This window comes from Pristis pectinata, chromosome 19, assembly GCF_009764475.1.
Source record: "Pristis pectinata isolate sPriPec2 chromosome 19, sPriPec2.1.pri, whole genome shotgun sequence".
NCBI classification, from domain to species: domain Eukaryota; kingdom Metazoa; phylum Chordata; class Chondrichthyes; order Rhinopristiformes; family Pristidae; genus Pristis; species Pristis pectinata.
The window spans coordinates 23,447,179-23,519,267 of NC_067423.1; the positions used below are offsets into that span (position 1 = coordinate 23,447,179).

General features: G+C 39.6%; 2 protein-coding genes across 5 annotated transcripts; one reads left to right on the top strand and one right to left on the bottom strand.

Moving 5' to 3' along the window:
* Positions 1-13,629: 13,629 nt before the first annotated feature.
* On the bottom strand, positions 13,630-39,814 carry trabd (TraB domain containing). Of its 4 annotated transcripts, none has more exons than XM_052034158.1 (11): positions 39,148-39,283; positions 35,647-35,753; positions 33,462-33,515; positions 32,268-32,343; positions 29,345-29,511; positions 26,977-27,117; positions 25,402-25,512; positions 23,560-23,699; positions 22,138-22,310; positions 19,830-19,941; positions 13,630-17,247 (listed from the first exon to the last, which is right to left on the bottom strand). In XM_052034158.1, the coding sequence occupies exons 3-11, from the start codon at positions 33,480-33,482 to the stop codon at positions 17,076-17,078; spliced, it is 1,113 nt and encodes a 370-aa protein (XP_051890118.1). In that variant the 5' UTR covers positions 33,483-33,515; positions 35,647-35,753; positions 39,148-39,283; the 3' UTR covers positions 13,630-17,075. The 4 variants fall into 4 exon arrangements, with proteins under 4 accessions (XP_051890118.1, XP_051890121.1, XP_051890117.1 ...); XM_052034161.1 differs by lacking the exon at positions 39,148-39,283 and adding an exon at positions 39,481-39,814 and having other exon boundaries at positions 13,631-17,247; positions 29,345-29,508; XM_052034157.1 differs by lacking the exon at positions 39,148-39,283 and adding an exon at positions 39,481-39,814 and having other exon boundaries at positions 13,645-17,247.
* Positions 39,815-45,932: 6,118 nt separating this feature from the next.
* Positions 45,933-47,060, top strand: LOC127580564 (tetraspanin-7-like). The gene has a single exon (XM_052034149.1). The coding sequence runs from the start codon at positions 45,933-45,935 to the stop codon at positions 47,058-47,060; it is 1,128 nt and encodes a 375-aa protein (XP_051890109.1).
* Positions 47,061-72,089: the final 25,029 nt, after the last annotated feature.

Below are 72,089 nucleotides of genomic sequence, written 5' to 3' on the forward strand. Positions count from 1 at the left end.
CGAAACTTAACAGCGTAAATGGCAGTGACGCTTCACTCCCCGATGAGCTCAATGCCTTTTATGCACACTTTAAAAGGGAGAATAACACTATACCTGTGTAAATCCTCACAACATTAGACGACCATGTGATCTCCGTCTCGGAGGCCAATGTCAGAATATCCTTCAAGACAGTGAACCCTTGCAAGGCGTCAGGCCTTGACGTTGTACCCAGCAGGGTACTGTAAACCTGTGCCAACCAACTAGCTGGAGTGTTCAATGACATCTTTAACCTCTCACTGCTGCAGTCGGAGGTTCCCACCTGCTCAAAAGGGCATCAATCATACTGGTGCCCAAGAAGAGTAGGATGAGCTGCCTCAACGTCTATTAACCGGGAGCACTCACATCTACCATGATGAAGTGCTTCAAGAGGTTGGTTATGGCTAGAATTAGATCCTGCCTGAATGAGAACCTGGATCTGCATCCTATGTACCCACTGCAATTCACCTACTGCCACCACAGGTCTACAGCGGATGCAATCTCACTGGTTTTCCACTCAGCTTTGGAGCACCTAGACAACTGCAAAACATATGCCTTGCTGCAGTTTATCCATTACAGCTTGGCGTTCAACACCATCATCCCCTCAGTACTAATCACCAAGCTTCTAAACCTGGACCTCTGTACCTCCCTCTGCAACTGGATCCTTGACTTCCTCATCGGGAGACCACAGTCAGTGCAGATCGGTAATAACATCTCCTCCTCGCTGACAATCAACACAGGTGCACCTCAAGGATGCATGTTTAGCCCACTGCTCTCCTCTCTCTACACTCATGACTATGTGGCTAAGCACAGCTCAAAAGCCATTTATAAATTCGCTGATGACACCACTGTTGTTGGCAGAATCTCAGATGGCAACGAGGAGGTCCACAGGAGTGAGATGGATCAGCTGGTTGAATGGTGTCACAACAACAACCTCGCACTCAACATCAACAAGACCAAGGAATTGATTGTGGACTTCAGGAAGGGGAATTCGGGAGAACACTCACCAGTCCGCATTGAGGGATCAGCAGTGGAAAGGATGAGCAGCTTCAAGTTCCTGGGTGGCAACATCTCCAAGGATCTGTCCTGGGCCCAACACATTGATGTAATCACAAAGAAGGCACGCCAGCAGCTCTACTTCATTAAGAGTTTGAGGAGATTTGGTATGTCACTAAAGACTCTTGCAAATTTCTATAGATGTACGGCGGAGAACATTCTGACTGGTTGCATCACCACCTGTTATGGAGGCTCCAATGCACAGGATCGAAAGAGGCTGCAGAGGGTTGTAGACTCAGCCAGCTCCATCATGAGCACAACCCTCCCCACCATCGAGGACATCTTCAAGAGGTGGTGCCCCAAGAAGGTGGCATCCATCACTAAGGACCCTCACCATCCAGGACGTGCCCTCTTCACGTTACTAGCATTAGGGTGGAGGTACAGAAACCTGAAGACCTACACTCAATGATTCAGAAGCAGCTTCTTCCCCCCCACCATCAGATTTCTGAACAGTCCATGAACATTACCTCATTGTTCCTTTTTTGCACTATTTATTTATTTTGTGGTTTATAGTTTTTTTATGTCTTGCACTGTACTGCTGCTGCAAAACAACAATTTCATGTCATATAAGACAGTGATAATAAACCTGATTCTGATTCTGCTGAAGTGGCTGACGGGGTGGACAGGTGGATAGTTTGTGAGGTGGTGCACTCCTTCCGCAGGGTTTCTGTGTGCTCCTGATGCATGGCCTTGAGGTTCTCAATGCCACCCTGAAAGCTCTTCTTCAGTTTGAGTCGTCATAGGCCAGAGGTTCCCATGGGGATATTGCACTTCTTCCAAGGAAGCCATGAGCACACCTTTGAATCGTTTTCTCTGTCCACCTGGTAATTTCCTCCAATGGCAGAGCTCAGAATACAGAGTCTGTTTCACGGATCTAATGTTTGGTCTGAGAACAACATGGCCTGCCCAATGTGATTGACTGAGAGTCACTAGGGCCTCAATGCTGGTGATGTTGGCCTGGGAGAGGATTCCCTTCCAGTCAATTTCTAACATTGCTGGAAAAGCAGAACACTGCGGCTTTTTACCAGCAGGTGACAGTATTGAAATGCATCACAAGCAGATTTATTCCATTTGTCATGTGTAGAAAATTGACCCAGCAATCAATTATTTCTGTGAGAGGAGCATCATTCATTGGAAAGGTTTCAGTTAAGTTTTTCTAGATTGGCAGAGGCAGTGTTATAAATCAAATTAGAGAGGGAGTTCTAGAAATTAGGATGCTCATTTATAGTAATCCTTGTTTAAGAGACAAGCTTCCTTTAAGAGTTATTTTGCTTTTTTTGTTATCAATCCCCATGTGATCGAATGACATAAAATTAAATGGATTTGCAATCAGAATTATGTAGTGATAAAGCAGCTCAACTGTGAATACTGTTTTTCCTTATGTTATATTACAGAATGGTGCCATGTGCAAGAAATCACTGAGGAACTGGCCCACTGATTATGGATTATCAAAGCTTGTAGGACTGTAGGGTAAAAGATGGGCTAGGGGAGGGGAGGAAATTGCAGTGATGTAGATATTAGCTCAACTGAGCAAAAAATATATAGTGCAAAGCGGAAAACAGAACTGATAGAAGCAGTTCAAACAGAAGGACAGAGGCAGTGCAGAGAATAAAGTGTCAATAGGAGGCAGTACAACCAAGATAGCAGCAGAGACATGTACCTCAACATGGAGAAAGCATTTCTCTCCAAGACCAGCCACAGTACAGAAAGAGGTGGGGAAGCCATTTGTGGGTCCAGTTCTCCCCCCAACAATAGCAACGACTGGCCTGTCTGCCAGATCTTAGAGTCAGAGAGCTATACATCATGGAAACAGGCTCTTCGGCCCAACTCATCCATGCAAACCAAGTTGTCTACTTGCGCTAATCCCATTTCTCTGCATTTGATCCATATGAAACACGTCTTTCTTGCTTACTGAAAAACTTGTAAACCATTAAACAAATCCATAAATTGCATGTGGAGGAGATCTTTCTGTAACAGGTGATGATAGCTGGAGAATAAATGTAGATATAGTATACGTGAGGGAAAAATAAAATGCAGCTAAATAAGATCTTTCTTGTCTTTAAGAGCAGGTTCATAGCAAATGAAGTGCTTTGATAGGTAGCTATGGTTATAGTGGAGAAACAAAATGTGCATTGTACACGCTCCAAAACAGCAATGACTATTTAACCTAACTTAGTGATTTTGATTGGGGGATGTATACTTGCAATGACACTGGAGAATGCAATATACTGCAGGATAAGTGACATTTACAATACTAGAGTGCAGTGTGTGTAAATGATGTGTATGACATAGGCACTGTATAGTTAGTGAGCTGCGTAATCAATGTACGTATGCTTTAGCAGCTTTCCACATTTCTGATTCTCAATATTAACTGGACCACCATTATCACAGTAACACGTGCATACATGCAGACATTACAAGTTAGAGATGGGGATGCAAAGAGTGAATCTTAGGTGAAGCAAGTAAAAAACCCAGACTTTTAAGGTAAATACTCACCTGTGAGATCACAATATTGGTGATTGCAGTGGCAGTCACAAGGTCAGAGTTATCCAGCACAGCACTGGCCACACAGACTGTCAACCACACAGTTACACAAATCCCATTTTATTCTCCGCACATTCCCATTAACTCCTTCCAGGCTCTAGCACTCATCTACACACTAGGGGCAATTTACAGTGGCCAATTAACCTACCAATCTGTGCACCTTTTTGGAATGTGGGAGGAAACCCATGTGGTCACAGGGAGAACGTGCAAACTCCACATGGGCAATCCCAGAGGTCAGGATTGAATCCAGATCTCTGGAGTTGCCAAGTAGTAGCTCTACTACCTGCACCACTGTACTATCCAAACAAAGGTTCATCCAGGCTTTGATCTAGGACCTCACACCCACAGCAAGAATCATACCCCAAAAAGCCAACTGGTGATGCTGAGTATAGTGGTACCTAATCCTGCTAGAGTATCAGCCAGTGTGGGCATGGGAAAACATAAGCTAAGATATCTTTATTAGTCACATGTACATCGAAACACACAGTGAAATGCATCTTTTGCATAGTGTTCTGGGGGAAGCTCGCAAGTGTCGCCTCGCTTCCGGCGCCAACGTAGCATGCCCTCAACTTCCTAACCTGTACGTCTTTGGAATGTGGGAGGAAACTGGAGCACCCAGGGGAAACCCACACAGACATGGGGAGAATGTACAAACTCCTTACAGACAGTGGGCGGAATTGAACCCGGGTCGCTGGCGCTGTAAAGCATTACGCTAACCGCTAGGCAAGATTCTGCACATGGGGCTCCTGGGTGAGAACTTTGGGCAAGGTCTGGATCAATTTTCATGGGAAGAGTGGTACAGGTAAAGGGACCAGCAGCATGACTTCTGGTGTACACACAACAGGATCGGGAACTTCCAGCTGGTTTCACCAGGGTGAGAGTCTTGCTAGTTAATGAGCCAGTGAATTAATCAGGCACTGGAAAGATGGGGAAAACTTTGTGTTTTGTGTGACATAAACAATTTTGGCAGGGACAACATTAGAAGGCGGCAGTGAAGTGCTGTTCAGTCCCAAACGGAATACATCTGTGGCCTGAATGCCTCAGTTTATACATAACACATGGGAGTGCGTTTTTTTTAAACAAATTATAATGGAAATTGCTAGTGTTGTGATTATGTACTTCCACAAAACCATGCCTTGGGGGAGCACAAGAGAGCTGTTATTTTAACTGAAGTGAGTTCTGAAATATAACGTATATTAGCACATTCTTTACCACCTCAGGGAAAAGCAAAATCTGTTCAGAACCTGGCAATACTTTCAGTGAGTGTATTGTCTCTTTGAAGGACTTGTCTTGTAGCAAATGGTACACAAATGCACTGAAGTTGCAGTGCTGGGCCAAACTTGATTGTAATTTAGTTGATGAGTGAATTCAAACTTATCACATGCAGAATTGTGACATCAGTGAAAAGACAGAAGAATGATTGAGAATTTCATCCAATGAGAGTTACAAATTTGATGGCAATTGAGTCTAAGAGCAATAGCAAAGGTTAAAGTACTAAATCAGAATCCAAAGAGAATAGTTAAGTTGAAAACATATTCAGACAAAATGCTAGGCAGGGTGAATTTTTTAGTAAGTTGCTATGATCAATAGTTAGAGCTGATTACACCAATTGACCACCACTGAGGAGCAAAGACCAGCTCATAAAAAATTGAAGATTGAAATTGAAGATAAACTGGTAATAGTAGGTTGCCTGTAAGTCATTCTCAGACATCCTACTGGGAAAGTATGCAGAAATGTTCCAGGATACCTCTCAGGTATTACAGGTGACAATGCTCATGTTCATATCAAGCCAGGTGAAAACCCAATCTACTGAAAGCCTTGAGCTGTCCAATACGTCAAAGAACCAGATGGAGGAAGAGTTAAACAAATTAGAATGAAGCAGTTTCAGTGAGTACTGGGCAACACCAGTTGCTATAACATCTGAAGCAGACAAGACTGTTAGACAATGTGCTGATTACAAAGTGATATTGAACCAAGTTGTTGATGGGGTGACACAGTGCTACAGCTAGTAGAGGTGCTGCCTCATAGCTCCTGTGACCCAGGTTCAATCATGACCTCTGGGGCCGTCTGAGTGGAGTTTGCACGTTCTCTCTGTGATTGAGTGGACTTTGGCAGGTTAATTGGCCACTGCAAGTTGTTCCTAGTGTGTGGGTGATTGAGGGGAGTTGACAGGGATGTGGGAGTTGTGTAGGATTGGTGTAAATGGGTGAAAAATGCCCAGCACAGATTTAGTGGGTCAAAGGAAATGAACTTTGAAAAGTTAGAAGACATTCTCACAACACAGTATAAAACTCAAAAGACAAAGCATGCAAGAAAGCAAGAAGCAAGAAAGAAAATAGATTATTTTGGGTTAAAAGTAGACACATATGGATTGCAAACCAGTCAAGCAATTGTGAAGACAAGGAAACCTAAAACTGTTGCAGAAGTTACATTATTTCTAAGCCAGGGACAGCACTCTGCTAGATTTTTGCCAGATCATGTACCTGTGCTGATACCATTACATCAGGTATTGAAGGAAGGTGGAAAACAGAACTGGGGCAAAGAACAGCAAACAAAATGTCATACAAGGATCTGGGAAGCAAGGTTTTATTAGTTTACTGTGATGCAAGTACAAGGAAACTTACATTTGCTCATGTCATGACTTACCAGAAGAGCTAGTGTCAGATAATGTTTGAGCACTTTGTAATTTAGAATTTAATGGTGCAACTGAGAGAACAGTCAGAATCATCAAAACATAACTCAAGCTTAACAATGAGGCATCAATTAACAAACCTCTTGTTGTGCTACAGAAGGGAACTATATTCCACGGGTTATACTCCTGATGAAAAAAACTATGATGCTGGAGGAACTCAGCAGGCCAGGCAGCATCCATGGAGAAAAGCAGGTGGTCAACGTTTCCGGTCAGGACCCTTCTTCAGGACTGAAGTTAGGAAAAGGGGAAGCCCAATATATAGGAGGGAAAAAGCAGAGCAGTGATAGGTGGACAAAAGAGGGGAGGCAGGGTGGGCACAGGGTGATAGGTAGATGCAGGTAAGAGATGGTGATAGGCAGGTGCGGGGGAGGAAGTGAGAGCAGATCCACTGGGAGATGGGTCAAAGGTAAGGAGGAAAAAAAGGGGGGTAGAAAAAAGATAGATAGGCTAGGAAAGGGAAGAAAATGCCTCTTCATGGTTGGGGGTGTGTGTGGGGGGGGGAGGTGGAGGGGGGTTGAGGGGATTACTTAAAATAAGAGAATTCAATGTTCATGCCATTAGGCTGCAAGGTTCCAAGACGGAAAATGAGGTGCAGTTCCTCCAGTTTGCGCTTGGACTTCTCCTGGCAGTGGAGGAGGCCGAGGACTGACATATCAGTGATGGAGTGGGAGGGGAAGTTGAAGAGACTGGCAACGAGGAGATGCAGATTGTGGTTACGGACAGAGGGCAAATGTTCTGTTAAACTGTCACTTAGTCTGCGTTTGGTATCACCAATGTAGAGGAGGCCACACTTGGAGCACCGAACGCAGTAGATGATATTAAGGGAGATGCAGGTAAATCTCCCTCTCACCTGAAAGGACAGTTTGGGTCCCTGGATGGAGGTGATGAGGTGGTGTAGGAGCAGGTATTGCACCTATGGCAGGGGCAGTGGAAAGTTCCCGGGGTGGGAGGGGGATGGGTGGGAGTGGAGGAGTGAACTAGGGAGTCATGGAGAGAGCGGTCCCTGCGAAAGACAGAAAGGGGAGGGGAAGATATGCTTGGTAGTGGGGTCCTGTTGGAGATGGCAGAAGTGGCAGAGAATGATGTGTTGGATAAGTAGACTGGTAGAATGAAACGTGAGGACAAGGCAGACCCTATCCCTGTTGGATCTGGGAGTAGTGGAGGTGAGAGCAGAGGTGCGGGAATTGGCGGAGATGCGGGTGTGAGCTCTCGCAACCACAGCAGGAGGGAAGCCACGGTTAGTAAAGAAATTGGACGTCTCGGATGTCCTGGAGTGGAAAGCCTCATCATTGGAGCAGAGGTGGAGAAATTGAGAAAAAGGGATTGCATCCTTGCAAGTGATGGTGGGAGGAGCTGTAATCGAGGTAGCTGTGGGCATCAGTGGGTTTGTAGAAGATGTTGCTGGATGTGTCAATGGGTTTGTAGACATCGGTGGAGATACTCCTGCTTCATTACTAATGTGGAAGACTCTGGGCATGTTTGAGCTTGGTTCAGTCAAATCTTGAGGGGAAAGTGGAAGAGAGGGAGTTTAGACAAAGAGAATTACGACCAGCATCTGACCTCCAGCTCCTGTCAGACTTCCTCATTTGAATGTACAGGTGCCAAAATCAGAGACAAGCAAAACAGCCACAAGAGGTGAGTGTGATCCAAAACAGGAAAACACTACAGAGAAAGCAGCTTTAAAAGGGCAAGAATAAAAAGACAAGTCTCTGATATGTTGAAAGCCAGGTGCAATTAAATAACCAAAGTAATGGTTTAAATGAAAAAAAGGGGTATTAATGACTAAAAGAAGCTGTAAATGATATTAAGAAAACCCATTACCAGAAATGAAATTAGATAGGTCAGTGTTCATTCCAGGAGGTTATAAAATGCTTAATAGATGAGGCATTGTTCCTAGATTTCACTGAACATTATTGGAAGCAGAGAACAGAAGAGGCAGAAGAATTAAAATGGCAATTGATTGTCACCCCTTAACCATGACCTCAGTTTGAGCTTAGCTGATTGCCAATTGTTTCTCTCCAGAGGAATGCTAAAGATACAAGAAAAAAAGCAGGGAGCAGCACCAGTCACTAAATGAGGCTATTTGTTGACATCACTAAAGCCTTTGACTATATTAAAAGGCTGGATTATGAAGCACACTCCGCAAATTCAGCTGCCCTCAGAAATTTGTCCATCTCCATGATGGCCTGCAAGCCATGATATAAACCAACAGATCTAGAACAGAACCACTCACTGAATATCGGTGTCAAACGGGGGGCTGTGTCATTGTCCCAACACTTTTCTCAACCTTTCTTGCTGCAAACTTTCTGTAGGAGTGGTGTTAATTTTCAGATCTAATGGGAAATTGTTCAGCCCATGGAAACCCATCTCCAGAACTAAATAGTCACTGGTGCAGTTGCCTTATGTAGATGACACTTGCATTTGCACACACCCAGAGGTGGAGTTAAAAGCAATGAGTCATAGAGTCATGCAACATTGAAACAGGTCCTTCAGCCCGACTGGTCCATGCTGACCAAGATACCCATCCAAGCTAGTCTGCATTTGGCACATATCCTTTTAAACTTTTCTTATCCATGTACCTGTCCAACTGTCTTTTTGGAGTTGTTATTGTACCTGCCTCAAACACTTCTTATGGCAACTCATCCCATATGTAGACCACCCTCTGTGTAAAAAAAAAAGTTGCCCTTCAACTGTCGAATTCGGTCGGAGAGAAGACTCAAAAGACCAATGTTCTCGTTCAATCTCTTTATTACTTGATCTGAGGAGAGAGCACCAAGCCAGGTACCCACGTCCTGGACTGGGTGGTCTCTGAGATACATTGATCTACATACATTCTTATACTTTTTCAGAGGTGCAAACAATTACCATACAAGGAATGATCATGCATTAGTCAGGCAGCATGGCACTTATTTTCTACATCGTGATTGGCTTAAAAGGAATTTACTTAAAAACGTTACTATTTCTACAAAAACTATAGTTCCTTAATCTTTTCAGACCATCTTGTTCCACCAATTATCTTTGTATACATAAGGTTTCTCATGGTGGGCTCAGGGTCAGTTTAGTGGAGCAAGAGTCAAGTGTGCAGACTTGCTGAGACAAGAACTGATTGTACTGTATAATCATATCTCAAGGCTGAAGAAAACTAGTTGAAGCAAGCAAAATCTCTGAAGCAAGGCACTGCAAAGCGAAGCACAGCTATTTCAAGCAGTCTATTACAGCCATAGTGATGTACCCTTTAAATCTCGTTTCAGGGCTCACAATCTTTTACTCTCCTAACATTTCATTATACCTTATACACATTCTCACAACTTCCTATTAAATCTTTCCCATCTCACCTTAAACTTATGCCCTCTAGTTCTCGATTCCTCAATCCTGGTAAAAGACTGAGTACATTCACCCTATCTATGCACCTCATGATTTTATACACCTTTGTAAGATCACCCTTCAGTCTCATATGCTCTGAGGAAAAATGTCCTAGCCTGTCCAACCTCTCCTTATAATTCAGTCCCTCAAGTCCTGGCAACATCCTTGTAATCATTTTTGCGCTCTTTCCAGTTAATAACATCTTTCCTATAGCAGGGCAACCAAAACTGAACACAATACTCCAAGTACGGCCTCACCAGCATCCTGTACAACTGCAAGACAACCTCCCAACTTCGGTACTCAATGCCCTGACTGGTGAAGGCCAGTGTGTCAAATGTCTTCTTCACCACCTTGTCTACCTGAGTCCACTTTCAGAGAACCTTGTACCTGAGCTCCAAGGCTCCTCCGTTCCACAACAGTCCCAAGTATCCTACCATTTACTGCAAAAGTCCTAGCTTGATTTGACTTTCCAAAATGCAACACCTCGCACTTATCTGAATTCAATTCCATTTACCATTCCTTAGCCCACTTACCCAGCTGATGAAGATCACACTTTAATTCATGATAGCCTTCTTCAATGGTCAAAACTTCACTAAAGTATAAAGGAGTCCAGGCCTTACACTCAACATCTGCAAGAGATCCTTTACCAACTTCCCTGTCACGACTTATGGCCTTCTGACAATAAAGGTTCACGGCATCACCTAGAAAACATGGACTGCTCCTTGTATCTCACCACAGACTTTAAAGTGGTAGTGCAGACTTCCATTGATTGAAAAAAAGGGTAGTTGAAGACAAAGCCCTCAGACCTGACAAAAAATTCTTGGTTTACTAGGCAGGAGCGATGCCTGCCCTCCTATATGCTTCTGAGACCTGGATTACCTACAGCAGGCATCTCAAGGTACTGGAAAAACACAATCTATATTGTTTCTGAAAAATCTTCCAAATTCACTAAAACTACAAGTGAACCAGCATCAGTGTCGTCTCCCAGGCCAACATATCCAGTATTGAGGCCCCAGTTACACCCAGATGGCTACATTGAGTAGGTCCATTGTTCACATACTCAATATAACACCCCCCAAAACAGAGTTGTCATGGGAAGAGGTTATCACGTAGACAGAAGATTCAAGGTTGGGCTCAAAGCTTCCTTGAAGAAATGCAACACCCTCACTGACTTCTGGGAACCTCTGCCCATGACTGCTCAATGTGGAGGAAGAGCATTTGAGATGGGATTGAGAACAAGAGTCCATGAATTGGGAACATGCAGAGGCTCTGTGAAAGTGACTGAAGAGTGGGCCACCTTAAACTACCCATCCTGTCAGCCCCCTCCTGTGGAGGGACCTGCGGTTCCCACATTGACCTCATTAGTCACTTCAGAATCCATAAAACCATCGTGGATGCAGTCATCCTTGATCCAAAGGGACTATTTAAATAGTAGAGATAGAATAATGGACTAGTAATTTAGAGGCATCGACTTATTGACCATTCAAATCCCATAGCAACTGGGGAATTTAAATTATTAATTAAGCACATGAAATAGTATTGATGACAAGAATGACTTAATTTTTTTAAAATTTAATGTCTTCAGGATCAAAGCATCATGGACAAAAATCAGCATTTATACCCATTGCTAGTGGTGTTAGTGAGCTGCCTGCTTAAACCTCTGGTTTAGGTCCTCTTGTTGGGCAGGGAGTACCAGGATTTAGACCCAGCAACACTGAAGGAATGCTGATATATTTTACAAGTCAGGAAAGCAACACACAGGATTTCAATGGAGGCATCAGTGTCTAAGGTGGAATTCTGCGAGGACAACTATGTCAGGGTGTTGCTTGACCAGTTTGTGGGACACTGCTGTTCGCATGGATTCTGTAAGGTTGACTAAGCTGGGAGTAATTTTATGTCCACATTTGGTATCTAGGTTGATAGCAAGATGGTTTGTCCTGTTTTATTCTTCTATTGCACTGTGGGAGTTATGGTGCAACCAAATAGTTTGCTTAGTCATTTCAGGACTTTTAAGAGCCAACTAGTCCAGGCTGTAAAGTTACCACACTTCATTCCCTAATGGATATTGGTGAATCAGGCAGGGTTTTTAAACAGCAATCCAGTCATTTTGTGGTCAAAACTACTAACTGCACAAAACTCCCAGGTTGTTAACCAAATTTAAAATTCAAAACCCACCATGGCAGCAATGGAACTTTATTGATTGTTCACCCTGCAGTTTAACTTGCTGCACCACCTCTGTGATAGTTTATAAGACTCTGGATCCACAGCAGTGTGAGCGAACGTTAACTTTCACTCCCTTATGCAATTCAACGAATTCGCCGTTCAAGGGCCAAGCACGGGCAATAAACACTGGCCTTGTCAGAAATTGTAATAATCAAATGAGGCATCATTTATACATATGAAATGGTGGATATTTCTATTCAATTGCTATTAAACAAGTGAATATCACAACTGGCTAGTAAGATTCAGCAAACCCTGAGACTGATACCAAAATGCAAGCACACAGCAATCTCAATTTCCTCTGGTACCACAGGTAAGCAATTCTGTTCAAAACTGAATCACTTTTGTAAACACATTAGACTCTTACTCTACACAGGCTGACAATTATACCAAAACACTGCTTAGGAATAAATATGTTGACCAATGCAGTAGAAAGGAAAATTTACATTTCCAAGCTGTAATTTCTCCCAGATGAACCAATTTGGCCCATATTTGCAGCCATTATGTCTGAGATGCTGAATTTGAAGTATTTTAAAAACAGGTTTTTCCTCACAACATAGTGTTGGATCACAGATTGATCCTGAGGCAATATGGCATTATAGTTGTTTCTGTGAAAGTGTCTTTGGTAGATGTTTCTCTTGTTGTTTACCCTGCTATTGAAGTAAAGTTTTTTTAAAAAATGGATAGGTGTAAATGATACAGTGAATTTTACAGAAAACACATGAAAGAATAACTATTGCACAATGAAGAGTTAATTTATTCATGCAAGCATGTTATTGACTTTGCTAAATAAACTTCCACACAAGAGGAGAATGAAAGCAATTGTTAAATTGGGTTCTGAGGCACAAATGGTCTCAATGAACCAGTCTCAATGAATGAGTACTGATGCAGAGTCTCAACCCTAAACTATCAACAATCCCTCTTGCCTCCATAGATGCTGCCTGACCTGCTAAGTTGCTCTAGCAGTTTTTATTTTCCTGCAGTCTCCCATGTTTCAATGAATATTGGTTCAAACTCTTTGAGATTACTTAATTAATATTCAGTTTAGAAGGGCAAGTCAGTCTCATGCAATACTGATCAAGACCAGCTGGGAGGAGCTACATGACAAAAACACTGTACAATATTTTTCAATGCACTTCCCACCCCACCCCACCCCCCCAGCTACCATCCATCACCCATCTTTAACTGACCAGAATTCAGGAATCTTTAAGATTCTCATCTAAAGTGGCTAGTGGTTTAGGGGAAAATTCAGGCATTGGAATCACAATCTGGAGTGCTTTTGAAATTAGGGAGTTTTAAAATTGGCATTTAAAGATCTACCCTCTTTCCAGGAGAGGAAACAAAATAGTAGATACTTCTCTCAATATGGAGTGCTGGTTCACAGATTGATCCTGACGGTATGGAACTTCTTTTACTGTTGAATTTAGCATTATTAAACTCTTCTGTTAATGTTTAACACATTATGGAAATCAAACATTTGGAAAGGAAACAGTGAAACACAATCTAATTCACCATGAGAGGTCACTGATAATCTAATTTACAAATAAAGAGACCAGATCTCCCAAAAAATGTTTTCTTCCAAGTGGAACAATAATGCAACAAGTGTATTAGAATGAATGTATAACAACTTTAGAATTCCTACAACATGAACCCTTGCTTACTGGCATTTTGGACTTTCGAACAGACATTTGCTCAGATGCAGGATATTCACTGGAAAATTAAGTAACCGAAACACAAGTAAAATGTCTGCAAAACTTTATTTTTATAATAACGTTACCATTATGATCTGCAATACCTCAGAATGCTCAGCAGTTAAAAGGCACAATCCTACAGAAATTGAATATAGATCTTTTAAATTTATATTACAATGGAAAGACATGATACAAAAACCACATAACCCATAGCATGATGCCCAGAAACCCTGACTTCGTACAACTCAAAAGTTCAACCAAGTGAAAGTTTAAGATTCCACTTAAAACAGAAGTACAGTACCTGAGAAGCAGAAATGAAAGCCTGGCAAGGCAGCATCACACAATAGGTAACTAAATAAAAATCAAGTTTTTTTTGGTACATTAAAAATAACACTTTCCAGGGAATGTCATGTCAAAATTAAGTATTTTAGCAAACAATCTCAGGAACAGAAATAATGATGCTGGAATTTAAATTTAGTTGTACTTCACATTTTCAGTGATTTATAGGTAGTGTTAAGTATTTATGATTTGGAAAAGTGCAGACTTAAATATTGTTAAGACTGCTAAATCCAGTGACCAGATCAACTTTTATCGCCCATTATCTTTATTTCTCATCTTCTCCAAATACATTTTGAATTAGTTCAAATACATAATACAAACTTGACTACATTGATTTTTGTCACAGTCAAGACTAATAGGCCCACTTTGTTCTTGTAAATCATATTATAATAAATGCACATTGACTTCTATTGGAAAAGTATTTTAACAATTAACACCTTCCTGAACTTTTACATTTTGCATTAATTCAGGCTGTGCGCATAGAAAAAGAATGTTCAGTATCAGTTTTACTTAAGGAGAGGTTTGCATATAAGGCAGAGTTGTTAAGTTTTCAGAATGAATCTAAATTGCTGTACACCACAATATCCAGCAGGGGTAAATTTTGCACAGAAAGCTTCAAAATAACAGAAATAACCATATTAGAGAAAAAAAATCTTTGCAGTTACATGTAAAGCAGAAGGACTTGATTATTTATGTATAGGCACTACTGAAAACTTAATTTCAGTTTAAATGAATTCAGTGATGAAACTATTTAATGCATCACAAGAGACACAGCTCATCTCAGTGTTGGAAAAAATACTGACTGAAAAGTCACAACACTGTGAGCATCTATTTTAAGTGTTTAGTCTGAAAATCTAGAATTCAAACAAGGCCTTTTCTGTGAGAGTGAATGGGTGTGTTAAATTACGTTTTTCCACATTTAATTCTATTTTCCTCATCAAAATTAAATAGTACCATATAACAAGCAGATATGAAGGTAGCATTTTGCTTGCTGAATTTTTTTTAAACTAAAGCCTTAGGAGGAAGTATCTTCATTCCATCAGGATGAAACGTTTCTTAAAAGATATTCAAACACAAGGACCTTTGAATAACACAAATGCTTTTATGATCCATATGATTTTATAACTTAGACCTGCTGATGCAATCTGCTTCAAATCAGATTAACAGAACTGTATACTAATATGGTTAAAGTCACAGCTTATTCAAATCAAGATATATGTGGCACACAATTATTTTAACATAAGAGACAACACTTGTAATGCATTCAGATTCCTGATGCAAGCATGCACTTCCACTACGTTAATTTCACTCTCCCATTTTCTTGACAATTTTATTCAAAACAAAATTGTTAAATTAGTTGTACCAGTTATAAACCAGGTACATTGGTTTGTCATACAAATCACACCCATCTCCCCAAAGGCATCAAGGTGCACTTTATATTTCCTCAAGCATTCAAAAGCTAAATAAAAACTAATCGAGCCCTTTACTTGTTAAGAAAACTGCATGGTTATACCCACGTATTAACCCACACACAATTCCATTGTTCAGATGAAAAAGTTGCAATCCTGATAAAGTTATAAATTATTACTTTTTATTCATATTTTCCTGCACAATTTGCATTGGATGGAATAGAGAATTTCAGAGGGCAATGCTTTCTTGTTGAAGGTGATACTAGACCTACAAATATGAAGCAGAAACAGCCTACCAAGTGCCATTAATATATTGCAGATTCACAAAAAGTGGACATAATCTACATCATTTAGGTAAATCTTACTACATTCCTTGAATGATCTGAAAAAAAAAATGGCATTTAACAGAGATACAAATTCAGAATAAGGTAATCTACAAGATTCAGCAAACCTTGCAAACTAAAACACTGGCAAATTGTGTTTTTATTATCAACCATCTATAAATAATGAATGTAGCACAATGTAATTCATAAAACACTTCAGAATTTATTATGCTCCCCAGTCCGATGGAGGAAGTAGTTTTCAATCAGATTATTGCCTGGTCAGAATTGGCATTTAATTGGCTGTAAGGAATCCTATAAACATTACATGACAATGGCAAGAAGGGTAGACCATCAAAAGCAGATTATGCCATTTTACTTGCTTACATGTTCTTAATAAATTTTGAATGATGCAGAAAGTTGCTGGATAGAAACAGGTACTGAATCTACCATGCAACTGGAAACCTATGTATTTAACAAGGCCATGATTAAGCCTGACAGTGACACTCCCTCACTGGAAAATAGCCGACCAATACTCAAACTAATATGAATCATGGAAAAAAAATCTGACCAAAATAAAAGGGAAGGTGCCTCAGCAATTATAGGGCACCCTTCTGCAAAGAGTCACTATCTTCAGAAACAGAGATTAAATCTGAGAGTGAGGGGTAGGAGGGGAGGGAAGGAAAATGGGGAAGAAGTCTATCCCTTTCTTTGCAATACATTGTAAAATGGCAAACTTCAGATTGGGAAGCAAAAAAATGATTGCATGTAACTTTTGAAAGAGCGAATCATAAATAATTTTAAATACTTATTTTATTAGAATTCCATAACCTTTCAAAATAAGAGTTAATAAATGTTTCTAAAAGCTACTGGTTGCATCTTAAATTGCAACTTAGCTGCTACCTTATGGATACTGCTTCGAAATCTAGTAAGACAGTTTTGTGCAGTTTCAGTTGTAACGAACATCTGAGATAATCACAAGATTGCCTCAGTGGCATCTGAACATGATTCTAAAGTATCCATTGGTCTCTTGATGTTGCATTAAATGAAAATAGTAATATTGCAACATTTCAAAATATGAATTTGTAAATTTTCCATGTTCTTCCACACCTAATCCCAAATTGACAGGCTTAAAATATAGTAACTTGTGAATTAAGTTCAAGCCATTCACAGATCAGATTTCCTGCGAGTTAAAATTCAAGCGTTTTTACATAACATGGAATCAGTATAATTTCTGATGATTATTTCTCGTCACTCCCAGTTGGTGTAGCCTTTCAGTAATGAGACCTCATCCATGTTACGAATCACGTCTGTTACTGAATTCAAAGTGTAAATCAAACATTGGAAAATGCAAAGCTTCCTGCATATTTTCCATCAGCACTTCTCAATCAACAAGTAAAAGGTCTTCAAAACGTTTTCCTTTCAGTTAGAATATTTGATTTGTATATTTATGGAGGTAACTCTGTACTAATGGTCTTGACAGCATCAGCTGAATGGTCCCTTTTCCCAAACGGTAGCAGCCATAACCCACGAGTCCAATAACAGTTGTTTTAAGAGAAAACTTCAATACTTTAGTAGCTAACGAAGGTGGAGGAACACTGCAAAAAAAAAAAATTTATTGGTTATTCAGAGAAGATGCAAAGAATATTTCATAATATTAAGTAGTAAAATACATCAATATGAATGTGTTGGAAAAACTTAGCAAGTTAGGCAGCAGCTATAGAAAGAGCCAACTTTTCAGACCAAAGTTTGTCAGGAAGTGGTGGGGGAGAGACAAAGCAAGTGGCAGGGAGGGTTGGATAGAACAAATGAAATCTCTCTGATCGGGTGGGACCAGGGTTGACTGAATACACTTGTTTGCAGGGGTGACTCAGAACTCCGTTACCTGCTATTTTAATTCTCAATCATACTCCTACAACCTTTGACCTGTGTCTGCAGTCTCCTGCACTGGTATAATGATGCCAAATGTAATTACACCTCCTCTTCCATCAGGGCATGCTACAGGCTTCTGAACTCAGTACGATTTCTACAAAATCAGGTAGCTTATATTCTTTATCTGCATCAGAACTCACAATTTCTGCTGCAAATCATCCATTTGTGATGTTGGTTCAGTTTTTCTCTCTTCATTAGCACAGCCTGACCTGTTGTGCGTGTTCCACAAGCTTTGCACTTCCCAACTTTTGTGCTCCTTTGTGTTGTCTACAACTGCCCCCATTCACCCATCAACCAGCCTCACCCTCAGATGTTCCGTTTGTCTATCTGTCCCTCCCCTACCTCTCCCTGCAACTTAAAACTAACTCGTTTTCTCTTCCCCAGTTCTGACCGAGTTGTGATGTTTCAGGCAAACACTCTTTCCAAAGATTATGCCCAATCTTCCAAATGTTTCCAGCTTTTCATCAAGAATTCAACTGCATTAAGATGTTCATTAAGCTGCTCTTATGTAATCCTTGGCAAATACCACAAGCAAGCCATAAAGTTGGCTATTTATTATCCCCATACTGTTCCCAGATTATGCCAACATTGGCATACCTCAAAGCAGCTCTTGAGCCACAGTGCAGCACAGAGACCTGTGGTCAAATTCTATCATGACTTGCAGAAGTTAAAATTCAGTTAACAAACTAGAAATAAAAATAAAACTAGTCATTAATAATGACCAGAAAACTAGTGGGAGATCATAAGCACCAAATCAGATTTGCTAATCTCCTTCAGGCAAGGAATCCTTTCTTTACCCAGTATGGCCTGCATATGACTCCAGACCCACCACTGTGGTTGACTCTTAAATGCCCTAGCAATCCACTCAGTTCAACAGCAATAAGGGGTGAACAACAAACACTGGCCTTTCCAGTGATGGTCAGATCCTGTAAAATGAATAAATTTTAAAAATATCCAAATTTTGTCTCACAGAACATTAATGGAATTTCTAAACTTTATTTTTTTTTGAATCTTAGGTGTAAAACCAAATTCTGAATTTCTTAACTTTTTGCCCAAGTAAAGGATGTATATAATCACTGAAATGAAAGTACTTCCTGTCCACCGAGATACAGAACACAGACATGCCACACCAATTTATTTGCATAATTTCAAATGATTTTCAAATTTTGACTTCTTAGATCAAATACATATTTTAGTAAGTCACAGAACTTTTAAATCAAGACACAGTTGCAATTAAAAAAAACTTAAGAACCTGTTTTGAATACTAGGACAGGGGTATCCTCAATACCAGCAATGATAAAACCACATTCTAGTATTGACAAAGTCCAGGACATTATTGTAATTCTATCATGTAGAATATACTTCAGTTAGTGATTAAAACAGTCTCCCAACATGCAGTTATGGTTATCTGGTTTCTGTTGACATGCACTGCTCTGAACTTCCACTTTTTTATCGTTTGTTCCCCTGAAGAAAACCAATAATTTCAATCATTCCTCACTGCTGCTTCTGTTGCGTCTCCTGATGGTGGTGCCTCAAACAAAACACTTAAAAGGTGGGCATCATCCCTCCTCCCATTGGATATCCCAGTATCACCTTTAACTCCTCTTAAGTGCTCAGTCTGACTCCCACCCATGATAGAAATGTTGGGTGCCTGGCTGCTAATGCTTCTTGGAACCACCTGGTCACTTCTCCCTACTGAGTGATATGGCATGTCTGTGTTCAACTCCACATGGCAGCTCAATTTTGGCAACTACCAGGTAACATTTCAAGACCCAAACTGTTTTCCAGATGGCACACTCCTCTTTTGGTCTCACTCAATTTCAGGTTGTCCCTGAATTTTATGGAGACAACTCCAAGGCAACTTAATGAGAAGATAATTAAGCAAATCAAGCATTTTTAAAACATATGGCAATTATCCCAAGTTTTCTTGTGGCCACTTCCCACCCTAGAGTTAGCAAGTCTTTATAAATAGGATGAAAATGATAACTGCCCAGGTAACTCCTGAATGCTAACTTTATGTTCTTGACATGAATAGTCAACCTAAATTAAGGTTTATATTGTGGGAATAGACTCTCTCCAATTGATTAGACTTTGAATTAGCACGGAAATCTGTTCACAAATAACAGTATTTAATTGGTTCAAAATCTGATCAAATATCTTAAAAAAAACACAGTAATTCCACTCCCTTTTATTAGGGAGGTAACGTTAACCCAGATCTGTTCCTACTGGAAGGATTAGCAAGTTTTACCTTATTATTTCTTGAATATTTAATAGATTTTTCCAGTTCTTCTCAATTCCTGGCACATGACCCATTCCAACTACTCCTACCACAACGGATGGTATTCGTTGGCTGGGCTCAGCTATGGAACAAACAGAAAAACAACTTACCAAATCTAAAAATGGTAATTGTGGTGTACTTCAGTCATTAGTCTTTTAAATATCCTGGAAGATGGGAAGCTTTCAATTAACTTGGTATATTTTATGATGACATTGATTCTATGGGCTGAATGGCCTCCCATGTTGGCTCACAGAGCAACCCCTATGACTCTCATTCCCCATTACCTCTTCTCAACCACGTCATCAACACCACCCTTATGCTCCTTCCACCCACCTGTGCTTTGGGTAATTTACAGTAACCAATTAACCAGCATACCTTTGGGATGTGGAAGAAAACTTAAGCACTGGGAAAACCTATGCAATCACAGGGAGAATGTATAAACTCCAACAGACAGCATCAGAGATCAGGACCAAATCCAGGTCAGTGGAGATGAGGCACCTTCCTACCTGCTGCCCAGTTATCATAGAGCAGGACAATCAAAAAGCAAAAAAAAGCTGCTGGAGGAACTCAGTGGGTCAAGCAGCATTTATGGAAGAAAAGGGATGGTTGACATTTCAGATCAAGACCCTGTATCAGGACTGGGCATGTAGAAGAGAGCCAGTATAAAGAGCTGAGGGGGAGGGGTGAGATAGGGGCTCACAGGTGATAAGTAATATTGATAATATGCAGAATATAAAAGATACCTCTTAAATATTCCAGATATCCAAACAAAAGTAATACATTCACCCATAGTTCCAGTTGTATTAGATGTATGCAGTCACAATATTCAAGGTTGGCATCCTTGGCAAAATAATATTTAAACAAAAACAAGTTCTTCACTTCATCACCCACCAACCCAGAATGACTTAACGCATCCTACTTTCTGGGACTGTCATGTTCTCAGTCACTGTTGACATGTATGCTGGTGAAGTTTGTAAGGACACAGGAAGATGGAGTCTATGCCATTCAGCCCCTCAAAACTGATCATTAAACTTTAAGTACTTCTTTAAAAAGGGTACTGTAATTGCTTGCGGAGAGTTTTGCCGTAACTTGCGACTCATGGGCAATGCTGCAACATTACTCACTACTTCCACCATCTTTTCATCTATTTTTTTTTAGATCAGTCTTCCCCAGCTCAAAAACATTATTTCAAGAGTATTACCATGGGGAGGATCTCCAAAGCCAAATAGCTGGTTTTCTTTTGGCAAACTCAATTAATGTGTTTATATACACACAGATTGAAAACTAGTAATGGTATGCACTAAAAAAAAAGCCAGATTAATGGAAGAGCAGTAGGGGAAAGAATCAAACTTTCTATCCTGCAGGGTCCATGGATCGTCTTGCAATTTCTAACTTTTCCTCATGGTTCAGGAAACTGCATATTTGAATGTTGCCTTTCATCCATTTCCCCGAAGGCAGAGGCTTCTAGATTATGATTTCTAGAATAATAATATAGCATCTCAAAGTGACCCTTCTTCTTATACAAACTTTAATTCTTAGTACACTGAGTAATGTGCAGAAATCCCTGTCCTTCTCCTAGAAGTCAGTGAAGAGAGCTGACAATGCAAAATATAGCTTCCTCAACATTGTCTTGGCTAAAATTACCTAATTGGAATTGGTTTATTATTGTCACATGTACTGAGGTACAGTGAAAAACTTGATTTGCATACAGTTCATACAGATCATTACAACAGTGCATTGAGGTAGTACAAGGTAAAACAATAACAAAATGCAGAATAAAGAGTAACAGCTACAGAGAAAGTGCAGTGCAGGTAGACAATAAAGGTGCAAGGCCATAATAAGGTAGATTGTGAGGTCAAGAGTCCATCTTATTGTACTAGGGAACCATTCAATAGTCTTATAACAGCGGGATAGAAGCTGTACTTGCGCCTGGTGGTATGTGCTTTCAGTCTTTTGTATCTTCTGCCCGATAGGAGAGGGGAGAAGAGAGAATGTCCGTGGTGGGTGGGGTCTTTAATTATGCTGGCTGCTTTACCGAGGCAGCAAGTATATAGACAGAGTCCATGGAGGGGAGGCTGGTTTCCGTGATGTGCTGAGCTGTGTCCACAACCCAGCATGGGTGAGAGATCAAGCCAAGCAGTTTGGTACATACAGACTAGCAGCACAAATTATAATGCAGAGTTGGCTTGCAGAAGGGGCACATTCCTGACTACCAAACAAAATCCAATCTCTAGATTAGAGGTAATAAAACCTTATCCACGCTAGTTCGTGTGCTTACATCCCAAAGCCAGAGGTAGTTCTAACGGCTTTGCGGCTTGTTTTAGCATATAGGCTAGGTAAACATCTCGTTCAGCAACAATGGTGCGGTGAAGATCAGGAAACTCTCCAATCATTTCAGACATCATCTGCTCCAGAAGATCTTTTTGTTTGCACTTTTCTACGTCATCTTTACTGAAACAGATAAATCAATTAAAAATTTATGGAAAAACATTTTATGACTAATTTTACTAGCCTTGCTTCTTTGAGCAAATTAATAGGCCGAGAAAAATTGTATCATTTCAGTACAAAATATGTAATGCAGAATACACATTATAACCTGTCATACTTATAGTTGTAAAAGGTGTTAAACAGTAGTAAATCTCTAGTGTTGCAATGGACCCAGGAGATTGAACAGGGAGTGCATGATGAGATGTGACAGGTGATATTAACTAGGTAGTGGTACTGGCTCCTCAAGTTTCCATCGAGTATGTGCAGATTGGGAGAATAATGTTTCAACAGGACAATTAGACTCACAAGTAGGAACAACAGAGGGAGATGAAGTGTACAGCAGAGAATTTTGGACCAAATAGAGAAAAAATTGAATACTTTTTAAAATGATGAACAACTAGGAGCTGCAAAGGAGTAAAGATATTTCGTTGTCCATGTACACAAAGCCAGTCCAAGAAAGGTTTCTTTTAAAATAAAGGTTCAATATTAAACTGCAAAGTGAAGGAAGTTATCTTCCAGTTATGCTTAACACCAAATTCTATTTTGGGAAGTCATTTTCAGGAGGATTTGAAATATATTTGGGGTGTATTGGTGATTCACCAGAATTATATCAGAACTTAAATTATGAGGAAAGGCTGCATAAATTTGGCTTCTATACATTGCTTCTTTATCTTGGAATACTGGAGAGTGATTAAGTTTTTAAAATAATTTGATCCAAAAGACAAAGCAGTCATGTCCCCCAATGGAGGATTTCAGAACTTGTGGCACAAGTTATAAAGTGAGATCTAGTTACACTGGAATAATATCAGGAAAGTATTAATGGAAATGTTGGACTGTAAATGTTGGATCAATCAAGATTTTCTAACCCCCAAAAAATTTTGTCAGGAGTATTAAGGGCATGGATAATGGTAGGTAAATGGAGGCAAGGAATAAAATCAGCCAGCATCTAGGTGCACAAAGGTTTGAGGGACTATTTTAATGCATTCCTAAATAATGTCATAAATACAGGATGATAATGCAAGTGTTTTATGCTGATGATGTTCTCAATCCTTAAACACTGCCTAAGGATACATATTCAACATTATTTCTGTACAAAGTCAGTCTGACTTGAAACATTTTCAGATAAATCGATTTGGAAATTTAAGTTGTTCAGTTATAAATAGCATAATTGAAGCCTGCAATTCTCTCAAGATTATCACATACTTCTTCATACCTGATAGGATCAGACAGGAAACAGAGGCCCCAGGCTAACTTGACCTTTTGCCAGAGGGAAAGTGCAGCAATGGCCCTTTTAAAGGTGATGGGGATGGGCCTATCCCCAAGGTGAAACTTACAGAAAGGCACTTTTCCAGCCTGAAACACACAAGTTTTTAAAATGTACATTTCATAAAAAGTTCATTGCACAATGAAAACCTTTATCCAAGCAACATTTCTAATTATGGAGCCAACAGAATTCAAATAAATAAATATGATCCTCCGAGGAGGGCGATCAATATAGACTCATCTGTTCAGGAGAAAAACTATTCTATTCTTGGAAGGCCTCACTCAAAGTAAATGTTTCTAACCTCAAATGTTAAAAACTCACGCCAGGACTAAACCACACTATCTGGATGGGTACTGCAGCACTTGAAGGGATTATCTTTAACAGTTCTGTAACTGGACGAATTCAGAAAATTGGACTTATTCTCCAGAGAATGCAAATTTAAAAACCATGCCTATAACTTTTGAATCCAAATTCAGTTTAAAAAGTGGAAATAAAAAGCTGGTATCAGTAGAAAGAGAGCTGAAAGAGTTGTAAAGACCCCAATGGTTCATTTGGGGAGAGAACCCTGCCTGTTATTCTTGCCCAACATGTTCTTTGTGAACCTCCAGTATGATCGTTCCTAGTCTGTGAAACAGCAAGCACTGTTGTATTTAACCACATTAGAGTAGCTTAAAGGCAATACAACAGCACCTTTATACACAAGTTAGTGAGAGGCACTGTACCAAGTCCACTGTTGACAACATATTCAGAAGAAATTAAAAGCTCCAACAATGTTATGCAAAAAGTAATAGAATTTCCCCAACAGTTTGGTCAATTTGCAACTTCATAACATTAAAACACAAAATTAACATCTTGCTTATAGAATATATAATTATAATCACTAAATACTATTTTCCATATAAACTCATTTGCATGACAATGATGTTCATATTAAATACACATTCAGAACACTCAAACATTGATAAATATGTCAGTATACAAGAAAACTTGCTTTAATGGCCTGGCCATTGTGGTCAGTGGTGGAACAAATGAGCTTATCACTGATCTCGATGAAAACAGTCCACAAAAGACTTCTCTGGATTTCCTCTTTCCTGGCATCAGTGCTGTGAGGCATCAGCTACAAAGTACCTCTAGCACCCAGTAACAGTGATGCCACGATATAGGTTAACCAGCCAGTCACATGGAAGAACACTTAGACACCACAGAGGAAGCAAAAAGCACTCATTTTAACTAAACCTTCTAGACAAAGCATACACTGAAATAAATAATGGGACACACACACATGAAATTAACACAGAAGCTGAAATAATGAAACTTTAGTTATATAAAGACAATTTTAAAACAGCGGAGGAAATAACAATCCATACTTTAAAATTTAGGATTTTACACAGCATTAATAGCTGTTATTAAACAATAATTATGGCTTAATGCACCTTTAAAACTCCATCATACCTTATTCAACAAGCCAGAACACTCAGTATTTTCTCTTTCTGCCAGTAGCATAGATCACGAGGTCTTAAATCCTCATAATCCAGTTGATTAGCTGAAAAAAGGCTGTAACAATATCCTCTGTGAACAAGGAGGGGGATCACCGACAACAGTTCCCAGATTTCCCATTAAATAGTACAAATACTTACTCCAATGTTGCTATTAGATTCCCTTCCCTGAAGATGAGGTCAGATAACTTCAATGTTATTGCAAATTCAGGCCACTGTATTCAAGTGGCATGGCTGAACACAAGAGAAACTTAAGTCAATTTCAAGAGGGATTAAACTGAGAATGAATATCTACCTCCTTGAAGGCCTCCCTGAATTCCCCTCCTGGGGCCATGCCCAGCTGTTCTGTGATGTGAGCAGAGACCTTCAATAGTAGCATCTGCATCAATCCAGACATTACTCCATTCTGTCAAAACAAGAACAGTTAAAAGTTTTAATATATACAGAAGACTTTGCTGAGCAATCAAATGGAAATCTGCAGACTGTAATAAAAAACACAGCATTATTCAGCAGAAGATAAAGGCCACGTGGCCTGGTTTATTGATTCCTTTGGCAGAAGTTTAAAATCCCAGCTTTTACAGATATGCCCTTGCACCAACATTATGCAAATTTTAAACAATTTGCAATTAAGTCATTTTTTAAAAATTTTTTTTAAAATTTTATTTACAGGGTGGTAACAGGCCCTTCCGGCCCAACGAGGCCGTGCCGTCCATTTTAAACTCAAATTAACCTACCCGTACGTCTTTGCAATGTGGGAGGAAACCCGAGCACACGGAGGAAACCCACACAGACATGGGAGAATGTACAAACTCCTTACAGACAGCGACGGGAATCGAACCCCGATCGCTGGCGCTGTAATAGCGTCGCGCTAACCGCTACGCTACTGTGCCGCAACATTTTTTGAAAAGTTTACTGGAAGCTTCTGAGATGTTTGTCTGCAAGACATAGCTCAAGAATCAAAATCTGCTTACAGGAGTAGCAGAAGATAAATTAGATCAGGACTCTATATTTCATAAAATGGCATAATTCCATCCAGATCTGTGGTAATGTTACAGTTCACACATTTTAGTACTGATACAAGAGGCGTCTGGTATCAAACAACTGAACAAATGCACTAGAGAAGATTGGCCAAGATATTAAAAGACCCTTACTGACTGAGGTTTTGGTTTTAATAACCTAAATCTGAAAATAATGTGGTGGTGTTGTGGGGGGGGGCAGCATGGGATGAAGAGGAAAGGTGAAACAATCCGAGTGGCAAGAATGCCCAGAGAGATGAAATAAGCCTTCAGTAATTGCAAGAGAGATGGATGGTCAGACACCCAATAAGATTATGATTTGAGGGATACAGGGAGCAAATAGTTTATTCTAATTCAGGATCCATTCCATGTACCAAAATGATCTTTTCCAGTCATGTTGCTAAGGAGTTTTGCACAATCAATTTGGAAAAGAGGGAAAAAACTTCACAGAATAGTGGTAGAGCCTACAGTAAAGAATGCAGCATGGTTTACAGAAGGGCTATAGTTTTTAATGTCCAAGAGCTGAAGAGAAAGCTTTTTAGTCTATCACAACAATGCAGCTCTTGTAAAGACTAATCCAATTTGGTCTCATTACCCAAGGTTCTCCCCCTGCCCCCCCCAACATAACCATATAATGGTTTTCAAATACTTTCTTTTGAAAAAGTCCCATACTCAATTTTTCTGTACTTTTTTCTTAAATAGCTTCACAAGATTTCTCAGTTTACAAGATTTTGCTTCCATAAATCAGCACAGAATGCTGAAATTAATTTAAGTATGCAATAATCAAAATGACCACAAAATGCACTTTTTTTTTAAACTGGTGTTGAGCATAGACGTTAGACTGGACACAGTACCTGTTTTATAGCTTGCTGCAACTTGTCCAGATTGATTTCTCTGGCTTCCTTAAGTAATGTCTTTTCATCCATTTTGAGCATGGAGACTCTGTACTGACACAGTTCTACAACTACTACATCTGGCTGCACTTCTTGAATAGTCTGGAATAAAATAACAAGCACGTCATTCTTCAGGAAACACACTTGTAACAGAAATATTACAAGGAGAATTTTACTACATTGAGGATATACCAACTGGATTCTAGGAAATGGTCTACAGGAACAGAAATGCCAAACTTGTCTACATAAGCAGCAAAGTATCTTCAAAAAGAATATTCTGTAAAGGATTTTGATGCTTTGATTTAAAAGATACCATAAAATTTCCAATATAATTTTTCATTGATATGCAATTCCTGTCAATACTTTTGTGTTCAATTCAGATTGTTAGACCTGTAACTTTAATGCCAACTGGCTGTGTTTACTTGTGCAAAAATACACCTGTTAGTAGTGACACTTTATCAGTTTCGTATAGCCTTGTTCACCAATTCACATCACAGCCTACATTTGATTTTGACTCTGTGCAAAAGGTTTCTTTCATTATTTATCCAGCAAATTGCAGAACAACACTGTTGGAATACAAGTACTCAGAATGATTTGATTCACCCTATACTGGTATCGTACACAAATTAGGTTTCCAACTTTATGAAAACAAGTTGGAAATGCATACTGAATGAATGTTTGTAGCTGCCACTATGATTTTCATTTAACCCTCAATAAATTTGAATATGCAGCCCCATTTTTGTCCTGATTGAAATGTGACTACAATTCAAAATCAAAACTGCACATGTTGAAAAGCTGAGATAAAAACAAAATACTGGAAATACTCACCTGGTCAAACAGTAACAATGGAGAAAAAAAATGAATTAATGTTTCAGGGCAATGACCTTCACCAGAATTGAAAAAAAGAGAGCTAGCATGTTTTAAGTTGCAGAGAGGGGAAGAGAAGGAGAGATCAAAGAAAATGTGTTTGGGTAGAGACCAAGGTGCCCAGATAAGGTGAAGCTTACAGTTCCCCTTTTGCTGCCAATTTCCATCCTGCTCTCATTTTCAAATGTCCATATCCAATTCTTCCCTTCCTCCATCACAGAGATAGGCTAACAATGATCATTTGTACAAGCCCCTGACTTCCACAGTTATGTCAAGTACACTTCCTCCCACCTTGCTTCCTGGAAGGACTCCATTTTCATTCTTCCAGTTTCTCATCTCTATTGTATTTTCTCTAATAGAGCTCATCACCCCCAGTGCCTTCGAGGTATCTTCCTTTCTCATTAACCATGGCTTCACCTCTACTATAGCTGAAAGGGTTCCAAGGTGTCTCCTTTGTTTCCTGCACTTCTGCTACCTTTCCCCACCCCCTCAGCCAGAACAATGATGAGTTCCCCTCACTCTCACTTTCCACCACCTTCACATTCAATGGATCATCCCCTGTAATTTCAACACAATTCTACCAACAGATATATCTTCTCCTCCCCTTCCAGCATCCTGAAGGGACCTTTCCGTTTGAGGCTCCCCAATTTGATCATCCATTACTACCAACCACATCCTTTCTCACTGCACTTCCCTATGCAACAGCAGGAGATGCATTGCATATGCATCCCTTCCTACCCTCCATGGTCCCAAATACTCTTTCCAGGTGAAGCAATTCACTTGTCCTTCTCCCAAATTAGTGTATTGTATTCAGTGCTCACGATGTAGTTTCCTCCACACTGGAGAAGCCAAATACAGATTGCATGACTATTTCGTAAGACACCTCTGTACAGTTAATGAGGGCGAACCGGAGCTTCAATTCTCTGTTCCAACCCAACTCTCACCTTTTCCTTAAGCCTCTTATCCTGCTCCAGCAAATACCACCACAAGCTCTGAAAACAACAACTTATTTTCTGCCTAGGCACAATGCAGCCCTTGAGACTCAATGTCGAATTCAACACATTAGGTAACCAGCCTTTCCTGGCTAGTTCTATTGCAAGGTCATTCACCAGTAACATTAACCCAGCTTTCTCTTCACAAATGATGCTTGACCTGCTGAATATTTCCAGCACTGTTTTACTAACTGTGACTATGCTCATCAAATATTTTTATATTAATAGATCACTGACTGAAATCTGAGGAGACAAAGATCACATTGAAGGGTGACTGTATTCTACCCCAATCTCCCCACCCCTCAAAGCAAAATATTGTCCTTTGAAATTAGTTTTTGGTCTGAAGATAGTTTCGCATTGAATAATGCTTAAACAAACTTTGATCCTGCAAGATGTTAATGCTTAGTATTCTTGTGCGTAATGTAAACATGGACAAGTTTTTCTAAATTTATAACTCTTTCCATTTTTACCTTTACAACATCTTTTCTGCTACTCTCGCTAAAGTGGGCTGTGCCAACCAGGTACACCTTACAACCATCTTCTGTGCTAAGTTCAGTGACAGTGTCTGGTAGATTTGGTTTTCCTTGCCTTTTTCGCATCTTCATTTCCCACAAAAGTTTAAAAGCATCTTCATCTGCTGCAAATAAATAAATATGTTACAATAGTTCATCATGTTAGCAAATGGGAGCACAGTTGCATTGGAGCTCCATAAAACTGCACCATATTGCAGACTCAATAAAACTTAAAATATTTGAAGTTCAGAGAATTTAACCAGTTTAATTAACTAAAAGTTATTTTTATAATCCACCACTCTCCCATGAAGGCCACTAGACTTACAAAATGGAAGTTCAGTCCAAAAGGGAAAAAAAAAATCACAATTTAAGAAGTGATTTCATGGGCAATAAATAAAAGCAAACTTTTTTTGGATCAACATTATCAAGTTTAAAAATACAAACACTGGCAAAGTTTAATCATTTAAAAAAAGTGAAGCTAATTGAACAGTATTAACTTGTTATACAATTCCAATAGCTGTCTGTACTTGTCATTACACAAAAAAAATCTGATGTGCTTAAACCCAAAAGTCAAGCTTACAGGTATTTACAACATAGTCTACACCGTCCATACCTTCCTGTTGTTTTTACCTCATTTGGAGCAACAAAAATTTTTCCTAATTTGCCAAGATAAACCTAATAAAGAGGGGCAGTATTGGAAAGAGTTTTGTGATTAGATCCAAAAAGATTAATGTAAAGCTCATCCTTCCAAATTTCACTTTCCTGCAGCTATAAAATGCACAAGAACACGTGAATTAGGAGTGGTAGTAGGGTATGGCCCCTCACCACCATTCAGTAAGAACACGGCTGACCTCAACTCTGCACTCCTGCCGATCCCCAGAAACTTTCACCACTTTGCTTATCAAGTACCCGTCAACACTTAAACTAAAAATTTTCAAAGCCTCTGCCTCCACCACCCGAAGAAGTGCTCCGAAGTCTCATGGCCCTCAGAAAATAAAATACAACTTGTCTTAAATGGGCACCACCTGATTTTTAAACAATGGTTCCTAGTTCTAAATTTTCCCCAGAAGAGGAAACGTGCTCTCACATCCACCCTGTCAAGATCATTCATGATTTTATATGTTGCAACAAAGTGCTCTCTCTCTCTCCTACACTCCAGAAGATACAAGCCTAGCCTCTCCAACCTTTCTTCTTAAGACAATCTGCCCATTCCAGTATGTCTCGTAAACCTTCTCTGAACTGCTTCCAACAGATTTATATTCACCCTTAAATAAAGAGACCAATACTGTACACAGTACTCCAAATATGGACACAGTACTCCAAATGTAGTCGCACCAATGTCCTATGTAACTGAAGCATAACGTTCCTATCTTGGTATTCAATTCCACAACAATAATTAACAGAATTGTTAGCTTTCCTAAGTACTTACTGTACTTGCATACTAGTCTTTTGCAAATCATGCACTTGGACACCCAGATCCTAATGCAATCTCTCACTATTTAGATAATCTGCTTCTGTTATTTTTTCTTGCTTTCACATTTTCCCTAGAATAAATTGCTACTTGCATCCTTTTGTAGCCTCCTGTTTTCTTCAAACTTTCCTACCTATCTTTGTGGCATCAACAAATTTGTCAGCTATACTTCCAGTTCCTTTATCCAATGCATTTATATAAATTGTAAAAACTGAGGCTTCACTACTAATTCCTGCAGCACACCAATGTTGCCAACCAGAAACATCAGTTTATACTGCTTCCTGTTAGTAGCCCATCTTCTTTCTGTGCCAGTAAGTTACTTCTACACCATTAACTTCTTTTGTTCTGAATAACTTTGTGTGGCATCCTACCAAAAGCCTTTTGGAAATTTTAGTACATCTATCGCTTCTCCTTTATTCACACTACTTCTCCCAGAAAGCACCAATAAAATCAGTAAAACACAATTTTGCTTTCATGAAACCATGTTGACTTTGCTGAATAGATGAAATTTTTCCCCAAGTGCCCTGCTATAGTATCTTTAAAGGCTTCTAATGTTTTCCCTTTGACAGATGTTAAACTAACTAGCCTTAGTTTTGTGCAGGCTGTCTACCTCTTTTTTTTTAAAAAGTAGTGTGATAAGGCATTATATCTTCTCTGCCATTCCAATTATGATTGGATTTTTAAAAACCCTTTCTAATGAAGTCATTGAAAATAACCTGATGAAATTAGCAGTTTTATCAGTGAAAAAACAAATGACAAATAATGGGCAACTGTAATATCTGATGTGTATTACCAACTTCAAATACAGTAATGAGTATAGTTCAGGTACTTTTGATATCTCAATTACCCAAATACTTACTGCATTGCGGGCATAATACATTTCTTCTAAAAAAAAGAAAAAGGCTACCAATGCCAAAACTATCCAATTCATTTTACTCCCAATGAGGTTCTTGAACCAAACATTTGACCTAGATTTTCTGAATGTTGTATAGCTAAATTTGGGAGAGCCAAGCCCAGCAAAATGTTATAACCCCAACATGAAACGTCATTCTGATAAAGATGTTCAATTCAGTGAAAATGTATTTTTATTACAAATTGTGATTTTTAAATTTATTTCCCACTGGGGATTAAGGAAATGTGAGGAAGTTGGATTGTAGTTCTTTCACTTAAACTCATTACACCTTAAAATACTGTAGCCCAAAGAAAAAAAACAAGAGAAGAATGAAGGAATGAAATAAGTCAACAGGACAAAGTGACAGAAGTCATAATAAGGTAAAGTCATTTTAGGCTAATGGCTTCTCTTAAAGGAACAGTACTATTCACAAGAGGTGACCACAATAATACACGAAGTATTATGCAATCACATTCATTCTTAATTATTTTTCCGGGAAGTAAATACAAATGGCTTACACAGGTTTTGAGGAATATCTGACATATTGTGTGGATCGTCATCGAATACTGCTGATGGTGTTGGGCTTGCTTCTGCCTAAGGATGAAAAAACAGTGCTAAAAGTGATTTTTAAAATATATTAAGCTTATGAAAGCAGTTCTCAGCTTTCAGTTAGGTTAAAAGTAACATTCTGACAATGTAATAAGCAAATCAAACAATATACATCTTAATATTTACAATAAAATCTTCAGGGTTTTGGAGCCAGACTTCCTCAACTACACATTTACTTCCACCCTTTCCAGGTTACACTCACTTCATCAGGTACTTTCTACTAATAGTAATATTAATGAGCTTTATAGTGAAGGATAAAATTAGATTTTGTTTCTGTTAAAGGGACATTGAGAGAGAAATATGGATTGGAAAATCAAGCACTAAAGTTATCACATCTGATTTGCTAATTTTCCAGTGATTTTTTTTGTCTTGGGAAATCAATAATGCCTTGACTTGGGCACTATGATTGCCACACTATCTGATCCAAGTGTACTTTTCCAAAGAAATTCCACAAAAGGGTAGCATAATAAGGCACAATTCATGGTGGTGTTTTAAGCAGTGTTTTTATCCATTTACAGCACCTTTGCTCCAACTTGGGATACATTTAGTTAAAATGCTCCTTTTCATTATCTCATTTCTAATCCTTGGAAATCTTCTTTGCTCCACTTGGCTGCTCAGCACATTAAATACAGGTGCACATACAGGAGGGCATCAGCATTCTTTTCTGGATCCCAGACACAGTGCAAGAAATTAGCTGCAAAACAACTCATTACTGAGCTTGCTAAGTGATAAGTCCTCTCAACAATTATGCCTTATACTGCAATGTTTCACTGCATTTCTACTGTATGTTTTACATTCTTATCTGTACTTAAGTGTGCTAGCACACCTCTATTCTGATTCCTTGTATTTGATGATACTTTCAAAATTTCATGCATTTGAAAGGTGGCCTTAAGAGAAAGCACAATCAAAATCTACATAGTGGATATTAATCTTATTGGCAAAATAAAAAAATACAAGGTTAGCCAGAGTTTATCCTTTCACACGCAGTGATCTGGAATCAGGCAACGTCAGATTAAACTGAAAATCAACACTTCTCCCCCACTTAAAATGTATATAAATACTCCAAAAGAAAATGCAGCTCTTTTGAAACATAAATCAACTACCTCTTGCTGGTCTTCCTCCATCCCCGGATCACCCCTCAGTTAGTCAAAAGGAATCTGTGGGGTCAAGACAACAACAATTAATTCATAAGTCAGATGAACATGATATTAGTATGGAAGGAGAATTTCTCAATTTGGTAACTGTGAAATTGCAATATTTTAAATAAAGCGATAAGGGTTTTAAAATATTGAAAGTGTGTTGTCAACTAATTCAATGTACCCTGAAAACAAGCATTTCTTTTTTTCAAATTTATATTTGTGGATTAGATGCAGAAGAATGGAATTGGAAGGGAACTGATGCAATCATAAATAAACAATGAATTCATCCAACCCAACTATAGACATAGCATTGAATTGAGTTTAGAAATCACACACTACCTCTGACTTAAGTACACAAACCAGCATTCAGCGTGAATCTGGCTAACAATGTGTTGTAATCTTTTCAGTCCTTTACAAGGGCGTGAATCCATACCACACTAGTGGTTGAAAAGTTGGTAATGGATGCAAGTCTGGGCTAGTTTGTAAATGTGATCCAGAGTCTTGAACAGAATTCAAGAATAGGAGACTATTCCAAATAGTATGTAGGCTCTTATTTGGTTGGTTGGAGATATCAATGAATAAATACGAGAGGTTCAGGAATGGCAGAAATCACAGTTCCTATGGAAACCATGTAGTAGATTTGAAATTACTTTAGAGAACAAAGATTCGATACAGTTTAAATGAGAAGGACCAACAAAGTCATGATCTTCCGGAATATTCCTAACGGCATGTCCTAGGCAGAGGGGAGATGATTTGGACTGTTAATGAGTGGTTTAAAAGATCTTGCAGAGGGGAGAAGAGAGGGTCGAGATTCATGCATGACAATCCATGAATATAGACACTAGAGAAGCATGGAGCAAGAAGAATATGTCTTTCATGGATGAATTAATCTACCCCCCCCTCCCCCCCAAAATTTATTCACAAGAGCTTTAGAATAACAGGGAAACAAACCTTGTCAGAATAGTACTTTGAAAGAAAATTGCTGGAACCGACCAGGTCTGATACAAGCTCATCAACCTGTAGCAATGACTCAGCTTTTCCTTCTCTCTTTATTTATACTTCTTCCAGAGGAATCAATTGTGATTAGCAAAGTCACCATCCTCTCCCAAACAGCACCAGTATAATTTGTGCCATCAGGAGTCCTGGTCTTCACCCCATCCCAGCCATTCCTTTTAATCTCTCCATTTCTCCATCTGTGCTGCTACTTGGAACATACTGTTTTCACCCTCAATGAAGGGTCATCAACATGAAGTGATAACCATTTCTTTTTTTTGCAAATGGTGCACGACCAGCTGAGTATTTCCAATATGTTCTGCTTTTATTTCCAATTTCCGGCATCTACACAGTGTTGCTTCTTGAGGGGCTAATGCCTTACATTTCTGTGTTCATTGCCCATTTTATTGGTTGCATGATTGCTTGCAACTGCTTCTAGTTAGGTGACATTCCTTTGATAGAAGTGTTGTGTAAACCTCTCTTATACAAGTAAATGGAATTTCCACTGCACTTCTGTTGAAGGAATGCCAGTGAAGATGGAGCAGATCCAAGGAATTTCATTGCTGCTATGATGCTTGTAAGAAACTTTACTAAAAAGTAAACCACAGGCAAACTCCTTCTGGCTCAGAACGGTGTCCTGAGGGCAATTGAATAAGTATGTGGTTTGGTTGTTTTGAGTACATATCAAAGTAATGAATTACTGGGTGCTGTGGTGGACTTCAAATACAAGCTCAAGTTTTTGATGTTGAAAACCTAAAATTGCCAAATTCATTATTCATGATTTCTTAATAGTTAATTACATCACGGAGGAAGAAATCAACTTTCCAGAACAAAGCACAGTCAAGCGCTATTAGTTGAAACAAGTTCTTCTTATTAAATAAAAAGGCCTATTTATCTATTCACTGTAAACACTATGGGGATTGAAGGGCTCTGATGCAGAGATGGACACCCATTCATTCCCTGCAGGATTCACAGCACGGAGCTTTTAACAGATTTTGTCAAAGCTGAGGTGGTGAGTAATGAGGGTAAAACTGCTGTTATTTATTTCAGCAGTGGGGATTAGGCTCTTAAATACTTCTATGGATGAATTTATGCTGCATTGTTTGTGAACATTAATTTCACTCACAATGGTATTCCACAGAAGATGAATACTTACTACACTTATCACACACAGGATTCTCCACGTGCTGCGCAGATGCCACAGAAACAAACGAATACTGATATTGGCAGACGTGCTGAAGCCTCATCACCATCGGTGTTATTCTGCAAGAAAGAAAGTTTAATATAATTTATGGAGCGATCTCATCTGGGGTTTTATGATCGACCACACTTTTATAATGCAATTACACTCCTGAATTAACATGTGCTCACATACTAAACTATTCCTTCTGAAGGATAGCAATTGTGCGTTTTTCTTATTTCCTATCCAACAAAGTAAAAAGCAGGTAACAAATGCCTTCATGAAATAAAGGGAAGTTATTTTGGAACAGAAGAATAATGAACACTTGCATACCTTTAATAGCCTTAAAATACCAAATACTATGCTACAGAGCACATCTGGCTGGCCATATTCCATTAATGCAAGCGAGACATTTAGTCAGATTTGTTTTAATGGTGCTGGCTGAGGGATAGTGTGTCTAGAACAATGGAGGAACTCTATTGTTCTTTGAATAATGTCAGAGCAAGCCCAAAATGTAATGTTTTTGCAAGATGGCACATTCTTCCAGTACACCAGTGGTATCCACCTACAATATCAAAGGGATTCTTATTCACAAAGCAGTTACTTTTAGTTTGAACAGAAGTACTTCAAATAAATTGTAACTATCTGCTTTAGCTTACAATTTTGAAAGTCTATATTGGACAGAACTGGAAAAGAATAACTGGACTTGAAATATTAACTATTCATCACTAAGTTGGTGACCATTCACTGACCTCTCATTCAATTTGAATAAAATAAACACAGCACTTAAAAGTAGCAAAAAAAATTTACATAATTATTTCAAGCACTGAACGATCTAACCATGCACACAGGGAAAACCCCCAAAGACCCATAGGAAGTATATTATCAAATGCAAATTTAATGGATGGCTAGTCCAGGATTTTCATCACTGATTGAAAAATAGAGGTGCAGATCTATGTTCTGTGGGTGCTGCATCTAAAAAAAAAGTTTCCTTATTTGAACTCAGCAAGTTCAGGACCATCACAAAAGTACATTCAAGAAAAATTTTCTCAAATCATTTCTGCATGTTAGCGCCTTTCAAGTTCCATGTTCACACATTCCAGTCCAAACATTGAGAATGGAAAATTAAAGTGATTGGCAACTGAAAGCTCAGCATCATCCTTGTGGATTGAACGGTGTTCTACAAAACAAATACCCAATTGGAGTTTGGTTTCTCCACTGCGTGACTGCTTTGCAGAAAGCCTCTACTCAGTCTACAGTGGTGACTCGTGAATTTCCAGCCGCCTGTCATTTTAATTCTCCATCCTAATTCCACTCGGATCCTTCTGTCTTTGGCTCCTTTCACGGTTCCAATGAAACCCAGTGCAAGCCTGAGGGATAGTATCTCAACTTCCAATTACCACGATACAGCTCTCATGACTCAACACTAAATTGAACAATTTCAAATAACCAGCCTTGCTGGTGAAAGATCATCTATGTGTAACGCTGGTATTGGTTTATTATCGTCACATGTACTGAGATACAGTGAAAAGCTGTTTTGCATGCCATCGATACAGCTCATTCCATACATAAGTACATTGAGGTAGTACAAAGGAAAAGCAATAACAGAATGCTGAATGTAGTGTTACAGTTACAGAGAAAGTGCTGTGCCGGTAGACAAAAAGGTGCAAGGGCCATGACAAGGTCAAGTATTAACTGTAACAGTCTATTCTGCATTCTGTTATTGCTTTTCCCCTGCACCACCTCAAAGCACTTACATTTTGAAACGTCTGCACAGATGGTCCACAAAACCAAGCCCTTCACATGTGACAAGCCCCTCAGTACATGTGACAATCATAAATCAATACCAATCTTTAACGTACTAGAGGTCCATTCAAGAGCCTTGCAACAGTGGGATAAAAGCTGTCCTTGAGGCTGGTGGTGGTTGTCCGTGTCTTAGTTCCTATTTTGCGTCTGTTCATTACAGTATTGTCTCAATTTGCTCAGTTTCTCTCTCTCCACAGATGCTGCTTGACCTACTGGGTATTTCTACAGAGCAATCTACATTTCAACATGCACTTGTTTCAGATTTACAGCTTTATATATCTTACAGAATTGTTTTTCCCTCCCTCCTCACTCACATTCTATTTATATCTCCTGACAGATCAGCTGCTCTCTCAGCCAGCACCAACATCACATGCGTCATTCAGTCTCTGTTTCCATGCAAACACAGACATTCTTCAAATTTGCTCCATTCCTCCTCTTCTCTACAACTTAAAATACATCTGACTTAACTTTTCTAGTTCTGATGAAAGGTCACTGAAGTGAACAATTAACTGTCTCTTCACAGATGCTGCCTGGCCCACTGAGTATTTTCAGTATTGTTTTTATTAATTACACACTTTACTTAAAATAACAGAGGCACTCTCAGACTACTAGATTATTCTTTGGTTGACGTATAGCAGGAGGGATATTACGAAATAAAAAACTTTCAATTTACAATTATATGAGATTAAAGTATGGTCCCAAACTCTAATGAAAGATCTTTGACCAGAAACATTAACTGTATTTTTCTCTCCAAGGATACTGCCTGACCAAAGTTTTTCCAGTATTCTGTTTTTTATTTTATGTTACCACCATCTGCAATTTTTGTAATATGATTCTCCAGTTTCTGCCTATAAATACGTTTCACTGCTCTAAGTTCCTCAAATTCAAACTCACTGAGTGATTTATCTATCACCCAGGTACTTGCTGTGTATATTCTTTGATTAATTTAACTGTACCACTACACACACTGAAAGAGCACAATTCCAAATTAAATACTTATTGCACAATCCGACGAGTAGCTGTTCATAAAAGGTAGAACTTAACATTGTGCAAACTAATCATGGGGCAAGAGGAACATGATAAAAGAAACCAAAATATATGTAAGGAAGTTCTCTAAACCGATAATATACCAAAGTCAAAATTTATGTTCACAATAATAAAATTAAAGTATGACATACTCAAATATAAAAAAATACTATCTGAACTTCAACATTTTAAGCAGCTGTATGAAACTGCTGTACTCTGGTGTCTGGTGAGTTAGTGACTAAACGTAATCGATGTATTGTCACTTATCGATTCATTCAATTTTCTTCATATTGACAATGTCGGTGCCCCATCAAAAGTTTGCTAAACATTATTGTTACAATTTAAACAGTGCAAAATCTCAACACATTTGCACCATTTAAAATTTCTTACTGACGTTTTAAAACGTATAAAGTTGTACAAATATAATCACTGGACGATCAACGAACAATTACGTTTCACCGGAAATCAATGAAATAAACTCGTCAGGTTATACAAGAAATTCGTGGAAGTTCATACTAGAATCAAAACTGCTTCCCACCATATGGTTAAACTACAACGCTTTTCGCCGACTTCATAAACATTGATTACCTCCCATATTGATTCTACCACAAAACAATGCCTAGCGTTAGCTCAGAAACAGATCACCTGCGTCTCTGAACGTTTGCAGACGTCTGAAGACTTTCGAGAGACCGCGACTCACAAAGAAAGTACAACTGCAATACAGGCAGCACTCGGACATCATCCGCGGCTCCCGAACAAGGAGCACGCTGGGATATGGAGTTCCGCCCATGAAGATTTCACCCGTCACCACCAGCCAACGGCGTTAACCGAACTACAACGCCCAGAAGTCCCCGCGATACCTGGTCATGCGCAGACTCCCCACACTTCTTTCGGTAACGGTAGGCCGCAGGCCCCAGGCGGGGGTGCCATGCGTTTACACACCGCTGACGGCGGGGGTGGGGAGGGGGAAGAACCCACCTGTAAGTGATCGCCGCTGGAATCTCTGAGGGAAGGCGAGGCGCGGAAAGCGGCGGCGCGAAGGTGGGAGGACGGCGGAGGTTTGGATCGGCGAAGCCTGCGCATGCCGTCAGCGGCCCGGCTCCGCTCCCGGTCTCGGCAGCTCGTCTGTGACGTCACTCCAGGGCTGCCCCGGACCAGCGGGGCGAAAGTTGCTGCTGCAGCGTCCAGCCTTCTGCAGCAGAGCTCATGTCCATCTATCTTCACTCAATTACCCCGCTGCACTAATTACTTACCCCACCAGAGTGGCTCTCTGAGTACTCCCCCCCCCCATCAAAATGTTAACCCCCATCCATCACTAAAGATTATCAAACTTTATTAAAGATTATCAAAATTACCAGAACAGGGTTGGTGCGGTAGGTAACTCCGCAGATCTTCTTTGTAGTGGCGCAGTTGGATCTTCTACGCCCATTTGGGACAGGTGGTTGCCTTGGTTTAACATCCCGTTGTAGGACAACTGTTGCTGCCATACCTGCCAAGTATTTCCAGCATAATGCAAATAAAATCAATTTTTTGTTTTTTTTGGGCTTATGGAATAGACCATGAATGAAAAATAAGGTGCACGCATACATACCTACCAAACCAGCACAAGCCGACTAGACAGCGGTTGTGACTCCACCATGTTTATGAACTTATGACATGTAATGGAAAATGTGGTCAAAACTTGCTGGCAAACACATTTCTAAAGAGGAAAAACCAAAGGTTAAGGCTTCAAAATTTCTATTGGATTTTTGAATGAGTGTGAATGCTTGTAATTGTTTTAACAAAAAAAATATTTATTCCAGTTAATGTTTAACAAATTATACTTGACATCAACTCCCATGTTTGAATTTCACTCTTGGCTCACATGAAAGCATTGCATCCAACCCTGATTTCCCCATCTTCCTTTTGAATTCCTGTCTCATTCATTGCCATCTATTTCCCCCTTTACCTACCAATTTTGCTATGCATTTGTTTACTTTTCCCTTCAGCTCTCCAGCTAGATCACTGTGCTTCTGAAGATTCCAGTTAACGCAACACAAAAGGAGAGAATAATTCTTACAGTACAGATCTCATTGACAGGGAACCAAGGCACACAAACCTGGGACATAGTTAATCAGCATTCTTAAAAATAAGGGATTGTTTAATGAAAGTTAGCATGGATTTATTAAAAGCCAATCATGTTTGATTGACATGATTGAGATTGATACTGCGATTAAGGAGGCTGCTGCTTTGTGGACTTTCATAGGATGTTTGACAGAGAACCACAAAATAGACTTGTGATTTAAAACTAAAACCCACAAGATTAAACTACATTGACAGTCTGGATGCACAGTTACCTAAGAGATAGAAGTAAGCAGCAGTGAAAGGATTTTTTTCAGATTGAAGGTACAACAGTGTCCCCAGGGTAGATGTTGGGAACTGATTGGAAGGAAGTGTTCCATAGAGGTTGATATTAGGACCATTGTTTTTTCGATGAATAGTGATAACCTGAGCTGTAGTGTGCAGACCATCATTTCAAAATTTCAAGATAACAATGAACTTGGAAATGCAGTAAACCTTGAGGGAGATAATTTCAGACTTTAAGAGGACACAGACTGACTGGTATGATGGACAGGCATATGGTTGATAAAATTTACTGCTGAGAAATTTGTATTTTGGCAGGAAGGATTGGAGAGACAATATAATACAGTTTTAAAGATGAATTTGGAAGACCGAAACAGAAAGACCAATGGTTGCATGTACATAAATCTTTGAATGTGATGTAACAAATTGAAATCTCATTAGTAATAGATGATAGGAGTAAATAAAACCTTTATAAAGCACTGTTTAGGCATTTAGGTGGCAGACTGGAATATTATCTACAATTCACTTTAGAAAGAGTGCCCTAACCTTAGAAAGGAAGCAGAAGAGAATTTTTGTAATTGATGAACTGCAGTCATGAAAGCACTGGAAACATTATGGTTGTTCTCTTTAGAGAAGGGAACATTAAGATGAGAGTTGAGAGAGTGTTTGAAATCACTTTGCATTTTGACAGTAGGAAGCAACTGTTTCTTGTGGAAAAAGGTCTGTTAAATAGAAAGGTGGATTTAAGATGGTAGGCAGAGGAACTGGAGACAATATGAAGATTTTTATACAGCATGTTCCTGCAAACTAGAATGCAATGCCATCAAGGGTGAAGGGTAGATATAATAGTAACTTTCAAAAGGAAATCTAATCAATATATGAAGGGAAAGAATTTATATGGCTATGGGGACAGATTTCAGAGTGGGATGAATTGGTTAAGAGCATGCACAGGCATGATTGGCTGAACAATGTCCTTCTATGATGTATCATTCTATGATTCTGTGCACACCATAGGCAGAAACTCTTGTTCACACAAAAAATTGTCACCATAAATATGGAGGGACCAAAGCCATCTCATTATGGGGAGGGGCAATGCTGAAGGAAGGAGGGCCAATGTGCACTGACATTTTCTCAGCACAAGCTGTCAGTATCAAATGATGACTACTAGTATGCATACAATCTTTTTGAGTAAAATAACCAACACTTAATATTTTATACTAACTTCCAGATATATTCTGACGATCTACTTTTCAGACTGAAGTAATAATGTGAATTGTCTTTAATACGTCATGTTTTGAAGTATATATTATCAGTTTTTTAGAAACTAAAAGCTCTTGATAGCACAACTAAATTTTGTTACTGTTTCATAATTGTAGGAGCAATACAGGTGCTTTGCTCAATTTAGTAGCCTAGATCCTGTGATTAACAATGGCAATGCTGTCACTGCTCACTCCTATTAGTGGGTATCGCTGACAGTAACAACTTATAGTTGCACATGCACAGAAAAATGTGGAAATACAGAAGTTGCAGCCAGTGATACCCTGCACCTGCATCATTTGCAATGTTGCATGCTTTACCGATGGAAAGAAATCTACAAAAAAATCAACACAATACATGTCCTTTGGTTCACATCAAATTCAGTGTCCGCTGACAGTATATATTGCAGTGTTAAGCTAGGGATTGACCAACCACATATGGGTATTTCCCAACCTGATTGGGGTGCAACATTCATACAATTAAACCAATCTAAGGACATCTGGTTGGCTGCTGGAGACTCGTGGTGTTCTGCAGGGTTCGGTGTTGGGTCCGCTGCTTTTTATGTTATATGTTAATGATCTGAATGATGGAATTGGTGGCTTTGTGGCCAAGTTTGCGGATGATACAAAGATAGGTGGAGGGGCAGGTAGTGTTGAGGAAGCAGGGAGTCTGCAGAAGGACTTGGACAGGTTGAGAGAATGGGCAAAGAAGTGGCAGATGGAATACAGTGCAGGGAAGTGTACGGTCATGCACTTTGATTGAAAGAATAAAGGCCTAGATGATTTTCTAACTGGGGAGCGAATGCAGAAATCGGAAGTACAAAGGAACTTGGGAGTCCTAGTTCAGGATTCCTTTAAGGTTAACTTGCAGGTTGAGTCGGTAGTAAGGAAGGCAAATGCAATGTTAGCATTCGTTTCGAGAGGACTAGAATATAAAAGCAAGGATGTAATGCTGAGGCTTTATGTGGCATTGGTAAGACATCTGGAGTATTGTGAGCAGTTTTGGGCCCCATATCTAAGGAAGGATGTGCTGGCATTGGAAAGGGTCCAGAGGAGGTTTATGAGAATGATCCCGGGAATGAAGGGGTTAACATATGAGGAGCGTTTGATGGCTGTGGGCATGTACTCACTGGAGTTTAGAAAGATGAGGGGCATCTCATTGAAATCTACTGAATATTGAAAGGCCTGGATAGAGTGGATGTGGAGAGAATGTTTCCAGTAGTGGGAGAGTCTAGGACCAGAGGGCACAGCCTCAGAATAGAAGGATGTTCCTTTAGAACAGAGTTGAAGAGGAATTTCTTTAGCCAGAGGGTGGTGAATCTGTGGAATTCATTGCCACAGATGGCTGTGGAGGCCAAGTCATTGGGTATTTTTAAGCGGAGGTCGACAGATTCTTGATTAGTAAGGGCATCAAAGGTTATGGGGAGAAGGCAGGAGAATGGGGTTGAGAGAGGAAAATAAATCAGCCATGTTCAAATTTTTTAATTTTTTAAAAAGTTTTATTTACAGCGTGGTAACAGGCCCTTCCGGCCCAACGAGTCTGCGCCGCCCATTTTAAACCCCCAAATTAACCTACCTGTACGTCTTTAGAATGTGGGAGGAAACCGGAGCACCCAGAGGAAACCCACGCAGACACGGGAGAATGCACAGACAGCGACGGGAATCGAACCCCGATCACTGGCGCTGTAATAGCGTTGCGCTAACCGCTACGCTACCGTGCAGAGCAATGGCAGAGCAGACTCGATGGGCTGAATGGCCTAATTCTATGTTTTATGGTCTTATCTCCAGTATCTTTGGATTAGCATCCCGTGATAGAGCTGCATGCTTCCAAATGTTGCTATTTCTCTTTGCCTTGTCTTTGAGATGGCTCTTGAAAGTCACGGAGCAATAAGAATCACACTAATTTTGGTAAGTGTAATCTGGATTTGTCTAAGAAGCTAAGCTTCAGGTTTTTGTTAGTGACAATGATTGTGAGGACTCTCTCAGGTATGGGCAGGGCTTATATTGTAGAAAGTATTCTGAGGGTGCTACTTGAGAAAAGGCTTACGGCAAATGCAAATTGATGAAATTAATATTTATCAAGGAAGTGATTCACAGTGCAATGTCAAATATTGAATATTTCTAGAATCCAACGTAGGTGAAACATTAGTTAAAATTCTTCGTCAAAATCTTCCAGAAAACATTCAAATCAGCTAGCTTATCAACTTGGAAAAATGTGAACATTTTCAAAACTCTACATTCACGTTTATTTCCTGACAAATAGTTATCCCTCAGTCGACATCACTAAAACAGATTGGATGCTCATTATTACATTGCTGTTTATGGAATCATTCCCTATATTTCCTACATTGCTGCGGTTCAGAAACTGCTCCATTCAGCTGTAAAATACTTTGAGGCATCACAAGGACATGAAAAGTGTTATAAAAATGTGGCTCACTCATTTTATATTGGTTCTTAGTCCAGCAATGATTTCATTTAAAATGTGTAGTTATCCCGTTTACTTAAAAGAGTAAAACATGACAAGATACTTCACAGGAACATTAGCAAACAAATTTCATACAGAAAGACATTATCAAAAGGTTGGCCTTAAAAGCCATCTTCAACTAATAGTAAGGAGGAGGAGAATTTTAAGGAAGACAATAGCAATTTTCCTGACAAGATGATTGGCGACTGATAACGATGGAAGTGGGCAAGCTCAGTCCCAGCTAAGTGCAACTTGTACCATATTGAAATAGCATTTTTATCTGTAAACATTGTTATCTAGGTATTAGTCTGGCAACAGAAAAATAGACGCGCACATTTATAAAGTGGGGAGTTAATAGGTAAACTTTACTTCAGATATCACAACATTAATATCCTTTGTCCTCGCAAGGAAATTGGGGAACGTACAGTTTATGGTCACAGGTCAAATACTGAAAATATAAAGCCTCAATAGACCATTTTCGCCATTCAAGTAAGAAAGGGCATGTGATACTCGATATGACAAGTGGATAAGTAATTTGCATTTTTTAGTGCAAATAAAGCGAATTGAGACGAAGCACATGGAAAGACACACGTTTAAGATGTTTATGTGGGGCGGAGGAGGAGGATTTAAATTTGAAGATCCTTGCTTTAAATGTACACTGCTGTTATATTTATCTTGCTTCCACAGCCCCTTCATCCTTTCAGAAGTCTCACAATGCGGAAATCTTGGGGAAAGTATTAATCAAGATAATGTGCAGTCTTCCGTGGACCGCAATCAATAAAGAAACAAGAGCTGCTGCTGCTCACCACGAGTCGCTCATCCATTTCACTTTAACTGCCGGCAAACACCAATAGCTGCGCCAAAAATAGAAGTGTTTAGAGGCGACCTTTCAATTTATAGTTTTCTTTAATTTATATCGTGGGTTGTAATTTTTAACATGGAAGGGGGCGATTCTGTGAAATCTTGGTTTGTCTACAGTCGGAGAAGGCCGAATGTAATCTAACCAAGTTATTTTCAAAGGCAGCAGGATGTTAAGGTACAATTTGTTTCTTTCAATTAATTATTTCAGTTTGCTTTCTAAACAAAAAAAAACCGACTAAGTGTAGATTAATTACTAAATTGTGGTCTAGGAACAGTTTCATTCCCAAATTGTAGTTTAGGGATATTTTAATTAGCAAATTGGTTTTGTCTGGGTGTGATGTTGGTGAAATCCCTGGGTCATCTCTAAATTTACAGATGCCAAGTAGCTTCTAGTCGACCTGAACAACCAGAGCCTTAAATGGTCCTATTTTCCGCGCCATTTCCTAACGGCCATCTTTCATGTTAAGAGTTTGCAATATTAATAACAGTCTATAAAATGTAAAACCATGACAGACGAATTACCATACGATGTTCTTCCAAGGATGAACCTATTGTCTGGAAGGCAGGAGTCGCTGGAATTGGTGAACGATAGAGAGGAGACGAGGTTGTCCTCTCCACGAATATCCAGTGAGGCAGCCAAGGCTTATCCCAAACAGCAGGTCTACAGAAACTCCACAGCTGGACTGAGAAAATGCGAGTTACCTGCTTACAGTGAAGCCATCACTGTCTGCGAGGCTGTGCAATGCGATGCTTCCCAGAGCCATACTTGTCAAGAGCAGTCAAATCGACCACGGGAGGAATCTCTTGCCTCGGAGTCTTCTCATGCACGCTGCAACCATAAAGTCTTGGGCTTACATTCTTGTACATGGCAGCCGGTGACGATCAATAAAGGGACAATGGCTTTGCTCAAACTGACCTTGATGGCTTTTAGCTTTGTTTTCTGGACGGCTGGTCTAACCATGTTCACAATTGGTATCTGGGCGAAGATCTCACTCGGCAGCTACTTGGAATTGTCCACTAACGACTACCCCAACACCCCCCACATCCTTCTCGCCATGGGAGCTGCTGTTATTCTCTGGGGCTTCCTGGGATGTTTCAGTGCTGCAACGGAACACAGGTGCCTCCTCAAGACATACGGAGTGTTTCAGATCGCGGTCCTCATCGGAGGATTATCAGCAGGGCTCTCTGCCTTGTTTTACCGTAAAGATATAGCCGAAGGGTTTCGCAATGGCTTGGGTGAAGCCATCCAGGTCTATGGAGAAGACGAGGAGAAGGCCAACGCTATAGACGACATTCAACGTACCCTGGACTGCTGTGGGGTAGAAAGCTACAAGGATTGGGTTCCCTCTCCCTGGTCTGAAGAGCAATTTGGAAACGGTTCGGTCCCTTTGAGCTGCTGTACGGTTCGGAAGGGATGTCAGAACAACCCGGTCACTCCAGATGCCCGGGGCATTTACAAGGAAGGCTGTTTCAAGAAAATCTACAATTTCGTCAACGACAACCTGTTTTACATTGCCGTCGGGGCGCTGGGATTGGCTGTGGTACAAGTGATTGGAATCGTTTTGGCGTGTTTACTGGCTTCAAGAATCCCCAGCAGCGAGATGCAGGAAGACAGAAGAAGTGCCCCGCTCTGACTGTCGGCCCGCTCCTGGGATTTGGGCTCCGGTCATCTCGACCCCACCAGCTCTGGAAGAACGCAAGATGATGAGCAAATCCCCGGGCAAATGTCAGTCTTATCAACAGACGAAATGTTACCTCTGATGCAACCTTACTATTTTGTCAGGTTTTAGATGATTAACAATTTAAATGCGAAATAAATAGAAGAGAGTTTAAATCAGAATGCTTAAAACAATTCCTAATTCAGGATTAAAGGGAATATTGAAATAGTAAAAATAATCCGTTGGATTTACCGCATTACATTAAGTATAAAGAACTACGACAAACTATCTTTTTTTGGGGTCCCGCGGGAAAGTACAAATAACCACACATTTTGGTAAAAACGGATTTTTTTTTAATGATTCGCATAATGCGTGTTTGCAAAGTAGCGCGGCTGATGGGCACATAGGAACCATCCCGAAAATTCAAGAGTTTACTATTTAAAGGTAATGCGAATGGCAGGTTGTGCATTAAAGGCAGGCATTAACGCAAAAAGAAACAATTGTAAGAAGGGCTTTAAAATTCTAATGATTTTCAGGGTTAATTCTCTGAAGCTGTTTTTAAAAAAACAGCGACATCAACTTGCATTCAGATAGCTCCTTTATGGTAGTTAAATATCCCAAGGTGCAACCAGGGGTTGGGTGGGTGGGTGTGGGGATAGAGTACAAAAGACCAAACGTTCTAAAATTTTCATCTAGGTAACTCGGAAAGCAGCAAACATTATGTCAACAATGATGTGTTCCATCTTTAAAATTAACAACCCAACTACATTCCTACGCTTTATTGCAGATTCTTACCATTTATTTTGGTTGTTTCATCTATTTATTCGGATCACTTGGTTGCAGTATGTGTCCCAGTGCGATTCCAATCTTTCAGATTCTCTTCCCTCTCATCAAAAATTATGCGAGTGGACCAAGTACTATTGCGAAGTGTTCATTGGATCATCTTAAGTAATTCATCAATGATAAATAGTGATTCTTTATTTTTTTTTAACTATGCAGAAAACAAGTTTGCAGCTTGGCCCAGTTTTTTTTTGGATATGTCAACAGTTGCACGAGCTGTTGCTGGTGTTTCCCAACCTAATTGTCAGGAGGTTTGGGACCCCGATGGAGACGTGAATGTTCCAAATTCCCTGACACGTTCTCGCCAGCAATTTGGAGACAAAAGAGACCGCAGATGCCGGAATCTGGAGCAACACACAAAGCGCTGGAGGAACTCGGCGAGTCAGGCAGCATTTATGCAGGGAAATGGCCCAGTCCAGATGAAGGGTCTCGACGCGAAATGTCCACTGTTCATTTCCCTGCATAGATGCTGTCTGACCCGCTGAGTTCCTCCAGCGTTTTGTGCGTTGCTCGCCAGCAATTTGCTCATTGCCCTCCACCATGGTTCTTCATGGAGTCTAGTGGGGGGGGGGGGGGGGGGGGGGGGGGGGGGCGTGGAATTTTCTGCAGTACCATCAATTATGTCGGGTCCAACCTGGCGGCGGTTCAGTGACTCCATTCATTTTAATGAAGACCAATTGCTACAAAGAGGGGAAATTTCAGGTAATTTATATTTTGCGGAATTGAGTTAATTTTAAAGTTTTCATTTTTCTGTTGTTTTGAAGTGATTTATTTTCTCCTCCTTGAAAAATTTAAAACATTTTTAATAGAACACTGAACTTTTCACAGGTATTGAATGTTTCTAAATATCAGAGACATATACACATATTTAATTTTTTTGGCAGCTTTAACAGTCAAGGTATTTCTGTGTGATTTAAAAGATGTCCGACTATATCCATCGACAACATACAATAATAAAACAAATCATTATAATTACATCTGGTTATACCTGGTTCATTCATAACAAAACGTATAGGATATGACATAAGTGCAAACACTAGTGAAAGTTTAAGCCTTCTGTTGATAAATTAATACTTTAAAATAAAGACATACATTTAAATACTTGAATTTGAGAACTAAAAAGGAACACTTGTTTCCTTAGTGTATACACTTTACTCTGTCAGATATGAATGGTAAGGTTAAAACAGTGCACAAGGAAGGGTACGTCTTGTTAATATAATATTTAATACATTGATTCATAATAATGTACTGAGAAAAAATAGCAAATTTAATAGTGAGGTTGGATTTGCATTTTTTTTACCACTGATGATCTCATACTTGCCTGTGGGGAATACAATTATATGCTAATAGGCTCAGATCAACTATTGTGGGAGGTGGCCAATTTAGATCATAAACACCAGGATGGACCAGTTCGGCTGAATGGACTAAGTCTGTGCTATATACTCTCTATCATTCTGTGTAACTTTTTCCCTCTCTAATCCCTGATACACTGAGGTTAGTTATAGTTTCCATTTTACCTGAATGGGACTTGAAAAAAATACATTTTATTTAAAAATATTCATAGCAGCCAAATATATTTACAGTGAAGTGAGAAAAAAATCTTAACTAACCATTACTGCTGCAGCTGCAGAATACTTATTGTTCACAAAGCAGGCTTTGGACGGTAAATCTGCCAAAAAGACATTTAATCTTCTAAGGCTGCCAAGATTCTTGGACATTCAAATGGAAGTGTCCCTGACGTTTTAACTTATAGAATTGTAAACGATACATTATTCAATTAATAGCTCAACTCTGAGAATGCCGTTAGCAGCAAACAAGAACTTACAGCTGCAGTAATATGTTTATAAGATTTTGTACAACAGCTTATGTTCATCCAGACTTCAAAATGGCACAACACCTTCTTCAGGAGATCTGTTAACAGAGCAAGCAACAGTGTGTCTTGTCAACCAATTACATTGGATGTTCTTGACTGTGGCACATGGAGTCTAAGCCAGCAAGTCTTTGTTGGAATATTTAACACCATGTAAAATTATGTTCATAAAATGATAAAAAGGAAAAAAATATGGAATTAAAAGAGAGAAATATAAGATATCAAAGGAAAAAATATAATAAGAATATCTTCAAACAGAATTACATTTTGAAGGAATCAGACTATCAGTGCTGGAGAGTATGCTCTGTAACTTTGTTGTGTTTGGTAGGTATTCAAGGAGAGCCATCACACTTTTATTGTCAATTGTGTGATTCAATGCTAAATCTTTTTGCAAGATCCTGGAATGGAAATGCTTATGTGGGATCAGGACAAATCAGAGAGCAGCTTCCTGATTTTTGCATGTAACTGTATGAGTGCTGAAGGTTGCTATCTGACTTATTCCTCAATAACAATGCTGGTAACTGGTAACATCACTGTTATTTCTATTGCAAACTGTAGGCTACAGTTTACGTTGTTTGAAATTTGCCAAGATATTTCTTGCTGCTGATTCAGAAATCAATTGTGCAAGCAAGATATAGCATAAAAAAAAGAATGGAAAAAAGAGAAAGACCTAACTGAGAAAAATTAAACACAAATACTGATACTTTTTCACACATGTAACTGTTAACATAGAACAGTACAGCACAAGAATAGGCCCTTTGGCCCACAATATCTGTGCTGACCGTGATGCCAATTTAAATTACACATCTGCTTGCACATGGTCTGTTATCCCTCTATTCCCTGCCTGTTCATGTGTCTATCTAAATGCATCTTTAATGCCACTATCATGTCTGATTTCACCCCTTTCCCTGGCAGTGTGTTCCAGGCACCTATCAGTCTCTGTGTGAAAAACTTGCCACATAAATTTCTTTTAAACTTTCCCTCTTTCACCTTAAAGCTATGCCCTCTAGCATTTGACATTTCCATCCTGGATACCAGCTGCAAGTTCTCCTCCAAGTCGCACACCATCCTGATCTGGGAATGTATCACTAGTCCTTCCTCATTGGTGGGTCTAATTCCTTTCCCAAAATCTTTGTGAGAGTACCCTCACCAGAAAGTCTGAAGCAGTTTAATAATTTGGCTTACCAGCACCTTCTCAAAGGCAGTAGGGACTACATGGTGGTTTTGGTGACAGTCAGCTCCTAAAACAAATATATGTAAGTAAACCCCACACAGATGCTATGCAGGATTGGGATTTTGTTTAGATACCATGTACAAGATTCCTGCACAACTGCTACTATACAGGATTTAGGTAGTGTTAAACTTAGAAACTATACTGTTGTTTCCTTCGATCACTTTACTCCAGGCATACCTCCAGTATAAAAAGAAGGAATAAAGAAAATATGTGGAAGCGACAACAAGATTGCAGCAGAAATCATCTTAATTTTACTTCTTTCATCTCAGACTTCCAATATATCTCTCTTGTGTTTCCAATATACATATTATGACTAAAACCCTTCTTGAACTTTCTTAACTTTTCTCTTTTGTCTCCAAATAATTCCTTATATCCTCTCACTCCTGCCTCGAGAGCAGAGTTCCAACACTTCTCAAATGAAAGCATTCTTCAGGTGAAAATTAGACAGTGAAATTTGACAGGTTCTTAATCCATGGGACAGGTTCATAAATGATTCTATTTGCATCTGCGCATATTCATTTTTTGTCACATGTCCCTCGGATGGAAATCCAGCTTATTTGTTCCCCTCCAAGACTAGAGAAATTGCAGCCAAGATCAGGTGAATGACTGGGTGGCACAGTGGGACAGCCAGGTGCTTCACAACGCCAGAGTCCCAGGTTCAATCCTGTTCAATCCTGAAGCTACGATTCTATGATTCCTTCTTCTTGTGGGTTTCCAGTGACTTCTGCCAATGTTTTGAAGGCGTTGAGTGTGAATAAAGACTAAGATTAATCACAACTGGATATTTACAAGGCTCTAGGCTCATATAATGAACTATCACCTGAACAAAGTAAGAAAGGACTGCCCGTGCCCATGAATAGTGTTTTTAGGGAATGGGAAGGGGGAGAGTATTCAAACAAAAATAGATTGGCTAGCGATTTCTCGAACACAGAGTTCCTACTCTATGATTTTCCACTGATTAAAGTCAAAGTCAAGTTCATTGTCATATGCACAAGTACATGTATGCACAGGTACAATGAAAAACTTACTTGCAGCAGCATCACAGGCATATATAAGCAGCATTCACAAGAAAAGCATAAATTAAATATAAATCATACACAATTTTTACAAGAAACAACACAATTAGAACAAAAAAAAGTAAAAACCATTTTCGTGCAAAGTGATCAAAGTGGTCATATTGTTGCTAAACTGTAGTGATTAAGGTTTTGCCGGTTGGTTCAAGAACCGAATAGTTGAAGAGAAGTCGCTGTTCTTGAACCTGGTGGTATAGGACTTCAGGTTTCTGTACCTCCTGCCTGATGGTATCTGTGAAAAGATGGCATGGCCCAGATGGTGGGGATCTTTGGTGATAGTTGTTGCCTTCTTGAGGCAGCACCTCCTGTAGATACTACCGATGGTGGAGAGGAATGTGCCCATGTTATATTGGCCAGAGTCCACGAGGCTAATACTTGAAGTTCTTCCTCTGTTTCTGAGCACTGGTAATGTCCATAAATTACAAATGGGTTTGTTAGGGGAATACCGAGAGATAGCCAGAATTTAATCTGGCTGTGAATGATAACCAAAATTATTCCTGTGTCTTGTGAATTACTGTTTATTCACTGCTTGAATTGCAGTAGAAGGAAAATCAAACTAAAATCAAACTGAAGAGATTCCTGCACAGACTATGTTGCAGACTGGGCAAATATGTCAACAAAATAGCAATAGGAATTCAATGTAGAGGTGGGAGATGATTAATAATTTAACCTGGGGACTATCAGTAACCAATATAAATAAACAGAATAATTGATTAAATCTAAAGTGTAAAAGTTAAAATTAAGTAGTCAATATCAATATTAAAAGGATCCAAATGGCGTCAAGTGAAAGTGGTATATGTAAATAATAAATACATTCAATATAATGTTATACACCATGCATATAAATAGATTTTATAGGATAATGATGGGAGACTAGGGACAGTTGGTTGCAGTTCCTCTACCTACTGAGAAACTCAGGTTGCTTTGGGTGTCCGGGACAATGGCATTTGCAGGATGTGAGTGCAGTTGCTTGAAATCATGCTCAGGGTTTTTGAGCCAGAGGAGCTGGAGCCACCACAGGGTATTTCAGAGGCTGAGAAGTTGCCATGTGCTCTCTCCAGATGTGGTCAACCTGGAGCTATAGACAGTTCAGCAACATGGCAAGCTGACAGCTACACCCTGGAAAAGGGAGAGGCGGATGGCACAGGAATTCCTTGGAACTGTGGCAGTATGAACTCAATCCTTTTGACATTCATCAGTGAGAGAAGTGGCAACTCCCTGAAGTGCATTCCAAAGCACATCCACAGCCAATGATTGCACAGTGGGACATAAGTGTGGAAAAGTAATGGTCAGAGGAGCTCTAATAGTCAGGGATTAGGTTTAGGGGTAGGTGACTATTGACATGAATTTTGAAAGATATGATGCTTTCTGGTGTCAGGGTAAACTACATCATTGAGGTGGAGCAGGAGCAAGGAGGAGCATGTTTTCCCAAATGGAACCAATGTCATAGAGAGGAAAGGTGTTGAAGCTATAAGACCTGAAGTTGAAGCCTGTAACCTCTGAAATACATCCAACACCATGTACTGTTGAGTATGGAAGGATGATTTAAAACAGATTAATCTAGGGCAAAAGAAATAGTGCAGGAGGGAAGGCTCTATATTTTTATTTGACTGGTAAATAATCAAGGAGAGACCTTCAAAGAGAAGGGAGCTCAAATACATTCTGAATATTCCCATCAACAGGAAAAGGAGAGAATACAAAGCTGCAGTAAAGATATTGAGGATAAAACACAATAGAAAAAAGATGGCTTTTGGTAATCATTGGGTCCACAATTCAATAGAGAACTAAAGTGAATATAAGAAGCAGATGGATAAACAGAAATATGAGGGACAACAGGTGATGGAAGGAATGAATCTGAGGACAATTGATGGGGTGCCAATCTGACACGATAAGTGGGATGTATCCTATGTTGCTGAAAAAAGTAAGGGTGGAAATTTGAGAGGAATAAACCCAACCAGTCTTCTAGTGGGGAAATATTTAGAGACATTAAGTCAGGACTAAATTGATAGGCACTTGGAAAATCAAGGATAAATAAATGACAGCCAACATGAAAGCAACAGAATTGGTCGATGAGGGTAACAGAGTTAACGTAGCATATTTCTACATCCAAGAAGTACCGAGTTATTCCTGAAGCGAGGCTTTTTGCACAGTAGAGGAAAACAGTTTGGCTATATTTCACAACACTGTGGTGGGAGGTTGCCAGAGCAGTAGTGACTGTAGAATGATGTTCAGATAGTTGCTATTTGCTTCAGGTAGTGCTCATGAAATCAGCTCCTCTTGGTAACAGGAGCCACACAAATTCAAGAAAACAAACATATTGTCCTAAAAGTTGCTGTCAAAGTAACAGTGAGGCAAAGAGCTATTTAGGTGCACAGTGACCTCAAATGATCAAGGTCAGCTGACCTGGAGTTTTTATCCAAATTCCCAGAGACTCCGAGTCAAATCTGCATGGTTCTCGGGCATTCTTGCTCTCTTGATGTTGTATCTCCAGCAACTTCTATCACAAAATATAATGGAGGTTAAACAAGTAAGGACAGATCTAATCACTGGGAACTAGTGTTCATTGATTTATTATAGGGATTTTTTTGTCCAATGATGGCAATGTGAACACAGTTGTATAACATTACATTCCTTTGTACCCTACAGGTATTTTCTGAATAGATGCAGAATCCTGGCAATAATGTGTAAGCCTTGCATAAGCTGTACCTTAGCGAACTCAAAAGATATATTAAAAATAAATATAGTTAATCCTGCCTTAATTTATATTTACATCTCAGGACAAACTCTCTCTAAGTTCCACTGGCTGAAAGATAAGAAATATAATTACTTTTTTCTCTTGCAATAGAATTATACATCAGGGGCTAATTTTTAATGGGGAATGATGGAGCATGTAACTGAATTCATTGTTTGGGCAGCCTCAATAACATGGAATTAAATTTGTCACACAGATTTTGAAAGGCCACATTGTGAGTTGAATAAATTGTGAACTCCACCATTCCTTTCTAGGTAGCAAATCTTTCTGCAATATTCTCGAAGATGCTTGTTTAGTTGAACCAGGAATTAGTACAAATATAGATGATACAATAAAGCAGCAATCATGTCATTGAACATAGGTATGGCAAAGTGATAGAGAAAGAGATGTGGAGAGATGGAGAGGTGTCAGAAAGCAAAGAGAGTGAAAGATAGAATTCAAACATGAACTTTCATAAAACTAATGCACTCCACAAGTGACTTAAGTTATTCTCCATGAGTTTGTACACAAGCAATAAACGTTGGTGGACATCTTTTTCAACATGATTCTGCTTTTGTAGTTCTTATTAATATATACTCTGTCAATTGCCTCTTACATCACTCTTTCACTCGCTCTCTGAAGATGATTAATGTGCCCAATTTCAAATCTATGATACATAATGAAATGCTAGCTAGCTCAGAACCACCTCTCCCTGTTTAACCTCTCCCTGCTTCAGTCTGAGATTCCCGCCTGTTTTAAGAAGAATTCTATCATCCTGGTACCTAAGATAAACAAGGTAACATACCTTAGTGACATCCACCATCCACCATCATGAAGTGCTTCGAGAGGCTGGGCATGGCACACATCAACTCCAGCCTCCCAGACAACCTCGACCCACTGCAATTCACCTACACTGTAACAGGTCTACAGCAGATCCATCTCTCTGGCCCTACACTCATCTCTGGAGCATCTGGACAGTAAGATACCTGCGTTAGACTATTGTTTATTGAATACAGCTCTGCCTTCAATACTGTAATTCCAAGCAAAACTCATCATCAACTACAGACCTGGGACTCAACACCTCCCTCTGCAACTGGATCCTTGACTTTCTGACAACAGACCATAATCAGTGAGGACTAGGCAGTACACACCTCCAGCAAAATTATTCTCACACTGGTGCCCCACAAGGCTTGCGTCCTCAGCCGTCTACTCTACTCCTGATATACTTATGACTGCATGGCCAGATTCTGCTCTAACTCCATCTACAGGTTTGCAGATGATACCCCATAGTGGGCCGTATCTCAAAATAGCGATGAGTCAGAGGTACAGGAAGGAGATAGAGAGCTATAGTGACGTGGTGTCATGACAACACCCTTCCCTCAATGTCAGCAAACAAAAGAGCTGGTCATTGACTTCGGAAAGGGGGCGGTGTACATGCACCTGTCTACATCAACGGTGCTGAGGTCGAGAGGGTTGAGATCTTCAAGTTGTTGGGAGTGAACATCACCAACAGCCTGTCCTGGTCCAACCACGTGAACTCCACGGCCAAGAGAAGTTCACCAGCACCTCAACTTCCTCAGGAGGCTTAAGAAATTCAGTATGTGCCCTTTGACCTGCACCAATTTTTATCACTGCACCATAGAAGGCTTCCTATCTGGATGCATCACGCTTGGTATGGCAATTGCTCTGCCCGGGACCGCCAAGAAACTGCAGAGAATTGTGGACACAGCCCAGCACATCAACAGAAACCAGCCTCCCCCTCCATGGACTCTGTCTATACCTCTTGCTGCCTTGACGAAGCAGCCAGCATAAACAAAGAACCCACCCACCCGGGTCAATTCTCTCTTCTCTCCTCTCCCATCAGGTAGAAGATACAGGAGCCTGAGGGCATGTACAACCAGGCTCAAGGACAGCTTCTATCCCACTGTGATAAGACTATTGAACAGTTCCCTTATACAATGAGATGGACTCTTAATCTCACAATCTACCTTGTTTGACCTTGCACCTTATTATCTACCTGCAATGCACTTCCCTGTAGCTGTGACACTTTACTCTGTATTTCTGTTATTGTTTTTACCCTGTCCTATCTCAATGCACTGTGTAATGAATTGATCTGTACAAACGGTAAACAAGACAAGTTTTCACTGTACCTCGGTACAAGTGACAATAACAAACCAATACCAATACCACCTCATTCCCTCATCTTGCTGTTGTCATACCAGAATCACAGATACTTCATAGTGCATGCATTATGGTCCAGTAGTGGTTCCATAGAACAAATGAACAGCAATGAAATTTAGGATCTCACTGATTAATAATTGGGAATTTTTAATTTTAATGCATTTTTCTGTTTTATCAGTAATAGTAGGCAATAATTAATAACCAGTGTCAATTAATACATAATTAATAATTATTAATAATAGACATAACTTTTAAAGTTCTATCAATTCTTCAAGGAGATAACCAGGAGGGTAGATGAGAATAGGGCAGTGGATGTTGTCTCTATGGACTTGCTAGCATGGGATCCAGGGGAAGATAGCAGATTGGATTCATAATTGCCTCAGTGCTAGGAAGAAGAGTGTGACGGTCGAGACCTGCTTCTCGGACTGGAGGTCTGTGTCCAGTGGACCACAGGGGTCAGTGCTGGGACCTTTGTTGTTTGTAATTTATATAAATTATTTGGATGTAAATGTACAAGGCATGGTTAGTAAGTTTGCGGATGATACTAAAATAGTTGGTGTTGTAGATAGTGTAGGAGGTTATGAAAAATTGCAGGGGGATCTTGATCAGCTAGTTATGTGGGCTGAGGATTGGCAAATGGCTTTCAATCCAGATAAATATGAGGTATTGCATTTTGGACGATCAAATCTGGGAAGGACTTATACAGTGAATGGTAGGGCTCTGGGGCGTGTTATGGAACAGAGGGAACATGGAGTGCAAGTGCATAGTTCGCTGAAAGCGGCGTCACATATAGATAAGGTGGTGAAGAAAGCGTTTGTCATTCTGGCCTTCATCAGTCAGGGCTTTGAGTATAGGAGTTGGGAAGTTATGTTGCAGTTATATAAGACGTCAGTGGGGCTGCACTTGGACTATTGCGTACAGTTTTGGTCATCCTGTTATAGGAAAGATGTTGTTAAACTAGAAAGAATGCAGAAAAGATTTACCAGGATGTTGCCTGGACTTGAGGGCCTGAGTTACAAGGAGAGGTGGCATAGACTAAGCCATTATTTCCTGGAACTTAGGAGACTGAGAGGTGACCTGATAGAGGTATATAAGTTCATGAGGGGCATAGACAGGGTGAAAGCACATTGTCTTTTTCCTAGGGAGGTGGTACTAAAAACGAGGGGGCATAGGTTGAAGATCAGAGGCAAGAGATTTAAAAGGGACATCAGGGGCAGCTTCTTCATGCAAAGGCTGGTGTGTATTTGGAATGAACAGCCAGAAATGGTGGTTGAGGCAGGCACATTAGCAACATTTAAAAGCTATCTAGATAAGTACATAGATAGGTGAAGTTTAGAGGCTATGGGACAAACATGGGCAGATGAGATTAGCTCACTGGACAACACAGTCAGCACGGATGAGTTGGGCTGAAGGGCCTGTTTCATGCTGTATGACTCTATGACTCCATGACTATGACTGTGTTATAGAACAGAGTCTAGAAAAACTCTCCCTAAATTAGAAACTGTAAGTTATTCACAATCTATTTATCTTCCAGTTTACAACAAAATCTACAGGAGTCTGAGGTACTTGAAAATTAAGGAAGAAGAGGCAAGTTCATATCTACAGAACTGTAAGTGAACTTGTCACTGAAGATGGGTGCAAGGTCTACCTGGCTGGCACAGCTGACTACAGTAGACAGAGCATAAAGGACGAACAACAGGTAAAATAACCATATGTCAGATTTGAAATGGCATTATGCAAAGAAATGTATGCAAATAATTAATTATTTTAAAAAGCATGATCTATTTAATTCAGAGAACAAGGTAGTACAGCACCTTGTATAATAAAACTGTTGCACTTATGTTGCTGAGTAATTCTTGAACATTGCTTGATTACTTCCTACATCATGAGGCTTTAATTTCCACGATGACCTTTGATGTGCCACTGTATCAAATGTCTTCTGGTAATCTTAAAACATCCACCTGAAGTCTCTCAGCCTACAGCTCCAACAATCTGCTCTGCATCAGTTCCCTTCTTACAACTTCCCTGTGTTCCCGATTTATAGCAATTTTTGGTTTGTTACTTGCATCTTCTAACCTGAAGACTGATTATGTTTCCTGCCATTTCCTCATTTTCCATTATTAATTCCCCAGACTCATTTCCTTTAGGACCAATGCTCACTCGTTAACTTTTTCCTTTTCTAAATATCTGTAGAATAGTTTATTATCTGGCTAGCTTCATTGCATTTTTTCCTTCTTATTCATCTTTTAGTTGTTCTTTGCTTTTTTTATGTTCCATTCAATCTTCTGCCTGCCACCCATCTTTGTTCAGTTTTATACTTTTTCTTCAAGTTTTGCAGTTAACCACAGATTTAAGATCCCCTATGTGGAATTTTTGTTGGAATATACTGTATCTAAAGATCCCTTTAAATATCCCCCACTGCATTTGACCAATTGATCCCTTAACTTAATTTGCCATTTATCTTTCGCTAGCTCTGCTTTCATGACCTCATAATTGGCCTTATTTAAGTTTATAATCCTTGTCTTGACCTATTCTTCCCTTCTTCAAACTGAATGTAAAATCACTGCTACCTGGGTGTACCTTCACGATAAGGTCATTTATTAATTCTGTCCCCTAGCACAATATCAGGTCTAGTCGAGCCTGCTGTCAGGCTGGCTTGAGAATGTTGGCTAGAAACTATCTCAAAAACACGTAATGACCTCCTCATCTTGGGTCCCAGTGCCCATATGATTTTTTACAGTCTATGCAGATTAAAATCCCCCATAATTCTTGCAGTACTCTTCCAATTAGCCCCAATTATTTCTTCCTTTATACGCTGTCCTACCATGTGGTTAACATTAGAAGCCTGTACACCACTTCCACAAGTGACTTCCTCCCATTATTATTTTCATATTTTGCTCAAGTATGCTGGTGGTCTGCTTGAAACAGTTGTTGATGACACAATGGCTCCCATTGAAACTGTTCTGCACCTGTGTGTGGGATTCATACTGGAATCAAAGACCATGTGATCAGAGGATAGCTCTCCTCTTCATGTAGCCAACCTTTGGAATATGGCCTGCAGCAAAATAAATCCATTGACACTTTGACCCGAAGACTTTGCGGAGGTCTCATGATTGCAGACCAATCACATATTCAAAAAACTCAACAACTTCCAGGATAAAGCAGTTAGGTTCTTTGGCACCCAGTCATCTGACCTAAACATTCACTCTCTCTTGCCAATGATTTTTCGACAGCACTTCCCAAAAATGTGACAACCATCAAGGGAAAGGGTTGCAAGTAGATGGGAAACTCACCACATGCAAGATCCCCTCCAAGTCATATATCTTGCTGGCTTGGAAATACAGGGGCTCCTGACTTACGGAAATCCAACTCTACTCAAATTCTCCCATACATTTTTAAAACATTTTTCAAGCTAATAATAATAATAATAATAATAATAATAATAAATATATTCCATTAGTTTAATCATGGGTGGTGTCAGGGTGATTATTCAATGAAATGAAAGAATTATAGCAAGCTTATGTAGAGCAATACGATATGGGTTACTATAGAAAATGAACGTCTCTGATCCATAGAGAAATTGGCTTAAGGACAGTTCTCAGGAAAGAAACCCTTACATAACCTACGGTCTCCTTGTACTTTGTCTTCCTTTACCATAGACATGCACAAAACTGGAGTTTCCCACCAAATGGCCCCAGAAGGACAGGTGCTGGGAGCACACTGAAGCACCACCACCTGAAAGTTTCCCCTCCACGTCAAACATTCTCCGTGTGTATGCAGCAGATTTAAGGATGCAGCCCATCATCATCCTCTCAAGGCCGGTTTGGGATAGGTCAATGCCAAAAATGCCCATACCTCAAATAAATAAACAAAAGAATGAAAGTTCCTGCAGTTGTTGAACATCTCAAGGGACCACATATGGTGCCCTAAACATGGGGACTACAGACAATAGCAACCTGCACCAAATAGGAATCCGGAATCCTGCTAAAATCCACATGCTCTTGCTCAGTGCTGCAGCTGTCAAAGGAAAAAGGGGCCAAGTCCTGCTCTCATGGAAAGAGAATTCTGAAATATCCCTATAATCAAGCTCTGTGTTGGAAATTCTGAGATGTTATAGGTACTTCATCAAACAGGTTGGAAAAATCCTGCTTGATTCCAGGGCCCTTGGTTTCCTCACTTCCCAAGAATATCCTAAGAGTCTACCTTGGTGTACCTTTAAAGCAAGAGCATGGATTTCTAGCAAGCTAATTAACAAATGTGTATGAAATGCTGCAAAGATCATTGGAAGTGTCCCCTGGCCGCTGTCTGTAAGGAGTTTGTCCATTCTCCCTGTGTCTGCGTGGGTTTCCTCCGGGTGCTCCGTTTTCCTCCCACATTCCAAAGACGTATGGGTTAGCAAGCTGTGGGCATGCTATATTGGTGCTGGAAGAGTGGCGACACTTGCGGGCTGCCCCCAGAACAATCTAGGCAAAAGATGCATTTCACTCTGTGTTTCAATGTACATGTGAGTAATAAAGATATCTTATCTAATACTCAGTCTAACACTGCGATGAAAATTTAAAGAAATAGTTCAGCTGAATAGTATCGCATATAATTAAACAAGGACTATTAGTCTTCATTGTCAGCTGATTATTTAATACAATGTAACATTGCATGTTAGTTTGCATATTCTCCCTGCGACTGCATGCGTTTCCCTTGGATGCTCTGGTTTGCTCACACATCTCAAAGGCATATTGGTTAATTGACCACTGTAAATTGCCCTTAATGTGTAGGTGAGTTGATGGTAATGTGGGGAGAATAAAATGAGATTAGTGCAGGATTTGTGTAAATTGGTGCTTGTTGGCCAGCGTGGACTCAGTGGGCCAAAGAGCTCATTTCCATGCTCTATGACACTATGACTATGATTACTAGAGAGGGAAGTGACACCAGTGAATGTACGTCTTCCAGGTTATCCAGAATGTGCAACCTGATGTAGTGGTACAACTTTGTGAAGGGAGAAAGTCACTTTTAACATTGGATGAACAGATAATATGTGAAGCTGAAAAGCTGGACTTGTAGAAAATACTATCATTAATGAAGCAGGTACTATTGTTTCCATTATGATTTTAATTTTTCTTGCCATATCATAAAAATTCTAATGTATTTCCTTCTTTTACCACCCACTGGTTAAATGACACAAAAATTGAAGTTATTAACACGATCGCTTCTATGTCTGAAGGTTGTGGTTTCAAACCCTGCTCTCTTGAGTATCATTACCTAGGCTGACACTTCTAAACAGTACTGAGGAAACATTCAGGAAAGCTTTCAGAGAGGTAAGGATTCTGTCTCTGCTATTCTGCGGTTTTGATGTTCCAAAGTCCTTCCAGTGCACTTATGACTTGCAAGCAGCTTTCACTACTGTTTGATCACAAAACTCCTAGCTGTTGTTAAAATGGCAGTATTATTTTTAGTTTTAAATGTATCCACTGTGTTCACCTTTAGAAATTTAGTTGTAGCGACTATTTGCAAATACCCACAGGACAATTACTACAAACTGTACAAGTTTCCATGGACATATAAATAGGAAGAGTGTGGCTAAGGTAAAGCAAAAGAATAAAGCTGGTGAATTAATAACAGCAAAGAAAGAAATGGTAGATACGTTGAATAAATTTTTACATCAGCCTTCACATTGCTAATATCCCTAAGATATCAGACAAGCTAATTTCAAATAACCTGGTAGCACTTACAAAGATCCCAATTTTAAGGGATAAAATATTGGAGAAACTCAGGGGCTAAAGATGGACAAGTCACCAGGACCCGATGGACTGCATGCTAGAGTTTTAAAGCAAGTGGCTACAGAGAGAGTGGACTCATTGTTGAAATTTTTCATAACTTGCTAAACTCCGAGAGGGTGCCAGAAGATTGGAAAACAACCAATGTGACTCCTTTGTTCAAAAAAGGAAGAAAGCATAAAGGAGGGAACTATGGGCCAGTTAGTTTAAGAGCCATTATTGCTAAGATTTTAGAGTCAATAATCGAAGAGGAAATACCTAATCGGTTAGGAAAAGTGAATATAGTTAAACCTAGTTAACATGGTTTTATGAGAGCTAAATCATGTTTGACAAATTCACTGAAATTCTTTGAGGATGTGGCAGGGAGAGTTTATAGATGGGAACCTGTAGATGTAATGTATTTAGATTTCCAGAAAGCCTTTGCCATATAAGGGGCTGGTTTATAAATTAATAGCTCATAATTTGGAGGAAGTGTGTTAAAATGAATTGAAAACTCGCTGTCTCAGAACACAGACAGTAGGAATAAATGGGTCCTTTTCAGAATGGAAGGAGATAACTTGTGGAGTACTACAGGGATTGGTTCTTGGCCTACATTTGTTCATGATTTACATTAATGACCTGGAGGGTGGAACAGTGTGTAAGGTTTCCAAATTTGCTGATGGTATGGAAATTGGTGGAAAGGCATGTAGTGATATGGTTGCTGTGATTATGCAACAGGATATAGATAGAATGAATGAATGAGCAAAAGACTAGTAAATGGAGTTTAATGTGCGGAAGTGTGAGAGCATACACTTCCGTAAGAGAAATCACAAGGCAGATTATTATTTCAATGGAGAGAGACTGCAAGTGAGTGAAGTACAGAGGAATCTAGGTGTTCTAGTGCATGAATCACAAAAAAAAACTAGTGGGCAGGTTCAACAAGCAGTTAAGAAGAAAACAGCATTTTGGCCTTATTTGCAAATGGGTTGGAGTTTAAAAATAGAGAGGTTTTATTGCACTTGTACAGGGTGTTGGTGAGGCTTCACCTGGAATACTGTACACAGTTTTGGTCCCCTTACCTAAAAATATGATATGGTAACATTAGAGGCAGTACAAAGGAGATTTACCAGGTTAATTCCTGGGATGATATAGTCCTACCAAGAGAGACTAAATAGTTTGGGCCTGTATTCCCTGGAGATTAGAAGAATCAGGAGTGGCCTCAATCAAATATATAAAATACTAAAGGGGCTTGACAGGGTAGATGTTGGGTTATTTTCACAGGTGAGAGAGTTTTGAACAAAGGGACATAACTACAAGATAAATGGCTGGTCAATTAAAACGGAGGTAAATAGAACTTTCTTCTCACAGAAGGTGGTGAAGCTCTGGAATTCTCTGCCCAGGGAGGAGATGGAAGCTGGATCATCTGAAGTATTTAAGTAAATAAAGGGATATGGAGAAATAGCACAGATGAGAAGTTGAGGCCAGCATAGATCAGGAATGATCAGATTTAAATTGGTGGGGAGGCTTGAAGGACCTGATGGTCTACTCCTGCTCCTGTTTTCTTGAGTCCTTGTGTAAACTGAGGGTTCAGAGGAGATTTACGAGGATGATTCCTGGAATGAAAGGGCTTACATATGATGAGCGTTTGTCGGCTCTTGGACTGTACTCACTGGAGTACAGAAGAATGAGAGGGGACATCATAGAGATATTTAAAATGTTGAAAGGACTGGACAGAGTAGATGCGGCTAGGCTGTTTCCCTTGGTGGGTGAGTCCAGGACCAGAGGGCACAATCTTAGAATTAGAGGGTACAGGTTTAAAACAGAGATGAGGAGAAATTTCTTTAACCAGAGAGTGGTGAATTTGTGGAATTCCTTGCCAGGTACAGCAGTGGAGGCCAGATCATTGGAGGCGTTTAAGGAAGAGATAGATAGATATCTAAATAGTCGGGGTATCAAGGGATATGGGGATAAGGCCGGAAATTTGGATTAGAATAGTGTGTTGGTTTTTTTTGCGCCCCCCCCCTTTTCCTTAGAGCAGACTCGATGGGCCGAATGGCCTACTTCTGCTCCCTTGTCTTGTGATCTCTTGTGAACTGTGAAATTACTAACGAAAAAAATAGAAAATAGGCACCACCCCCTACCCAATAAGCTTATTTTAGACATCAACAATTAATGAATGTTATAAATGAAGAAAATGCTGTTCCTCATTTCTGAATGTATTCTAAATTATAGTGAAACAGTTGAATTAAATGTCAGAAAAGTTCTTGTCACAGAATCAATATAAGAATGGTTTCAATCTGACTCAATCTAAAGATTTGCTTTTTGTAAGAAGGATTGCAGCAGATTTCATCCTCGGATCTTCATATTAATTATTTAAAAATAACAAAAGCTCTTCTGTTCCCCAGTGCCTGTTGCAATCTACATTAATTTCTCATAGTTTGCTTTTAATTAACCTTTACTGATTCTTAAATGTATTCACCCATTTTCAGGAACAGATGTTAGAATGTGGGCAAGTGTTCAGACATAAATGGACAATGGGTCAATTAATACTTTTGAATTATTTTGTATCTCTGGTTAATCATGCCTGCAGATGTAAAGGTCAAACGTACAAACAAATAATATGATGTAATGTTTTTTATAAAGCTATAACTAATGTTAACCTCCATATCACTATCATGTATTTGAAATATCATCATTTAGGCTCATAAAATACCATATTGTAGTTTCTATCTTGGAGACCGGCCATTCTTGATCTCTTTGAAAAGATGTACTGCTGCACTTTCCATTTGGAATCTGGTGAAAAAGCTTATGAGCTTTTGCTTCATTGCCCAGCCTGCTGCCATTGGGTATGAGTAAGATTCTGCTTGATTGAGTATTAGCCATGTCGTTGAAGACATTATTTATTGTTTATTGTTGTTGGGTAGTGCCACTGAAGAAACACAAAATTCATATGAAGATTTGCACTGCTGTGAAGGTTTCAAAGAGAAACAAAGAAACTATTTTTGAACTTGTTGTTGGGAATTGAATAACGCTGATGAGGCTGCATTTATTGCACAACACACAGTTCCTATGTAAATATTCTTCTTAAATTGTTGCCACTCTTGGGCTGAATGGTGGGAGGGGGAGTTGAAGTGACTGGCAACGGGGAGATGCAGATTGTGGTTACAGACAAAGCGCAGGTGTTCTATGAAACAGTCACCTGGTCTGCGTTTGGTCTCGCCAATGTAGAAGAGGGCACACTTGGAGTACTGAATGCAGTAGATGATATTAGGGGAGGTGCAGGTAAAGAGCGAAGAAACAATTAAAAACAGGATAAAAAATTGTAAAAGTAAATAACTTACCATTTTCCTCCAGGTCTCTAGGCCAGGAATCATTAGTAAATTCAATAGAATAGGAGCTCTGATCTTACTCCAGGTCTGACTAACATAGAGTGGGATGGATTGGCAAATTCCAGCAAGTCAGGGTTCTGCTGCTGAATTCCACATGGGAGTTCAGCAATGGAGCAGAATGACAGACATACTTGCACCTATCTCTTAGCAAGTTCTGGACTTACAGCTGGCCCATGCATATTTGGGACTTGCCAGAATCAGAATCAGGCTTATTATCACTGACTTAGATGTCGAGAGGACTGAACACCAGCCAAAGCAGCATACTTAGCCCATGACATTTAGTTGACTTGTGTGGTAGAAAATTGCTTGGGTCAGCAGATGCCTGTAATGCATCTGTGAGGTGATTAAATAATGTCAACTCCTAAAATACTGGCCAAGACCTCTTATCAAACCATGAAGCTGGGAAACTAAAGCAAACTAAAGAAAAATAGAATTGATTCAGAAGGTTCTCCTTGCTGGCAATGGCTGTCTTCATTTTCTACAGTATAAATTTTGTCTCTGATGGATCATTAGCAAAGCCATGATGAAGGTATTGATATTGCCTGTTCCTCATTCAATAGTTACTGGCTAATCTCTTTTTGCAGATCTATTTTCCTGCATTAACCCCGTATCCCTTGATTCCCTTAATTCCATAAAAATCTATTGATCTCTGTTTTTGAGTCAGAGAGCCGTAGAGTCATGCAGGATGGAAACAGGCCCTTCAACCCAACCTGTCCATACTGACTGATATGCCTAGCTACGCTAATCCCATTTTCCTGCATTTGGCCCATAACCCTCTATTCATTTCCTATCCATGTACCTGTCCAAATGCTTTTTAAATTCCGTGATTATACTTGCCTCTATCACCTTCTCTGGCAGCTTGTTCCATATACCCACCAACACTGTGAAAAACCTGCCCCTCAGGTCTCCTTTAAATATTTCCCCTCTTACCTTAAACCTATGTCCTCTAGTTTTAGAGTCCCATACCCTTGGCAAAAGAATGTAAATATCTACCCTATCTATGCCCCTCATAACTTTATGAACCTCTGTACAGTCACCCCTCAGCATTCCACTCTCTAGTGAGAACAATCCCAGCCTATCCAACCTGACCTTGTAAATAAAGCCCTCCATTCCAGGCAACATCCTACTGAATCTCTTCTGCACTCTTTCTAATGCTGCCACATCCTTTCTATAATGTAGTGTCCAGAAGTGCACACAATATTCCAAGTGTGGTCTAACCAATTTCTTGTGCAGCTGCAACACAGTGCCCCAAATCCTATCCTCAATACCCCTGCCTATGAAGACAAGCAACCTCAGTGCCTCCTCACTACCCGATCCACCTGTGTCACCACTTTCTGGGAGCTATGAACTTGCACCATCCACTCTTCTAAGGTCCCTACCATTTACTGTATATGTCCTGCCTGTATTAGATGACCCAAAATGCATTAGCCCACAGTTATCTGGATTAAATTCCACCTGCCACCGCTCTGTCCAATTTTTCAACTAATCTACGTCCCTTTTTATCCTTAGGCCATCCTCGTTATCTGCAACTCCACCAATCTTCGTGTCATTAATAAACTTATCAGACCACAGACATCCTTATCCAAGTCATTTATATACATGAATGTACTTGAATGTACTGAGTAACTGAGGGGTGACACAGGCCTCCTGGATTGAGAATTCCAAAGGTTCCCCACCCTCCGGATGAAAAATTCTTCTTATCTCTGTCCTGGATGGGCAACCTCTTATTTTGTAATGTGACTCCTGGTTCCAGATATCACAACCAGGGGAAACATCAACTCCACATCTATGCTGTTAAACCCTCTAAGATGTTTGTACATTTCAACGAGATCACCTCTCATTCTTCTAAAATCAAGAGAATGACTGAGTCTGCTTAATCCTTCCTCACATGGCATACCCCTCATCAAAAGGACAATCAGTGAACAACTGACTTATCATTCCTTTCACGGCTGATCCTCAGCAGGTTATACCACCAGTTGCGGTAGGGGTGGTTGGAAATGGTCATGTGGCTGGAATAAAGAAGTACTGGAACAATCAAATCCTGAATATACTGTATGTTGAGGTAATATATTCAGCATTTCAATTTACTGAATATTTATACTTTTAATTTATCTGCAAATATTTATTCTGTATTGCATTTATTTTCTCTTTTAACCATAAATCATCTTCCTCTTTTCCTCATATCTCCTGATCCATGGATTAGGAAGTGGAGTGGGAAACCTCCTCTCAGGCTTATACTTTGCTACCTGTTGCTAAGAAGCACATCATCATTTGCACATTGCATTCCCCTGCTATTAGAACTTAGTATTAGACATGTCAAATTGTATACAATACTGGTTGACTTTGTTTTGTTAGTGGGCATACAAAGCTCTGAGGCCCATGTAGAAGTATAGATTGATTTTTTTTATGGTATTACAATTACACAATATGGATTTTTCCTTTTCTGGGAGAAGGCCAATTCTGCATCTCAACAAAAATTTCTACCTGTACATTCACAGCATTTCCAAGTATGCAATCCTCTAAAATATGGTGTTGCTCTTGTACAGTTGCTGGTTGTTGCTAGATCCATTGTAACAATGGGATGTCTTGTTGAGCAACTGAAAGCTAAGTAATGGTTGGTGCTGGTGGTGGGAGACACCCCATTAACAACCTCATTAACATTCAAGGCCTCCTTGTGAAAGCACATGTGTGCTTCCGACCTCAGGTTCTGTTTTACTATGCAAAGTGGGCCCTATGGGTACACTGCGTTGTTCACACAGGTACTCAGCAGCCCAATGAGTGGTCCTTAAAGAGCACTGATAAGCATTAAAATAGCAAATCAGGAAGTTTTGAATTTGCTTCTGGCAAAACCCTGGGAAACAGGAAGCCAATGGCACCATGACCAAAGGCTTCCTCTTCAGAATTTCTTCTCAGGCCCATCCTGCCAGCTGATTCAGCATGGGATGCCACCAAAATCCTGGAATTAATTTGGCTGCCATTTCCTGCCATTTGGCATCTGCTGTTCACCACTGAACATTAATGAAGCTTGGGGTACAGAAAGCTTTGCCATCTTGTGATATGCCGCGTGATGTTCGATGGAATTCATTAATGATTTCCTGACCAGCGGTCTCTTGACCTCAATGTTGGTTAGAAAGTGGTTTTTTTTAAAAAGTAAACCAAAGAGTTGAAATCACAGGAGAAAACTTGTACCCAAACCTGTGGGGCTTTGTTCTCAATATTAAGCTTGTAGTAAAGCTCAGTAGCTTTAAAAAACATATTTCAAAAGCTTTTCAACATATGTGTATGTGATTTACTTTTAAAAAAAACCCTGCAGTGCATCAATACGACCAGTAAATGGTCCTAAACTGACTTTCAAGATCGATTTTAGTTGCTTAAAAGTCAGGTTACTCACAGATAGTAGATTAAAAAGCATAAAAAAGCCTTCCTTTAATAAATTCATTTTCAATTGCATTTTGAAAACTGAACCAAGTTATCCATTTTAAATATCCCATTGAATCATTTCATTTTTGTTACAAAAATACTTTCTACAGTGCTATCTGGTTGTGCTGTTTCATGGAAAACTTTACATTTGGTGATAGGTAAAGAGGCCAAATCCACAGGGAATTGCAGACTATCAGCCAATCGTGGCTCAGCTCACCTCAGCATGCCCTCAGTCAGACGAGGAAGTACAAGGTGAGCAAGAAGTCTGATGCCTCTGCACCTGACTTCCTGTTCAGGCACTGCATTCACTGGTGAGTGCAGCAGCAGTGGAACACTGAATGCTGGAGAGGAGCTGTACACACTTCACATCTGACCCCTCAGCTTTACAGCAGGGTTGGCTGGAGTCTGGCAATTGTCACTCTGTGGAAAAAAAAAGTGAGTGAGTAATATGAATTATTTATTTTATTTTAATGTGTTTCCTTATCAACTTGTGTCAATTATGCCATTTGTACCTTAATAAAATTTAATCTAATTTAATCTACTGAAAAAATAAAATATGAAGCAGTTCTAAGTCATTTGGCCCCTTGTGCTGTTTCCACCATTCAGTTAGATCACAGCTGTTTTTTACCTCACTTACCTCCATTAGTTCCATTAATCTCTTGATTCCCTTAACATCTAAAAACCTATGAAGTGGTTTTTCAATGTCTCTGAAGTAGAGACATTTAAAAATAGTTTGATTATGTTGAGTTGTCAAATCCAAACGAAGCATTCTGGGGTGAGGTCCATTTGCCATTGAAGACAGTGGTGCCTGCAGGAAGTCTCTCGGGTGTGGAGAGTTGCTCGTTTAGCCCTCTGCTGGAAACGTTAAGCGCAGGCAGGCTGGTACCCCAATCCTTTAAAATCTAGTTCAATAAGTCTGAATGGAAACCTGAACATAAGGTTAACTTCAAGACCAAAACTCCTTTTTCCCAGATTGCACTCAATGTTGAAACTCTTAGGCATTGTAAGGCATGGTAGCGTAGAGGGCAGGCACAGTAGTGTAGCAGTTAGTGTAATGCTATTATAGCGCCAGTGACCCGGGTTCAATTCCGGCCACTGTCTGTACAGACTTTGTATGTTTTCTCCATGTCTGCATGGGTTTCCTCCAGGTGCTCTGGTTTCCTCCCACATTCCAAAGACGTACGGGTTAGGAAGTTGTGGACATACTATGTTGGCGTCGGAAGCATGGTGACACTTGTGGGCTGCCCCAGAACACTCTACAACACATATTTCAATGTGTGTTTCGATGTACATGTGGCTAAGAAAGATATCTTATCAATTTACCCAAAGCTTAAAGCACAAATTCTAAACTGAAAGCTACATCATTCTCAGCACTATTTAATGAGATCTATTTCCATTTATGGGCTACCGGATCCTTCTTTACTTAGCAGAATTTTTCAGATTACTTCTGTGGTTGTCTTATATGGACTGAACATCTTCTATTACAAAATAGCACAAATATTGATTTGGTTGTTTGATTAAACTCATGGGTGGTTGATTTGTTTCAACATGGTTTATTGCGGATGTATAAACTTGCAGATCATGAAGCTATTGCAGTCTTTATGGTGCTATGACCCTCTCAATGACTGCAAGTTATTGATTTATCATTCCAGTTTAAGGGGGTTATGATTTTTTCCACTAATCTGCTATTGAAATAATAGCTGAGAACTACACAAACACAACAAATGGAATTTCATTTCCTTCCACAAAAGAGGCATCAGGATCGATCTTTGCTGTTGTAACCAATGTAATGAAAAGTTCTGGGAGCACTAACACACTCCTTTGCAGATCATGACAGGGGAAAATTGATGGTGGTTAATATTGCACTCTATCATGATTAATACTATAAATATTACAGTGTTTTATATCTATTGTTGGATGACTACGGATTATACAATTACATTTCTTCCTACTCTGCCTAATGGTTTAATATTGATATATTTTTAATTGCATGTAAAATCTATTGCTTCCAAATGCATTAAAATAAATATATTTTGTGACTTTGAACAATAAATACATGCTACTATTTCTGGTGGAGAATTTAGTCATCAATTTGAAAATTTTGAGCAGGTTTATGACTTGATGATCTTCAAATGTTCCAGTCCCATGGATGAGGATGATACATGTATATTTCTCTCCTTGCTGGATACAGTTCCCAACTTTCCTGCACTGCTGAAGGACAGTAACTATCTAAGGATTTTCTTAGGAGGGAAGGAAGATGCAAGTATCAGTTTGTGCTTTACAGTTATCATATGCTGCATTCACTGTAGGAGCACCCATGTCATGACTCTGCAGATTGTTCTGACTGAAGATCCTGCTGTCACTATACACTCAGTAAACCAAGACCATTGGTCCACCAATGGAAGGATCCTCTACTTTTGTGGATGAACTTTAGGAGAAGATGACCTCTTGAAATGTTTCTACTGTTTGGATGTGTTCTGAACCCTTAAGGGAAGATCATGTCTTCTGAGCTTGGTC

What these genes read in the sequence shown, in the direction of transcription:
- trabd (XM_052034158.1), bottom strand. Translation starts at nt 33,482, where the DNA reads ATGGAGGAAGACCAGCAAGAG. An exon ending in TTCCTGTCTGATCCTATCAG is followed by an intron (nt 22,311 to 23,559) that starts GTATGAAGAAGT and finishes TATCTGTTTCAG; the next exon opens with TAAAGATGACGTAGAAAAGT. An exon ending in AATATTCAAGAAATAATAAG is followed by an intron (nt 17,248 to 19,829) that starts GTAAAACTTGCT and finishes TTTTTTTTGCAG; the next exon opens with TGTTCCTCCACCTTCGTTAG.
- LOC127580564 (XM_052034149.1), top strand. Translation starts at nt 45,933, where the DNA reads ATGACAGACGAATTACCATACGATGTTCTTCCAAGGATGAACCTATTG.